The sequence below is a fragment of the Bufo bufo genome, chromosome 6, assembly GCF_905171765.1.
Source record: "Bufo bufo chromosome 6, aBufBuf1.1, whole genome shotgun sequence".
NCBI classification, from domain to species: Eukaryota; Metazoa; Chordata; class Amphibia; order Anura; family Bufonidae; genus Bufo; species Bufo bufo.
In genome coordinates, this window is record NC_053394.1 from 360,151,757 (window position 1) to 360,223,845 (window position 72,089).

General features: G+C 46.5%; 2 protein-coding genes and 1 long non-coding RNA gene across 4 annotated transcripts; 1 reads left to right on the forward strand and 2 right to left on the reverse strand.

The window, feature by feature from the left end:
• Positions 1-586: 586 nt before the first annotated feature.
• Positions 587-31,883, reverse strand: NAT9 (N-acetyltransferase 9 (putative)). Its single transcript, XM_040435708.1, has 7 exons — positions 31,693-31,883; positions 27,228-27,337; positions 9,905-10,042; positions 5,759-5,818; positions 5,592-5,686; positions 5,365-5,511; positions 587-1,668 (listed from the first exon to the last, which is right to left on the reverse strand). The coding sequence occupies exons 1-6, from the start codon at positions 31,767-31,769 to the stop codon at positions 5,365-5,367; spliced, it is 627 nt and encodes a 208-aa protein (XP_040291642.1). The 5' UTR covers positions 31,770-31,883; the 3' UTR covers positions 587-1,668.
• On the reverse strand, positions 13,885-23,750 carry LOC121003806. Its single transcript, XR_005779607.1, has 3 exons — positions 23,615-23,750; positions 20,355-20,357; positions 13,885-13,896 (listed from the first exon to the last, which is right to left on the reverse strand). It is a non-coding gene; the product is annotated as an uncharacterized LOC121003806 (long non-coding RNA).
• Positions 31,878-56,151, forward strand: TMEM104 (transmembrane protein 104). 2 transcript variants are annotated; one of them, XM_040435706.1, is made up of 10 exons: positions 31,878-32,001; positions 36,859-36,950; positions 39,452-39,573; positions 41,515-41,596; positions 43,823-43,910; positions 44,007-44,087; positions 46,219-46,318; positions 48,563-48,665; positions 52,288-52,381; positions 55,005-56,151. In XM_040435706.1, exons 2-10 carry the CDS (start codon positions 36,906-36,908, stop codon positions 55,763-55,765), a joined length of 1,476 nt encoding a protein of 491 aa, XP_040291640.1. In that variant the 5' UTR covers positions 31,878-32,001; positions 36,859-36,905; the 3' UTR covers positions 55,766-56,151. The 2 variants fall into 2 exon arrangements, with proteins under 2 accessions (XP_040291640.1, XP_040291641.1); XM_040435707.1 differs by having other exon boundaries at positions 41,515-41,593.
• The last annotated feature ends 15,938 nt before the right edge of the window (positions 56,152-72,089 follow it).

Genomic DNA, 72,089 nt, shown 5'->3' on the forward strand with positions numbered 1-72,089 from the left:
AGTTTGGTCATGATAGGTTAATTATTTTTTCATAGTATTGAGGTCAATGTATGATAAATTGTAAACATGTCAATTTGCCATCAGTTGTTCATCTGCAATGAAGCAATCATCCACTAGAGGGAGATGTTAACATGTACAAAGAAAGAACGATAGAGGTTGTCTTATCCCTCTTACAGGAGCCAGAAAAATCTTGACGCCCTGTGGCACCGACTCCATCCAACTTGGCAAATGTAGAAAATCATAAAAACACACCAATATTGATAATGAACATTTTATTAATAGCAGGATATATAACTATTGAGAAATGGTGTCATTAGCCGCTAAGAGAGTACCAAGACACCTGGTGGTGAAGTCCGAGCTTCTGCTGAGAACAGGCGTAGAAACTGATAAATGAGACGCTCCTGTTGGCCCATCCTCTTTCCAGTTTTAGACCCTGTGTGAGCGGAGAGAAGTCGTTGAAATGGGCGTATTTCAGATTAGTAAATTCAGGAGTGCACCTAGCCTTTCTGCTGCCTGAGGCGAAAACTGAAACGCCAGTGCGATCTGCGGCCGGCAAACAATGATTTTATATATTTTTTTTAACCTGCTTAAAGATTGCTATTGCCTGATGCTCGTTCATCGGGTAATCGGCGGCACTATTACACAGATCGCTAACGAGTGTTCCTAGCGATGATCTGCCCAACTATTGCTAGGTCTAATCCAGCCCTTAGCTTTGTTGTTGCATTATATCTTCTAGGCGATACGGACGTCTGGCCGTGTCATCCATGAATTGTTTTCAAGAACATCTTGTGACCTTAAACTGTCTAGACACAAAAGTACATCACTTTATTTACGAGCAGGATCCCTCCCATCACTGATCGCTGTGCAAGGTCTTATGGTCCAAAGCTACACAGATATATTACTATAATCAATTTTGGACAGGATAGCCTCTTCCTGCTCATTCCAAATAACTACAAAATTCACAAATGTTACATTTTTGTACTGCTGTAAGTCATAAAACTGTATCGGTGGTTGGGTCTGGTGAGGATCCATGATGTGCCAAACCAGTCGTGGCAAGTCCTCATGTTGAGAAGGTCCCGATCCGTATCTTTGGTGGAGACGTGGTTTGGATGTTTTGTGGCAACACAGTGGTCTGTGCGCCAGCAGAGAGGTGGTTGCACATGTGCAGTGACTGTCGTACCGTGAGGTACAAGTACTTACAGATTTCTGTAATCCTCCTTGATTGCAAGGCAAAGGAACAAAGGGCCACCTCACCGAAAACTACAAAGGTGAGATAAATCCCCTGTAAACAGTGAAAGAAATGGGTCACAGATGTAAGTTTACGTCATCTTCATAAATTCTTCCATTTACAAGGTTTCTTTATCGAGGTGTCCATTCCTTCTCCTATGAAGAAGCTTTATAAGGCAGCATCCAGACTGTTCCGACTATGAATAGGTTCAGCAACACAACTGCACCTCCATCTATTCATTTTCCTAACAGCAGGGGCCACATCTTGTGAACCGACTTATTACCCAAATGTATTAGATAGCTCATTGTACATTCCTACTGAGGGAAACAAGGTGCTTTTAACCTTGCCTGGTGCCTGTACGTATCTTCAGGCAATTACCCCGTATTCTCGGAATGGTGCTTTCGCCCAATAGCAGCCCTTCTGCCCCGCAGGCTGTGCCCCTAAAATCAAATGAATACAATTTTACTGCAGCATCATTCTCAAGTATATTATGTCTCAAGTATAACACATATCCAAGAAAGAAAGACCCTCGGGAAATGGACAATACATTATGTATTAACAGAGTATATGAGATATTTTTGGCTTGTTAACTCTGTATCACACATGTACATGACATGTCACAGCTGAACAAGCCATACACCTGTGTGTCCGTCACAAGGACTGGGACAGAGGAAGAAAAAAAATGAAGGTCCCATACAGTGACTAAACCGAGATCTAGAAAACCACAACAAATTGAAACCCAAAGTATAATCCGTGGTTTATATGCTGAAGCAGGAATACCCCTTTAACCACCTGTGAACTGCCAAATGATTTAATCCATTGGGCTGGTCCCCATATAACTCTCCTAAACACCTCTGCACAGTGTGAAGCTTCATGGAAATCATTTAGCTGCAGGAGAGGGGAGCAGGCTGTCCGAGAAATCTGGACTCCCCATAGAGAAGGCAGAGACATTCATTACTGCTCCGGCCTTCCTGAGATGTACACATATGGCGCTCAGTCAGCGTTCAGGATGCGACAATGCCACTTACTACTGCAGTCCCCAAGGTCATGCGATCTCTGGGTACCAGGTAACTGCATGGTCTATAACTGGGACAAATACAGGCAAAATAAGCAGTACAATTTTTTATTTTAAAACTGGTTCCTTAAAGGGAGTCTGTCACCAGATTGTGACCTTATAGGCCGCTTACATAGCGCTCTAGCATAGCAGTCTATGATTCTAATGGTACCTTTGATGTTTTCTTGTGAAGTTCCCCCAAGGCAAAAACGTACTTTTATTCATATGTAAATTAGGGCTCGCAAGTGCCCAGGGCGGCGTTCACCTCGTTGGAGCCCAGGCTGTTCTGCCTCTTTTCGTCATATCCCCGCCCCAGCCTCTTCCTCTGCCCGCCCCGCTCTTCCTTTGCGTCCTCCTTCTCTGCAGCGAGATCCCGCGCCTGCACTAGCCATTGCTTGGCCGGGGCATGCGCACTGCGATGCCCATTGTGGGCACGGCATCGCAGTAGCTACTGCGCATGCGCCGGCCAACAGCGAGAAACAGCGGCGAGGAGGCGGACCAGAGACACCCACAATGGGCATCGCAGTGCGCATGCCCCGGCATAGCAATGGATAGTGCAGGCGCGGGATCTCGCTGCAAAGAAGGAGGACGCAAAGGAAGAGGAGGGCGGGCAGAGGAAGAGGCTGGGGCGGGGATATGACGAAAAGAGGCAGAACAGCCTGGGCTCCAACGAGGTGAACGCCGCCCTGGGCACTTGCGAGCCCTAATTTACATATAAATAAAAGTCTGTTTTTGCCTTGGGGGAACTTCACAAGAAAACATCAAAAGGTACCATTAGAATCATAGACTGCTATGCTAGAGCGGTATGTAAGCGGCCTATAAGGTCACAATCTGGTGACGGACTCCCTTTAAAGGGGTTTTAGGCCTTTTATATACTCATCGAGGCATGTGTACAAATATACAATATAAAAAAGATATGCTAAATAAATGTTACAAACTAACGCTAGAGTCCTGCCCCCGAGAACCCACACCTGCAACTGTAACATTCCAAGCATACAGGTCACCCATGCAGCCAATCACTGGCCTCAGCAGTATAAGTAGTCACTGTTGAGGTTAGCGACGGACTGTACCTGTGACGTGGTGTTCATGAAACGTCACTGCTGCAGCCAGGAAAACAAACTGAGGACAGACTGGGAGGACCGAAGCTCAGCGCAGGAATTGGCAAGGGGAGAAGTGTGGTAAATATGACTTTATTTGTTATTTTAGCATATTTACCTTGATGGCGACGTATTGGACAACCCCTTTAAATATGTATATTAGTGGCACTTTGTGCTATTTAAAAATGTGAAAAAAAAACCCTTTTTTTAAAAAAATATATTTTCCCATCATATCACCAAATACAGTTGCAAGAAAAAGTATGTGAACCCTTTGGAATAATATGGATTTCTGCACAAATTGGTCATAAAATGTGATCTGATCTTCATCTAAGTCACAACAATAGACAATCACAGTCTGCTTAAACTAATAACACACAAAGAATTAAATGTTACCATGTTTTTATTGAACACACCATGTAAACATTCACAGTGAAGGTGGAAAAAGTATGTGAACCCCTAGACTAATGACATCTCCAAGAGCTAATTGGAGTGAGGTGTCAGCCAACTGGAGTCCAATCAATGAGAAGAGAATGGAGGTGTTGGTTACAGCTGCCCTGCCCTATAAAAAACACACACCAGTTCTGGGTTTGCTTTTCACAAGAAGCATTGCCTGATGTGAATGATGCCTCGCACAAAAGAGCTCTCAGAAGACCTACGATTAAGAATTGTTGACTTGCATAAAGCTGGAAAGGGTTATAAAAGTATCTCCAAAAGCCCTGCTGGTCATCAGTCCACGGTAAGACACATTGTCTATAAATGGAGAAAGTTCAGCACTGCTGCTACTCTCCCTAGGAGTGGCCGTCCTGTAAAGATGACTGCAAGAGCACAGCGCAGACTGCTCAATGAGGTGAAGAAGAATCCTAGAGTGTCAGCTAAAGACTTACAAAAGTCTCTGGCATATGCTAACATCCCTGTTAGCGAATCTACGATACGTAAAACACTAAACAAGAATAGATTTCATGGGAGGATACCACAGAGGAAGCCACTGCTGTCCAAAAAAGACATTGCTGCACGTTTACAGTTTGCACAAGAGAAGAAGAAAATACGCCTTCTGGAGTGGCCCAGTCAGAGTCCTGACCTCAACCCGATTGAGATGCTGTGGCATGACCTCAAGAAAGCGATTCACACCCGACATCCCAAGAATATTGCTGAACTAAAACAGTTCAGTAAAGAGGAATGGTCCAGAATTACTCCTGACCGTTGTGCACGTCTGATCTGCAACTACAGGAAACGTTCGGTTGAAGTTATTGCTGCCAAAGGAGGTTCAACCAGTTATTAAATCCAAGGGTTCACATACTTTTTCCACCTGCACTGTGAATGTTTACATGGTGTGTTCAATAAAAACATGGTAACATTTAATTCTTTGTGTGTTATTAGTTTAAGCCAGGCATCCTCAAACTGCGGCCGTCCAGCTGTTGCAAAACTACAACTCCCAGCATGCCCGAACACCCTACAGGTATCAGCCTATAGCAGGGCATTGTGGGAGTTGTAGTTTTACAACAGCTGGAGGGCCGCAGTTTGAGGATGCCTGGTTTAAGCAGACTGTGATTGTCTATTGTTGTGACTTAGATGAAGATCAGATCACATTTTATGACCAATTTGTGCAGAAATCCATATCATTCCAAAGGGTTCACATACTTTTTCTTGCAACTGTAAATACTAATATAGAAATGGTATAAAATAAAAAGTGTCATGTAACAGGAAAAAATAAAAAGACACAAAAATGATTTAACCAACCAAAGAAGTATGGTTTTCAAACCCTTATGTACTAATGGGAAAACAGACTGGAACTGAACCTGTTAAATGTATACGTAATAATATATTATAGAGGAAAGCAAATATTTGACTAAAAACCTGTTGATGCTCTGACGCAAGAAGCAGCTTGGAAGGAGATCAGTTTTGCCGTTGATACTAGAAGCCGGACCTCCACACTTAGGTAACTACATTGTCTGACTGTCTGGCAGTGTACACTGGCTGGCACTAACCTAATCATGCACATTCACTTCTCGCTTCTGTTCCATTTCCCTATAAGATTCCACTGTTACATGAACTGAATCCAGGAGCCATTGCCTTTCTGTCTCTGTCACCTCCCAGTGCAGGGTCATCTCCTGAAATACTGAGCTATAGGACACCTGATAACAGAGAGCAGAATATATGGAATGACTGCAGCTCATACAGATACACATATGACTGGCCACAGAGAAACACCCACCTCCTTGAAGTGCAATCTATTAAATAACCGCACACTTGTTACGTTCTCCTGTCCGATTTTAGCCTGAAACGTAGAGATCCCCAGAGTCGTAGCACCTAGGACAGAAGTGAGACTTCAGCTCCACTATGTTCAGCTCGTGGCAAAATAGTAATAACCGCAGTACTCACCATAGTACAACATGAGGCGCGCAGACTCTTCACCAAACCCTCTGCCACGGAACGTGGGCTCTAGGATGCCAGAGAAAAGAAATCGGGGATGAGACCAGACGTAGTGCAATCATCACTACGAGTGCTGGACTCCCACCAAGTAATATGGAGACCCATCCATTCCTTGTTCTGGGCGGCTGCCCCCTCAGTCCCCTCCTTCCCCCAACAGTCCATACATCCAAAAGGAACTAGGACTATCTAATCTGTAATAAAAGGGGACGTCTCTAGTAAAAATGCAGGCAGAGCAACCTCATATGATTGTGCCACATAATAATGGAGACAGTATTAACAATTATCTGTATAGCACAGCTTTTCTGCAGGGTTAATTTTGTCAACCTTTATTGGTGCACATTATCCTTAGTGCGTTTTAATAATATCTCCTGCATTGCATGTGCCTGTACCTGCTGGTACTAAAGCACGGTGTACCAATGTTGTAGCTAATTGCTACTTCGGTACAGTATTTATATATTCTGCTGATCTGACCTTTTTGCACTTGCATTTTATTTAATAGTCCACCAACCACGCACCACCAGCCCTTTTGGTTTTTAATCATGCTTTTATTTATTGTGTTATGTCAATCATGTATTTATTCATTATACTTTGTGGCTGTTTATTTATTTTGTTGACATGGTGAGGATCCATATATTCCTGTAGGAGTTTCTACCAAGCATATAGCCTGGTAGGGTTGATCCAGGGGAGTAAAACGATACCTTTCTTATGTCCGTTGGTACTATGGTTCCAGAGAAGTATGAACTTTTAGAATTATGCAAATGAGCCATTCGAGCACCAGGAGGCGGGCTTATGCAGTTCGAGCACTGCTCCAGCGATGCCCCTGGCGCTCGACTATGACGCCCCCCTTTCCATTAGATTGACAGCGCTACACCCCTCTGGTCTAGCACTGTATCCCACACCTGCGCTCTCCCTTTGTAGAACGAGGTGTTCGTACATCTTCATCTTGACGAGCAAAGATGGACGGTGCGCAAGCGCCATCACATTACTACACTACTTCAGAGCTGCCCACGCAGCCACTTTCGGGTGCAGTGATGTAATGGCATGTTGTTCTACAAAAGGAGTGTGAAGGCGCGGGATCGCTGGAGCAGTGCTCGAACCTCATAAGCCCACCTCCTGGTGCTCGAAGGGCTCATTTGCATAATTTTAAATATTCTATTTCTCCGGAACCGTAGTACCGACGGACATCAGAAAGGTATCATTTAACTCAGCTGGATCAACCCTTCCTGATAGGGTAGGGTTGATACAGGTGACAAAGCCTCTTCCAGTTTGCAGCGGTCTTGTGTGCGCTCTGGTTTGTTCAGTTTTGTCCCCACTGTGAACGAATGGGGACAAAACTGAAGCGTTTTCCTCCGGTTTTGAGAGCCTGTGCCGGATCTCAAAACCTGAAAGGAAAACACATATGTGAAAGCGGCCTAAGATCTGAATACTGGTGCGGACTGGGTTGCACCAGTGCCCTTATGCTAAGGTTAAATGAAGCATGTATTGTTGTCACGGGGCAGGAAAAGAAAGCTGCAAGATTCTGCCCTGTAACGTCCAAATAAGAGAATTGTGGCATTAAAAGTCTTTTTTTCACATAACTCATGTACACTCGCGGTCCTAGTTCTACTCATAAAGTGCCTGATCATGTAGGTTACACTACCTGAAATAGATAAATATCAGCAGCCGCTGATGATGATGTGTCCTATTTGGCGTTCTGTTCGCACATTGTCAAACTGTTTTTTCTAGAGATGGACGAGGCAGGCAGAAGAGCCTGGCAGGGACATTTATTAAGGCTGCTGCTGCGTACGGTCAGGTGAAGGGAAAGCCAATTAGGAAGGATTGGAGAGCAGACATGACGAGCCTGCGGATTGATGTGGTGTGCGTTTTGTGTGATAAATGACAAGGTTCAAGACGAGTCTACAGCACACAACGAGGAACTCTCTACTGCTACGGTTATCTGGCCTTAGGTGTGTTCGGTAGACTATATGGTAAAAGCAAAGCAGCTACCTGAGAAGATCCAGATTCTTGTCCATGCCCTGCGAGGTGCACGCAATGAGGCATCTGTTTGATCTACGAGGAAGAAGATCTGTATGGACTGATAAACTCTTGCAGCTAGATTTCTTACAGGCAACAGGTAAAACGATGTAGTTCTGCTTAGGCGTTTCGAACCAAAATTTTTAACCATTTTCCACAACTTGACATATGTTGGGTAATGCAAGCTTTAAAGGGGCTGTCCTGCTGTTTATATTGATGTCCCATCCTCAGGATAGGTCATCCATATCAGATCGACGAGGTCTGACACCTGGGACCCCTGCCAATCAGCTGTTTGAAGAGGAGGTGGCGCTCAGTGCAAGTGCCGCTTCCTGGTCATTGCACTATGCGTCGTCTCCTCTGCAGCATCAACGTAGTGTAATTACAAGGACTTGCTCTACTCAGGTGAAAGCAGCCGGTACTTCGTCTCGGAAGTGCAGTGTAATGAACAGGAAGCGGCGGTCACATGGAGCGCCACCTACTCTTCAAACAGCTGGTCGGCGGGACTCCCGCCAATCTGATATTGATGACCTCTTCTGATGTGACGATAGGTGATCAATATTAACAGCTGGACAACCCTTTTAACCACTTCATTACGATGTTCCGTTTTTGCATTTTCATTTTTTACTCCGAGCCTTCCTGGAGTTACAACTTTTTTATTTTTCTGTTCAGATAGCTGTACGAGGGCTCGTTTTTTGCGGGACAAGTTGTACTTTCTAATGGCGCTATTTAATATTACATACATTGTAAAAAAAAAAAAATTAAAAATCAAAATGGGGTGGGATTGGGAAAAAAAAAAAAAAAAAACGCAATTCCACCATAGTTTTATGGGTTTTGTTTTTACAGCATTCCCTATGCGGTGAAACTAAACTGTTACCTTCATTCTGCGGGTCAGTACAATAATATACAGACCAAATTTTAATACTTAAAAAAGTTAAAACTTTGGAAACATTTTTTTATTTTTTATTTGCATCATCATATTCTGACCCCCATTACTTTTATATAGTCACGTCTGAGGAGCTGTGTCAGGGCTCATATGGGACAGATGGGATGACATCAGAGATAGGTGCGGGTCCCAGAAGTGGAATATCCTGTAGAAGGGGTTAATGACAGTATCATGCTACAATTAAGAATTTTAGTTTAAAATGTGGAAGCTGCACAAGACGGTTTTTCTGCTGTCCATAAGAAATAAAGTTGCAAGATTTTATCAGTCCAGATAAAGTGAAGTCTCTCTTCCTGTGTCAGTGCCATAAAAGTGAAATCAGTGGGCACCTGACAAGATGGATAGCACCCACCGATTAAGAGAAATTCGTGGCACTGTGGCCACCCCTCCACTGTTTTTTCTCTAAAATTCCCTTGGTCGCGTCATTTCCCCCTCTCCAGTCTTCCCGAACTCAGTGATGGCTAACCTCCGGCACTCCAGCTGTGGTGAAACTACGACTCCCAGCATGCTCCATTCATTTCTATGGAGAACCGCCAAGCAAGTGTGCATCTTAGGAGTTGCAGTTTTACCACAGCTGGAGTGTCGGAGGTTAGCCATCACAGACCTAGAGTATTGTATTGTCATTACATATTTTGGTCCCGGTATTACTTTTTTTCTTTCCTGGCATAAATTTCAAGCTTTCTTCCTTGCTGTTGGATCATGTGGGGTCGCAGAACAACGCAGAGCACTGACGCAGCTCTCAATGCAACATGGCTGCATCCTCTGGGCATCTTTTTCCAACCAGAGTTCTTCTTGAAGCTGTCAGTGCTTAGAGTTACAGCCCTCGAGTTCCTCATTGGGACTAAGGAACACAGCTCCAGAACAATATTCCTTTTCCACCCTATATGGCTGGCACTTTGCATTCTGGCAGGAGCCATTTTCCAGGAGTCTGTCCAAACCAGATTAGTCTGTGGGACTGCCCAAGGTTGGAGTGCCACTGATCACCCAAGAGAACGTGTCTCCAGCACTTGGCATTGGTGATCTGAGGCCCTTGAGCCGCTGCTCTGCCAGGGAAACACAACCCACGAAGCTCATCACAAACAGTGCTGACATTAGCAATCTAGCCCATCCATCGGGTCATACAATGTACTCTACACAATTACCTGCAATCATGATCTCCATCTCTGCCAATGAGGGGTTTTCAGGATCGACCATGAAGAGGTTGACATCTCCCACCATACACTGATCTTCTGGACGTCCTTGATCCCACCGTTCTCTATCCAGTATGATGAAGGTGCACTCTAAAAAGGGAAATTGGATTAGGTTACAAGAACCTATTTCAGTGAAAAGGTGCACATACACATTAAATTGAGTTGGCAGAACTGACCGACCATCAAATATGTCGGGGGATGTCCCTACCCTTCACAGAAAGCAGATACGGGGAGAAGGAAGGATCAGCAGAGGTGACTGGGAGGCTTATTCCCCTCTCCCCAATGAGAACACATGCACCCTCTGAAGAGCACAACGTGCATCTATATAGCGGGAAGGAAATCATAAGTCAGAAGGCATTTTTTGCGGTTCATATGCAGAACCTTTCATTTCAATGGGGCCACAAAAGATGTGGACCGCATACATATGTCCTTTCCGTCGTCCTGCAAAATAGATAGAACAATGTCCTATTCTTGTCCGTTTTGTGGACAAGGATAAGGCATTTCTACAGGAGTTTGAAAAAATAAAATGGTGGCATGCACACGGCCGGGATCCTGCAATTTGCAGACTGTAAAATAGATACGGTCAGGCATATGAGGCCTAACTGTTGGCAGACCTGCTGACAGCTATCGGAGGTGTATGACTACCTGCTACGTGTGTATTGCTAACAAATCAGGTAACTTGCTAACAAATACACCGTTTTAGGTTCAGATACTCTTTAAAGAGAGACTACACCACTTTAAGAATAGTACAATAAAGAAGTAAATTAATTAAGGGAATAGGGATAAAAGTGTGGGGGGGGGGGGTGGCAGTGCGTCTTATAAAGCGAATGCTGCCATTTTTACTCTGGTGACGTTGATACATCGCCGGACGCTATGCTGCATAGCGCGGCCTGTGATGTATCAGTGGGGAGGGAGGAGGAGCTGGAATGCTGTTGGAATCGCGGCGGGGCCCAGTGCAGTCACTGTAATCTATTACATTGGGCCCCGCTCACAGCAGTCTTTATATGTAAAGTGTAGTCATGGGAGCTTTGTTAAAGTATTGCAATCCTCTGCAGTAGCGCAATCCTCTGTAGTACTCACTATCAAACTACCGTAGCAGGCATGCCGGCCGGCAGCGTAATGTCACTCACTCTGTCACGCGCCTGCTCCTCCCACTTTATGAATGAAGCAGGCGGAGCAAGCATGTGATGGAGTGAGTGACATTACGCTGCCAGCCGACCGGCCTGCCTGCTACGGTAGTTTGATAGTGAGTACTACAGAGGATTGCGCTACTGCAGAGGATTGCAATACTTTAACAAAGCTCCCATGACTACACTTTACATATAAATACTGCTGTGAGCGGGGGCCCAATGTAAAAAAAGAGTACAGTGACTGCACCAGGCCCCGCCGCGATTCCACAGCAGTTGCCGGCCTCCACCCCCTGTATTGGGGGTCACTATTTACAACAGGGGACACTGTTATGGAGGATCTTTAGATGACACATATATAGCATAAGATGCTATATATGTGTCATCCACAGATGCCCCCATAACAGTGTCATCCACAGATGCCCCCATAACAGTGTCCATCCACAGATGCCCCCATAACAGTGTCATCCTCAGATGCCCCCATAACAGTGTCATCCACAGATGCCCCCATAACAGTGTCATCCACAGATGCCCCCATAACAGTGTCATCCACAGATGCCCCCCATAACAGTGTCATCCACAGATGCCCCCATAACAGTGTCATCCACAGATGCCCCCATAACAGTGTCATCCACAGATGCCCCCATAACAGTGTCATCCACAGATGCCCCCATAACAGTGTCATCCACAGATGCCCCCATAACAGTGTCATCCACAGATGCCCCCATAACAGTGTCATCCACAGATCCCCCCATAACAGTGTCATCCACAGATCCCCCATAACATTGTCATCCACAGACCACCATTAGTTCAAAACCCACCAAAAGCACATCTTTTGTTAAAAAATAATTTTTTCTTATTTTCCTCCTCAAAAATCTAGGTGCGTCTTATCATCAGGTGCGTCTTATAAAACGAAAAATACGGTGTGTCCTTTTTAGCAAAATTAGGTAAATACATCAACACCAAATAGAAAACTTACAAACAATGGGTTAGGGTTCTTTCACACTAGCGTTATTCTTTTCCGGTACTGAAATCTGGTAAAGGGGCTCAATACCAGAAAAAAAACGCATCCGTTTTGTCCTAATGCATTCTGAATGGAAAGCAATCCATTCAGTATGTATCAGGATATCAGTCTTCCGTTCCGTCCTTTGTATGGTATCTGACCGGACAAAATACTGCACTTGCCGAATCCTGTATTAATTTTCATAGAGATGTATTAATGCTAGATCCGGTACCATGTGTTCCGGAAATTGCCACATCGCCGGATCCAGTTTTCTGGTCTGCGCATGCACCGGGACATAGGAGGAGCTATTTTTGCTTTTGATCTTTGGAAAAATTTAAATACCGGATCTGTTATTCCGGATGAGACGGATCCGGTATTTCACAGGATCTGTCTAACGCAGGTATCGGCAACCCGCGGCTCCGGAGCCGCATGCGGCTCTTTTGAACCTTTGCCGCGGCTCCGGGGCAGATGCTAGCGAGGGGAGGAGGCGCACTGTGACACTTTCCTGCTCTGGCGTTGCCGCTGCTGACAGGTCGCCGCTCCGCTCCACACTGCCCGCCCGGTGACAGGCAATAGCGTTGCAGTTGCTAGGTAACGCTACATGGCTGCCTCCATCAGCTCCGCTCCTCAGCTCCGCCTCGCCGCTAGTACAGTGCCTGGTGACGTCAGGCCGCCTGCGTGCGAGGGGGAGGAGTGACTGAGCCGGAGCCAGCCTGAGCCAGCACTGCGCGGGAGTGAAGAACACACAGTGAGTGACGCGCCGGCCGCCCGGCCTGCCTGCCGGCATTGTACAGAAGTTATTAATTACATCCTAATAATTACGATGTACGGTACTATTAGGAGTGAGGGGGCATGTGTAATAACTTTTAATTGAATAGAGACATTTATATTTGTATACTGGGAGGGCGCGGGGGGGGAATCTGTGGCACAGTTAAGGGGTGGGGGTCTGTGGATGACACTGTTATGGGTGGGGGGGGGGTCTGTGGATGGCACATAACATATATAACAGTGCCAGCCACAGATCCCCCCTGTAACAGTGCCAGCCACAGATCCCCCTGTAACAGTGCCAGCCACAGATCCCCCCTGTAACAGTGCCAGCCACAGATCCCCCCTGTAACAGTGTCCGTCAGCCACAGATCCCCCCTGTAACAGTGTCCGTCATCCACAGATCCCCCCTGTAACAGTGTCCGTCATCCACAGATCCCCCCTGTAACAGTGTCCGTCATCCACAGATCCCCCCTGTAACAGTGTCCGTCATCCACAGATCCCCCTGTAACAGTGTCCGTCATCCACAGATCCCCCCTGTAACAGTGTCCTCATCCACAGATCCCCCTCCCCGTAACAGTGTCCGTCATCCTCAGATCCCCCCTGTAACAGTGTCCGTCATCCACAGTATCCCCCTGTAAACAGTGTCCGTCCATCCACAGATCGCCCCCCAGTAACAGTGTCCGTCATCCACAGATCCCCCCCAGTAACAGTGTCCGTCATCCACAGATTCCTCCCCCAGTAACAGTGTCCGTCATCCACAGATCCCCCATAACAGTGTCCGTCATCCACAGATCCCCCCATAACGAGTGGTCCGTCATCCACAGATCCCCATAACAGTGTCCGTCATCCACAGATAGATGACATCTGACTGCACGATCCTGTATATAGCATTAAGGTAAGAAACATATATGCAGTTTTATATTTGTTTTAAATGTCGCAATGGTTTTGCGGCTCCCAGTTTTTTTTTTTCCTTTGAAACGGGTCCAAGTGGCTCTTATGTCTGAAAGGTTGGCAGACCACCTGGTCTAACGGATCCGAAAAAAAAGCTTTCCGTTTGTATACGGCTTACCGGATTCTAACAATGCTAGTGTGAAAGTACCCTTAGACAAAAGATAACATAACTACTAATTACATACTTACAACCGCGAGTGCTCCGTACAGTATTAGAATGTATTGCTCCGATGAGCCCGAAGTTATTACTTCACGAAGTCTCGCAAGACTTCGCGTAATTACTTCATAAATTGATTTATACTGTAAAAAACATTTCCCGAACTACCACTGGGAACTGAACCCAAATTCGGGAAATGTTTTTCCCGCCCCACCTATGACAGAACCCATGGAGAGACTACCTCCTACTCCTCAGGAAAGGAAACAGGAACCAGAAACCGCTTTAAAAGAGGGACCACCTTCTCCACATCCAGTTATGTTTTCCTGTCCTAAGAGGACAGGAGGGAGTTCGGAAACCGACAGGATAGATGGAGCTGCGGGGCGCCCCGGCTGTTTAATAGCGTGTATGGAGGGCTTACCCGTGCGGCGTAAGACTCCTTTAGGAGCCGCTGCTAAGTCTGGGTCTCTTTCTCCCTCCTCCCCGCTCTGCTCCTTCTCAGCGCAGGGAGTGTTTTAAAAGCATTCCTGTATGCTGGGGATCTCTGCGGCCGTGTTCGCATGTCCGGCTGTCTGCACCGCGCCCTGTACCAAGGGGAGCGGTGTGGCGCACGGACGCCGCGGCCTGGGCAGTGAAGTACCTCCGGTGCGACAGTGGAGGGAAGCTGTTGCTGTGAGCCGGAAGTGGGGGGGAGCCGAGCTGTGCGGCGCACACCGGGTGAGAAAAGCCTACCAGCTCACTGCCTTGCTGGGCTGAAGAAGCGGGCAGTTTCATCCATTAGGAAGATCCAGTGTCTGAACATCGAGCAGTCTCAGTGCGCAGAAGCCACTGAAACCACCAATGATATGCCGGTACCCCCTTTAATGGAGGAGGGGGGGGGTAGCTCCGTCCCTGAAGGGCAGCATCTAAGCAGATGATCCGGGAGGAGGTAAGGAGTTGGTTAGCGTCTTGCTAAAAAGCCGTCCTAGTAACCTCTGCAGCTGCATCAAATCCCCCTCTAGCGACTGTGATGTGCTTTCTGGATTGAGGAAGAGGGAGAATGTCTTTCATCAAATGATTCCTCTGATGACGAAGCAGCTGGAAAGCTGCTTTTTTCATTACAGAGGAACATTAATTCCTTAGTAAAAGTAGTAAGAGCTACTATGGGCTTAGATGACCAAAAGCCCCCGCAGTCTGTTCAGGACTCTATGTTTGAAGGTCTGGGCCCTAAGAAAAAGAAAAGTCTTGATGTGGCATAAGAAATATTCAGGCTGTTATCACTAAAGAATGGAAAAAGCCTGATAGGAAGTTTTTTATCCCCTCCTCGGTGACGCGTAAATACCCCTTTGGAGAGGAGGTGACTGCCTCTAGGATAGAGCCCAAAGCCAGATGCCCCAGTTGCCCAAAATAGCTAAAAAAGCTGCGCTTTTCCGATTGAGGATATGGGTTCTTTAAAGGACCCAATTGATAGAAGGGCAGACATTTATTTAAAGAAAAAATTGGGAGAGCCTCGCGGCGGCCTTTAGAACCAGCTATATGCCGCAACTTCGGTAGCTAGATCCCTTAAGGCATGATGAAGGAGTTGGAGGATCACATTAAAAGGGGTACTCCTAGTGAGCAATTGTTATCCTCTTTTCCTACTTTATAATGCCCTAGATCAGTGTTCCCCAACTCCAGTCCTCAGGGCCCACCTACGTGTCATGAATTTGAGAATATCCCACAGAATGAATACCTGTGTAAATGCTGGATGCACTGACGACTAATTATATCACCTCCTCAATACTAAGGAAATCCTGAAAACATGACCGGCAGGTGGGGGGCCCTGAGGACTGGAGTTGAGGAGACCCTGCCCTAGATTTTATAGGCTGATGCTTCGGCGGACTCCCTAAGATTATTGGCCCTGGGCTTCTGCTTTATCCAATTCTGCCTGTAGAGCTATCTGGTTGAAAAGCTGGAGCGGGGATGCTAGCTCTAAAGCTAACTTTGCTGCATTTCACGTCAGGGGGAATTCTTATTTGGCTTTCCTTCCACCAGTCAGTCCCCTAAAAAAATCTTTCTGTCCCATGTTTAACAGGGACTTTTCAAGGGAAGAGAAAGGTCTAGATAATATGCAGGAGCAGCAAAAAAAGTACAAAGGGATTTCTTTTTTTCCAGGGCAGAGGCCTCAAAGAAACAGCCCTATTGACACCAGTGGGGCGTAGACTGGTCTCACTTGTCAAGTCAGTGGCAAAAAATCTCCAACAGCCCATTGATAAATGAAATTATAAAAGAGGGCTTGAAGTACAGATTACCTGGTTTGAGAGCGGTTCTGGACAAACTAGAATGAAAAGTCCAGTTTGCAACCGAGTCCAAAGGTAAGTTTTTTGGGGTTGATCCTAGATTCAAAGTCCCAGAGTGTTTTTTTTGCCTTACACAAAGCTCTGTTGATCTCATCAAAGGGATTCAGAACCTTTTTTCTCGGCAGGTAGTTTCCTAAGGGAAGCCAAGTCGTGCTGGGGCTCGTGACTGCAGCGATTCCGGGAGTGGAATGGGCCCAGTACTCTCTCTCTGGATCTGGGAGTATCAGCTATCATCCCAGACGTTGCTTTCTCTGGAGTGTGGATACATTTTCAAAATCTTCAGAGGGGCTGTTTCCTGCACAGAGATGCAGTCCTCTCTTTGACCACGGATGCCAGCCCCTTCAATTGGGGAGCCCATTTAGAGTCTCTGCTACTGCAGGGGACATGGGCCTTCGGGTCCCGTGCCCAGTCTCAAAATTTCAGAAAGCTGAATGCTATCAGATTAGCCTTGACTCAGAGTCTTCCGATGATCAGTGGCAGGAATGTCAGGATCTATTCAGACATTATAACAGCAGTTGCCTATATCAACAAGCAGGGTGGTACCAGAGCTCCAAGTCTGATGGCCCTAAGCCACACAGATTTTCAGACTAAGCGGAGGATTTTCTCTATCTCTTTCTGCAGTACATCTAAAAGAGGTAGAACAACGTAGAAGCAGATTTCCTCAGGCAGTCATCATGTATGCCAGAGCGAATGGTCCCTAGATCAGGGGGTTTTCAACAAAATTTCGGCCTTATGGGGCGTCCCGGAGATAGACCTCTTTGCCACCAGATCAAACAGAAATGTCGGGGGGTTCTTTCTCTGTCACCGAAGGATCAGCCGAAGGCTGTAGACGTAGACGCGTTAGCTCAGTCCTGGGGAAGGGGTCTTCTTTATGCCTTCCCTCCTCTGAAGCTGTTGCCAAGAGTCCTCAAAAAGATCAAGGAAGATTGTGCTACGGTTATAGTGATAGACCCCTTTTGGCCAAGGAGGGTGTGGTTTTCAGAGGTCTGCAAAATGTTGATCGCCACCCCCTGGGTTCTTCCAGTTTTCCAGGGTCTTTTAGCTCAGGGACCAATCCTTCACCCAGAAGTGGAGAGTCTTCATCTGACTGCCTGGCTTTTGAGAGGGAAATTTTAAGAATTAAAGGGTCTCTCTGATGATGTCATCACTACTCTGTTGGCGAGTCGTAAGAAGGTCAATTCTGAGATTTATTTGATAGTTTGGGAGGGCTTTTCTGCAGATTTGCCAATAGATCAGTGGATGTTCTGGAGGCTCCATATATTCCTCTTGATTTAGATTTCCTGGCAGTGGAAGGTTGGAGGAAAAAACAGGCCTAGCACATTAAAAGGTCCAGATCTCAGCCTTAAGCGCCTATTTGAATTTAAATTAGCGGGTCATCCCTGGGTGAAGAGATTCATCACTGCAGTTTCTAAGTTATCCCCAGTTTGCAAAAATAGGATCCCTCCTTGGGATTTAAACTTAGTTCTTTCAGCCCTGACGTCAGATCCTTTTGAGCCGATAGATAGCATTTCCCCTAAGATGCTCTCTCTAAATCTGGCCTTTCTCCTAGCTATTACCTCTGCTAGAAAGGTTAGTGAGATGGCTGCTCTTTCCATTGACCAGCCTTACTTAAAGATCTTGGAGAATCGGGTGGTTATTTCTCCTGATCATTTCTTTTTGCCGAAGGTGTCCGTCTTTTCACCGTTCCCAAGAGATAGTTCTTCCCTCCTCCTGTGCTTCTCCAAAAAAATGAAAAAGAATTGGAGTTTCATTGTTTGGACGTGAGGAGATGTTTAATTCACTATCTGCAGGACACGCAGCCCTGGAGGTCCTCCTCCCGTCTGTTGCTTTGCTTTCAGGGTAGAAAGAAGGGCTCCACTGCATCTTCCCACACTATCACTAGATGGATTAGGCAGGCTATTAACTTAGCATACACGTCCAAGGAAGCTGTTCCACCATCGGGGGTTCGGGCTCGGGGCTCACTCTACTAGATCAGTCTCTACCTCTTGGGCAGAGAGGGCCTCCGCTTCTAAGAGCAGATTTGTAGGCTGCCACCTGGAGTTCCCCGCATACTTTTTTTAAGCACTATAAACTTCAGCTGCCTTCTAACGAAGCCTGAGTTTTTGGCCGTTAAGTACTTCAGGCCGTTGTCCCATCCTAGATAGATCTCGCTTATATCTCCATGGGTGCTGTCATAGGCGAATGAGATTACACTTACCGGTAATCGGTTTTCTTTGAGTCTATGACAGCACCCGGCTAATTCCCTTCCCCCCCAAAAAAAATGTATATATCTGTATATCTTATGTATCTTAGTTCTTGGAAAAAGGACAGGAGGTGGAGAGGATGGTCCCTCTTTTAAAGTGGTTTCTGGTTCCTGCTTCCTGTCCTGAGGAGTAGGAGGCGGTCTCTCCATGGGTGCTGTCATAGGCTCAAAGAAAACCGATTACCGGTAAGTGTAATCTCATTTTTTTACAGTAGAAATGAATTTATGAAGTTATAACTCCGGCTCATTGGAGCCAATATATTCTAATACTGTACGGAGCAGTTTGCAGAGAGCTGTTGCATTGTAGGTTTTGTTTTACACTGTACAGTATTTAAACAAAGTTTTATGCGAATCAACTTCGGATGTTTCATCTGAAGTTGATTCGCTCATCCCTAATAATGAACCTTGGGAGCAGCCGATTCTCAGATCCGCAATAAATCAGAATCCCAAGACAAACATTTAGAGCAGGCATGCTCAACCTGCGGCCCTCCAGCTAATGCAAAACTACAACTCCCAGCATGCCTGAACAGCCTACAGCTATAAGCCAGGGCCACAGGTTGAGCATGCCTGATTTAGAGGTCTTCTACTAAAGGAGCACAGATTTCAGACCTGTCTTCTTTGCTCAGTCTCAGATAAAATGAACAAAGCTTTCCCCAAACATTTCCAGACCAGTTTGATTGTTTCATTTCATCTGACAGAAATATACAAGGTCTCAAATAACGAGATTTTTGTATAACTTACCTGTAAAATCTCTTTCTCGCTCTTCCTTGGGGGACACAGAAGACCTTGGGTATAGCTCAGCTCCCTAGGAGGCGTGACACTAGTGAAAACTGTTAAGCCCCTCCTCCAGCAGCTATACCCTCAGCCTGGATAGATAGACTGCCAGTTGCATGTCCAAGTAGTGAGAAAAGGCAATGTCCAACAAGTGGAACCAACAAGCCAACTACCCAACGGGGTAAACCAAGTCCGGAAACCGTGTAGAAAAAAAACAATGAATGGTGGGTGCTGTGTCCCCCCAAGGAAGAGCGAGAAAGAGATTTTACTGGTAAGTAATGCAAAAATCTTGTTTTCCTCGCCCATTTTCCTTGGGGGACACAGAAGACCTTGGGACGTCCGAGAGCAGTCCAGGAAGGGGGGGGGGACCACAGCGCCAAGGCGAAGCACTCGAAGGCATCAAGTAACCGCCGCCTGCAAAACCAGGCGGCCCAAGGCAGCATCCGCCGAAGCCCGAGTATGTACCCTGCAGAACTTGGTAAGGCGTGCAAGGAAGACCGGTGGCCGCCTTGCACAATTGCGCGGCCGAAGCCCAATGTCTCCGGCCCAGGAGGCACCGACACGCTCTGGTGGAATGAAAGGTGACACCAAAGGCAGAACCCTGCCCTTGGTGCGGTAACCTCAGCAATAGCCATTCTGATGAAGCGGGGGAAAGCCACTCTGGAGGCCGTCAAACCTTTGCGCGGACCTCCTGGAACCACAAGAGTCCGAGCGTCGTCAAGAGCCGGTGATCTCCAAGTAAAACTGCAAGGCCCGAACAACGTCCAATCGGTGAAGTGTCCGTTCCCGGGGGTAGGAAGGGGAGGACGATGGCCTCGTTGAGATGAAAGGCAGATACCACCTTCAGAAGGAAGGGAGGGACGGGATGGAGAACAACCCTGTCCTGGGTAGGTTTTATTGCATCAAATCAAAGATGTCCTCAATCCAGGACGCGTTTCGGCAAGCATGCCTTTATCAACAGATACAGGTATACACAAATAACCAGGTATATATAATAGAGTAACTCCTCCCCTTGTGACATTATGACCACCTCCCATCCACTCAACGAGGACATTATTCTGATACCAACTGGTATTATATACATGTAAGTCCTCAAAATCTGACATATATGCATTTGCATAGGGCGGGGCCACATTCGACCCCATTGCGGTCCCACGCCGCTGCAGGTAGAAGTCATCCTCAAACATGAAGTAATTTTCATACAACACAAGTTTTAAAAGGTGTAGAAAAAATTCCTGTTCTTCCTTAATATACTTACTTGCACAAGTTTCATCCCTACAACCAGAAATTAGATAATGCCATACGTAGACATTGCCATCTAGTTATAGGGACAAACTTGTGCACTCAGACATTGGGAGTATAAAAAAGACATTAAAACAAATGGTGTTAGCTACTCAGCGTAAGGGCACTTTCCCATGTTTGCACTGTTCTCAATGTTCCCATATAATTAGAGGTTCCACATTCTATCATCCACATAGTGGGCGGCCTTTCTCAATTGAAGGCTTTTTCACGTGTGAATCCACTAATGTGATTTATCTGATAAAATGTCCTTGTGGTCTATGGTATATTGGAGAGACCACACAAACAATTAGGGATCGTATTAGGAAACATAAATCTACTATCAGAACAAAGAATTTGATGCTACCTATTCCATTCTATTTTGAACAGTGCAAACATGGGATAGCCCAGCTTAGGTTCCAGGTATTGGAACAGGTTAAAAGACCCAGGAGAGGAGGGGATATGAAGAAACTGTTGTTACGTAGAGAGGCCTATTGGATCCATATGTTGGACACTTTACATCCGAGGGGCCTTAATAGGGATTATGAGATTATGCACATTTGACATGTGATTCATTCATATTTCTATTATTTTTCAGACATCTATTATACATTGAAGGATCACAAACACCTGAAAATATGGTTTGTTACATATATATATATATATACACATTTTTTGTACTTTGAAACACAGTTTGAGACATGTACTTTGTCAGCTGCTGATACTTGGATAGATACTTAGTTCGTTTGCTCACCTCTCCCACCACCTGTTGAGTGAATGGGAGGTGGTCATGATGTCACAGGGGGAGGAGTTACTCTATTATATATACCTGGTTATTTGTGTATACCTGTATCTGTTGATAAAGTCATGCTTGCCGAAACGCGTCCTGGATTGAGGACATCTTTGATTTGATGCAATAAAATATCACGAATATTCAAGACACGGCTGCTGGGATTTTTCTTTGATTACACGTGGAGATTGCTTCCTATCCCGTGCGGTGTGCAAAGAGAGTGAGTGCCGGCTGATTTCTTTTGTGAATTACTGTCCTGGGTAAGGACAGAAGGCTCGGAAGAAGAAGGGCCGCCATTCAGACACCCGTCTGAGAGACACGATGGCTACAGAAACACAACCGTACAGGACAGAAGGAGTAGAGAGAACTTCTGTAACGGCTCCAAGGGAAAGCTTGGAGCGCCGAGAGCTCAGTATGTAGTTCCCCGGGCGGTATTGGGGGACGGTACAGAGGAACCAATGAGCCACTCCGTGGAAGAAGGTCTTGACAGGCCCAAGTGGGGCCAGGGAACGCTGGAAGAGGATGGACAGCGCCGACACTTGACCCTTCAAGGAACAGAGTCCCAGTCCCATGTCCAGGCCGGACTGGAGAAGGACAGAACCATGGGGAGAGAAAGGCAGAGTGGGGGAATGCCCAGCTTCCCACAGAACCCCAGGTAAGAACTCTAAGTCCAATAATAGATCCTGGACAAAGCACGGCCGGAAGCGAACACTAGCGTGCCCGCTAGAATCGTCTGGGCAAGCGGGAAAAAACCCAATGTGATCAGGCGCAGACCAGTAACACGGGCAGAAGAGTCCGGCAAAACTGGTCCCGTCGGCCCCCGAGTAACGTCGTCCCGTATCCAGCCGGAGTGGGGGAGCAGAAGGGCAGAGGAAGGAACCGAAAGGGTCCGCCCAGCATCCGACAGATGCCAGGACAAGACAGGCTAAAGTCCATGTCAATATTGCCACCAGAGGAAGAGGTTCTAACGTCCCGGTGTGGGAGATCCAAGGACAATCTTGACCAAAGGGTAGTCCTCCCAAGTTACCGAGAAGGTAAGTCTACAGCAGGACCATCGCTTAAAATGGAAAACGCAATCTGCACCCAAGCGGGAGGACAGAACACGGTAGACCCGATAAATGGGCGCACAGCCAGTACAGCCAGTGTGATCGAGGGAGACGGTACGAGGCCACAAGGAACACCGGGACCATCCAAGTGAACAACCATGCTCTCCCCAGAGGGGAGGGCAGTGAAGGAACAGCCTCTGAAGCCTGGCCGGGGCAGAAGCCACATCGCAGGAGCCAAAACAGAGCCGGCGAGAAAAAGCAGTCGAGACAGAGGCCGGCATAACACCCTCCAACCGAAAGGAGGAGTGGGTAACAGGGTAGTCAAAGTAGGACAGCTCAAAAGCAGAACACCTGCTACTCTGTGAGACAGCCAGCCCACCGCCTCGCAGAAGGCGAATACCCTGAAGAACCCAAAGTGGAGGTCCCCTGGACCTGGATAATCGAGCACCCAAGAGAAGTTGGATGACCTTCCCGAGGAGAGCGGCCCGAACCTGGTAGGAGAGCAGAACTGAAGCGCAGAGGGCGCTAATAGGAAGGACTCATACCACACTGCATCCGAAGAGGAGGAAATGGTAGTAGGCGAGGGAACCGTAGTCCCGCCAGAGCCAACGTAGAATTCGAGGGGCGCTGCAGACAGCACTCTCGTCCATGTGACCGCTTGCGCAGGGAAGCAATGCCGCGGGAGGACGAATGGGTACGCATCTAGGAACCACGAACACTCCCCAGGTGGAAGGGCCAACGAACATGGTGGATACCGCCACAACGGAACCGCAATATACAATCCAAACCCGAGAATGAGTACCGCCTAGCTCGGTGCAGTAGAGAGCAAGTAGAGCCCGTCCGGGTCAGGTAGAAGCAGAATGATCTCTTCAGAGAAGAGTGCAAGGCTTGCGGCAAGCATCGTATCCCAAGAGAAACAAGTATGTCGCAGGAGGAAGGGAGGCATACGTACGAGCGGCCCTGTAAGCAGTGAGAAGGCCAACCCACCTACGGGAGGAGAAGGCATACACGGCCCAAACAACGCACAGAGCGCACAAGAACGTCCGCTCACTGCAAAATAGTCACTCAGCGAAGGGGGCCAGCCACAGAGTTCCACAGTATCTACGGAAGTGCAAAGTGCAGCCTGGAAGGGAGTTATGCACAAGACTAGTATGGCATGCGATGGAACGCAAGCAGTCCGCCCAGAAAGGGGGGTAATGTACCTGGCAAACACTGCAGTCGGTAAGAGTGCAAAGGCCCGCCCCAAAAGGGGGTGATGCCCAAGGCCAGTACCAACTTCAGAGAAGTAGGACATACCATATTTCGCCCAGAAGGGGGCCATGCACATGGCCGCACAGTATCCAGTAGGAACGCAGGAGGTCCGCCTAGTGAAAGGGGGACATGCACAGGGTTATCCTAGCATTAAGTGATTGTGTAATAATCCACCCAACACCGAATTTCGTGAGAGTGCAACTACTCCGCCAATGAAGGGGGACATGTACGAGTCCAGCACAGGATATACAAGGACAGCCGTGAGTCTCGTGAGCGTGCAAAATTCCGCCCATGGAATGAGGGGTGGTTACGCACAAGGCCAGCACCGTATCCAATGGGAGTGCAAGCATTCCACCCATGGAAGAGGGCCATGCTCATGGCCAGCAACGTATCCGGTGAGAGTGCAGTATTCCGCCCAGAAAGGGGGGTCATGCACATGGCCAGCATCGCATCTGGTGAGAGTGCAAGCACCCCACCATGGATGGGGGTCATGCACATGGCCAGCAACGTACCGGCGAGAGAACAACCACAGTCACTGAGAGTGTATGTATGCAGTCTGAGGAAACGAGGCATGCCCATGGCCGGCAGCGGATCCAGTGAGAGTGCAAGCACCCCGCCATGGAAGGGGGTCATGCACATGGCCAGCAACTTACTGGCGAGAGAACAACCCCAGTCAGTGAGAGTGTATGTATGCCGCCTGAGGGAAGGAGGCATGACCATGGCCAGCAGCGAATCCAGTGAGAGTGCAGCATACCGCCTATGGAAGGGGGTCGTGCACATGGCCGGCACCGAATCCAGTGAGAGTGCAGCATTCCGCCTATGGAAGGAGGTCATGCATATGGCCGGCAGCGAATCCAGAGAGAGTGCAGTGTTCCGCCTATAGAAGAGGGGTCGTGCACATGGCCAGCACAGTATCCGATGAGAGTGCAGTATTCCGCCTCTAGAAGGGGGTCATGCACAAGGCCAGCCCGCAGCCAGGGAGAGTGCAGTATTCCGCCTAGGAAGGGGGTCATGCACAAGGCCAGCCCGCAGCCAGTGAGAGTGCAGCATTCCGCCTATGGAAGGAGGTCATGCATATGGCCGGCAGCGAATCCAGAGAGAGTGCAGTGTTCCGCCTATAGAAGAGGGGTCGTGCACATGGCCAGCACAGTATCCGATGAGAGTGCAGTATTCCGCCTAGGAAGGGGGCCATGCACATGGCCAGCACCGTAACTGGAGAGGGTGACGAATTCTGCCTATAGAAAGGGCGGAAGGGGGGCATGCACTTGGCCAGTGCTGTATCCAGGGAGGGGGCAAGGGTCCACCTAGAAGGGGAACATGCACCTGGCCAGCGCCGCAGCCGGGGAACGCGACATGCCGCCTATGGAAGGGGGGCATGCATACGGCCAGCACTACTGAGATCAGGCTGCAGCCAACAAGAATTTTGTTATTTTTATTTAAATTATTATAATTTTTTTTTTTTTAAACACAGCCACCATACAGGGGCACAGCCTCTCTGAAAGGCAGGAAAGGGGCCAGCCATACAGGCCCATGAGGAAGCCCATTGCGTCTCTGTTGTCACTGATGTCTGGAAGAAAAAGAAAAAAGTAAAAATCAAAAATTAAACAAGGAGAAAACAGCCCTGCAGAGCAGGGAGTGTCTTGCCTCCTTGGACACTAAGCAAAAACTGGCAGTCTCTCTCTCCAGGCTGAGGGTATAGCTGTGGAGGAGGGGCTTAACAGTCTTCACTTAGTGTCCACACCCTCCTAGGGAGATGAGCTATACCCAAGGTCTCCTGTGTCCCCCAAGGAAAATGGGCGAGAAAAATAGTTAACCCCTTCGCTACCAGGGCTGTACATGTACGGCGCTGGAGCGATGTGTAAACATCGCACACATGGCATTTTAAAAATCCCTGATAGAACAAAATAAAAAAACAATTTATAGGTTCATATATGAGCCACAAATTTATCACAAAAAAGAAAATAAAAAAGTTAATATATGAAAAATAAAAAATATAAAATGTTTTAAATCACCCCCCTTTCCATATAATTAAAAAATAAATACCAAAATAACAATAAATATAAACATCATGGGTATCACTGTGACCCAAACCGCCCATACTATTAAAATAGAAAAAAAAAAATATTCCAATACGGCGAATGGCGTAACGGAAAAAAGGGTAAAAATGGCCGATTTGCCATTTTTTCATCGCTTCTCTTACCCAAAAAAAATTCAATAAAATATGATCAAAAAGTCACGCACGCTCCAAAATTGAATCAATAAAAACTACACATTGTTCCGCAAAAAATGAGCCCCTGAACAGCTCAGTAGACATAAGTATATAAAAGTTATGGGGGTCAGAAAATGGTGATGTAAATTTATTTTTATTTTTTTTGCAAAGTAAAAAAAAAAAAATTGCACTATTTAGACATAAAGAACCTATATATATATATATGGGCTATCGTTGTAATTGTACTTACCCAGAGAGTGAAGGGCATGGGTCAGTTTTGCCGTAGACGAAACGCTGTGGGAACAAAACCCGTACAACGGTGGAGGAACTGCATTTTTACTGCTTCCCACTACATTTTATGCCATAATTAAAGGGTTTCTACCACCACATTTTGACCTAATTAGCTGTCAGACACTAGCGATCTGCTACTGTCTGTTCTACCTAACCATGCTATTGTAATTCCTTTCTCTGCAGCGGTTACCCTAAAAAACGTAGTTTTATTGGTATGCAAATGAGCCTCTAGGTGCTATGGGGGCGTCTTTTCAGCACCCAGAGGCTCCGTCCACTCACCATTTCTGCCGCCCAGCGCTCCAGCCCGCCCCTCTCCTCTAGATTGACAGCCTACTTCTCTCCATCTCGGCCGAATTCTTGCGCCTGCGCCGTGTGCTTCTGTATTCGGCGCAGGTGCAGTGACTGTCTCCCTGCGCCGGCATCTTCACTGCACCTGCGCCAATTACGGCGCAGGGAGCAGTCCAACAGTCGCTGCGCCTGCGCCCAATACAGAAGCACACGTTGCAGGCGCGAGTAGGCTGTCAATCTAGAGCAGAGGGGCGGGCTGGAGCGCGCTAGGCGGCAGAAATGGTGAGTGGACGGAGCCTCTGGGTGCTGAAAAGACGCCCCCATAGCACCTAGAGGCTCATTTGCATACCAATAAAACTACGTTTTTTAGGGTAACCGCTGCAGAGAAAGGAATTACAATAGCATGGTTAGGTACAGCAGACACTAGCAGATCGCTAGTGTCTGACAGCTAATTAGGTCAAAATGTGGTGGTAGAAACCCTTTAATGGTGGCATTAGAAAGTACAACCTCTCCCGCAAAAAATAATCCTCATACAGCTATGTGGCCAGAAAAATATAAAAAAGTTATGGCTTAAGGAAAATAGGGAAGAAAAATGAAAACGGAAAAAACGAAAAAAACCTCCGGTATCGTAAGGGTTAAGAACAACAACAAGGACACATTGTTAAACAGTTTTCAATTCATTCAGCGGGAACAAAAATTTTAATCAGACCCAATGGATTCCAAATGATCAGAGGCATATTCATATTTGCACTTCAACGTGTGGCCACCAGAGCGGCACCACTTACTGTCATTATCCTCCCTCCAGCTGCGCTGCATGTCATATTCCTGCTCCAGGGTCAGCGGCTCGGAGGCGGTCAGTTTCTGCAGCTCTTCTGACTTCATCCATTCATGATACCTGAGCGCAAAAGATGTCAAATTAGAGTTTTACACAAAAATTTCGGCATGACGATGCAAAAGGAGACAATCTGCAGACGTGGGGATTACAGATTACAGGGAACTGAACCCGAGTTCGGGAAATGTTTTTTTTTTTACAGTAGAAATCAATTTATGAAGTTATTACCCAAAGTTTCGCGAAGCAATAACTTTGGCTCATCGGAGCCAATACATTCTAATACTGTATGGAGCGCTCAATCCGTACAGTATTGAGACGAAGGTTAATGCGAATCAACTTCGGATGTTTCATCCAAAGTCGATTCGCTCATCCCTAAGGCTTTGTGTGGCTATATCAATGGAGCATTGCGTTTGGCGAGCTTTACGTGTTATTATTACATTAGAACCGGCTAATTATCCACTTTGACACGGAAACAATGGGATCTGGTTGACAGATTCCGGCTTGTGGCATGAGCAGATCCCCACTTAACAGCGTGATATCACTATGTGGCTTCTAGAGAGAGTGGAGAGCTGCATGTGCCCCCTAGAGGCCATGGCAGGAGTTGTCATGTAAAGGATAGATCATATATGGCAGGTCCTAAGTATTAGGCCTCTATCACAAAAGTGAGTTTTCTGTGCGGATGCGATACGTGTATTGAACGCACAGCATCCGGACTAAATCCTGACTCATTCATTTCTAGGGGTCTGTGTACGCGAGCGTCGTTTATCACTGATAATCTCTGGGTTCAGGAAAAAGTCGCAGCATCTTCTATATTGTGTTTTTCACGCAGCTCTGGCTCCACAGAAGTGAATGGGGCTTGTGTAAAAAACGTGTTCGTCACATTGAGAATGTTAGAGAATGTTGAGTGTTATTCTTCACACACGTGGAAAACGCATCCAATCCGGACGAAAATTTTTTTAATGTCAGGCGCAATTGCAAAAAAAAAAAAAGCTTGTGTGCAAAACCATCAGGTCCTGACACAATCCTTAGGCCCCTTTCAGACGGGCGTTGCGGGAAAATGTGCGGGTGCGTTGCGGGAACACCCGCGATTTTTCCGCGCGAGTGCAAAACATTGTAATGCGTTTTGCACTCGCGTGAGGAAAATCACGCATATTTGGTACCCAAACCCGAACTTCTTCACAGAAGTTCGGGCTTGGGATCGGTGTTGTGTAGATTGTATTATTTTCCCTTATAACATGGTTATAAGGGAAAATAATAGCATTCTGAATACAGAATGCATAGTAAAATAGTGCTGGAGGAGTTAAAAATTTTTTATAAAAAATTAACTCACCTTCTCCTCTTGTTCGCATAGTTCCCGGTCTCTTCTTTACTTCTTTAATGATGAGCTGTGGGCTAAAGGACCTTTGGTGACGTCAGATCACATGCTCCAATCACATGGTACATCACCACGGTGATGGACCATGTGATTGGAGCATGTGATCTGACGTCACCACAGGTCCTAGCCGGTAGTTCATCATTAAAGAAGTAAAGAAGAGACAGGGAACTACGCGAACAAGAGGAGAAGGTGAGTTAATTTTTTTTAACCCCTCCAGCGCTATTGTACTATGTATTCTGTATTCAGAATGCTATTATTTTCCCTTATAACCATGTTATAAGGGAAAATAATACAGTGAATAGACTGTCACCTAGCAACCATGCGTGAAAATCGCACCGCATCCGCACTTGCTTACGGATGCTTGCGATTTTCACTCAACCCCATTCACTTCTATGGGGCCTGCGTTGCGTGAAAAACACAGAATATAGAACATGCTGCGATTTTCACGCAACGCACAAGTGATGCGTGAAAATCACTGCTCATCTGAACAGCCCCATAGAAATGAATGGGTCGGTATTCAGTGCGGGTGCAATGCGTTCACCTCACGCATCTGCGCGGAATATTCGCCCATGTGAAAGGGGCCTTATAGTTTGTGTGTAAGAGGCCTAAGGTCCATGATGACATCTGTGACAAGATGGTCAATGGTTCATCCATGAAGATGTCTGTGAAGGATCCGTGTTCTTCCATATGTCTGTTTTTTGCCCTCTGTATTCCACGGACACTGAAAATTAATTTCCAGAGCAATGAGCTGTGTAAACCATGGACCAAACTCGGATGACCCACATTAAATACACATATTAAAGTCAATGGAGACCACAGACTGCACACATCCGTGATTCACTGACGTGTAAGTGGCCTTAGTAATGGTGTCCAAGTTATTACAATGGGAATATCAGTTTTCCAAGTTCTCCCTTACGGGTGCTGTCACTCAGGTTTGTGCCGTGCGTTTTTTTGTTCTTTTTTTAAGTGTTTTTGTCCATATGACGTGTTTTAGCATCTGGCACAAAAAACACCATGCAAAAATGCAATTAAAAATGCAACACACACTGGCATTTACATGTTTCAAGCAGGGACCAGCAACCTCCAGCACTCCTGAAACTACAACTCCCAGAGTGCTTCATTCACTGCTAAAAAATGTAAAAAATAAAAATAAAAATCCAGGGCATACTGTGATGTCGAAAAGACACTACTGACCCCCCCCCCCCCAAAAAAAAAAAAAATTCCCTTAAGAGTCAAAAAAGAGGGCTACAAAATAAATTACTATTACTGGGGGGGCACTAATGGGGGCATTACTATTACTAGGGGGCACTACTATTACTGGTGGGCACTAATGGGGGCATTACTATTACTAGGGGGAAATTCCAGAGCACTACTATTACTGCGGGGCACTAATGGGGGCATTGCTATTACTGGGGGCATTGCTATTACTGGGGGCACTAATGGGGGCATTACTATTACTAGGGGGCACTACTATTACTGCGGGGCACTAATTGGGGCATTACTATTTCTGGGGGGCACTAATGGGGGCATTACTATTACTGGGGGGGCACTAATGGGGGCATTACTATTACTAGGGGGCACTAATGGGGGCATTACTATTACTGGGGGGCACTAATGGGGGCATTACTATTACTGGGGGGCACTAATGGGGGCATTACTATTACTGGGGGGCACTAATGGGGGCATTACTATTACTGGGGGCACTAATGGGGGCATTACTATTACTGGGGGGCACTAATGAGGGCATTACTATTACTGGGGGCACTAATGGGGGCATTACTATTACTTGGGGGCACTAATGGTGGCATAACTATTACTGGGGGGCACTAATGGGGGCATTACTATTACTGGGGGGCACTAATGGGGGCATTACTATTACTGGGGGGCACTAATGGGGGCATTACTATTACTGGGGGGCACTATTGGGGGCCTTACTATTACTGGGGGCACTAATGGGGGCATTACTATTACTGGGGGGGCACTAATGGGGGCATTACTATTACTGGGGGGCACTTCCTGCCGGATCCGGAAATCTGTATGCAAATGGTTATCATTTGTAGACGGATCCGGATCAATGCATTGAAATTCCAGATCCGTCTGTCCGTCTCTTTTTGCATATTTAAAAGGTCTGCACATGCGCAGACCGGTAAACCAGATCCGTTTTGCCGGAACACTAGGTACCGGATCCGGCATTAATACATTTTAATGGAAATTAATGCCGGATCCGGCGTTCCGGCAAGTGTTCCAGAATTTTGGCCAGAGAAAATACCGCAGCATGCTGCGGTATTTTCTCCGGCAAAATACCGGAAATACATTGGGAAAAAACTGAAACGTTTTTTTCCGGTATTGAGCCCCTTAGGACGGAACTCAATACCGGAAAGAATAACGCTAGTGTGAAAGTACCCTTACAGCTAACATCTGGCTGCTGCAATAAAAAAATTAAAATAATAAAAAAATTACATAAAGAAATTTAGCAAAGACCTAAGAGAGGGATTTATCAAAATTAGTGTAAAGAAATATTGGCTTAGTGCCCATAGCAACCAATCAGATTCCACCTTTCATTTTTCACAGATCCTTTTGACAATGTAAGGTGGAATCTGATTGGTTGCTATTAGGGATGAGCGAATCGACTTCGAATAAACCTTTGTTTCAATACTGTACGGAGCAGGAGCGAGACTTGGAACTGAACCCGAGTTCAGGAAATGTTTTTTTACAGTAGAAATTAATTTCTGAAGTTATTACGCAAAGTATCATGAGACTTCACAAAGCAATAACTTCGGCTCATCGGAGCCAATACATTCTAATACTGTACAGTAATGGAGCAAGGTTTTATGCAAATCGACTTTGGATGTTTTATCCGAAGTCGATTCGCTCATCCCTAGTCGCTATGGGCAACTAAGCCAGTTCTACTTTACACCAGTTTTGATAACTCTTTCCCTCCAGCATTTAAAAAACAAAACGCTAAGTGAGAACCCAACCATAGGCCTGTGGTACTAAATGCCATTTTTTCACCCTTCATTGCTCCACAGTCACCCCCTGGTACCTGGGCACATGGTGAGGCTCGTACGGCACCAGCAGCACCCTGTGCCCCCTCAGCACCGTGTCCTCGTTCACACGCATGGCTCCTGCAGGGCACAAGGACGACGTCACTACGACACGGTGGTGACGTCAGCGAAACACAGCGCAATCACCACCTCACCGCCTTTCCATCAAACCCCGCCCCCTCCCGGCTAACCACCCCGGAGGCGACTGTAGAGACGACGTAAGGCATTCTGATTGGCTGATTCCTCACGTGATCTGCTGGCAAAGCCACGCATGTGATCCATACACCCGGAACACAGCAGGAGCACCGGTAACCAGGGGCAACGGGGCGCTGGGGGAAAAGGGGGTGATTAGTCATGGGGGGGGTGTCATGGTGGTGGGTGCTTGTTTTTCGGGTGTCGCCTCTCTGAGCTGTGATAGGGTATTGTGGTGACACGTAGTAGTGCTCTGTGGGGCTGGGGCAGTGGTTGTGCCGCTGAATATTACATGGCTGCCATTAGCTGGCAGGGTATGCTGGGATATGTAGTTCTCTGCGAGGTGGAAAGACTGTATCTATCATTAGATCATCCTCAGTATTGTTCCATATAATCTTGGGAGATATGTCTATTTAAAGGGGTACCCCAGGTGATCGCGGAGGTCCAGCACGAGAGGCAGTGATTGGCCGCAGAGATCACATGGGGTGTACGGCTACGTCACTATGTGGGCCATGTAAACACAGCGGCTGGGGAGTATAGGGTCTGTTATCATTTACCGTTTTTAGGGAGAATAGCGCCATACAGATGGCATCCAACGACACGTGTGTGTAAGGACGCAGCGATTTTCTTTCTTTTTTTTTCTTCATTTTCCCGGCGCCATAACTTTTTTTTATTTTTCTGTTCACCTAGCCTTATGAGGGCTTGTTTTTAAAAAAAGACAAGTTGTGCTTTCTAATGGCACCATTTAATATGTAGTGGGGATCTGGCCAAAAAATTCTAACTGGGTTGAAATTGAAAAAAAAAAACAAAAAAACAACTCCACCACAGTTTTATGGGTTATGGTTTTAAGGCGTCTGACCTGTTACCTTCATTCTGCAGGTCACTGCGATCACAACGATACCACTTTTATATAGTTTTTATTGTGTCTTCATGCTTTAAAAAAATATAGAAACTTTGAAAAAAATAACTAGTTTTCTTTGCATCGTTCTACCCTGACTATATATATATATTTCTGTCTATGGCCTCGTGTGTCGGCCTATTTTATGTCCGGTGATCTGCAGATTTTATTGATACCATTTTGGAGTGTGTGTGACTTTTCATGGTTTGTTTTTGGGCTCGTTCACACAAACACGTGAATCCCGTGCTGTGGACCGCAAATTGCGGTTCCGCAATGCACAGGCTCCGTCCGTGGGGCAGGCGCATGGGGATCGCAGACCCGTTCACTTGAATGGGTCCGCGATCCTTCCGTTCCGAAAGTGGCGGAGAGAGCAGCCTCTCTCCATGCATTCTCTATGGGGCCTCCGAAAATAGCTGAGCGCTGGCTCGGCTATTTCCGACGAGCCCGTAGAAATGAATGGGAGCGTGGTCGGTCATGCGCGGTGCGCTCCCATTCACTTCTATGGGGAGTGCGCTTGGCGGAGTCCTCCAGCCACCACCTTGCAGGGACTCCTTTCCCGATATACGTGTGGGACCCGCACCTATAAGATACTGGGGGTATATCCTAGCAACATGAGACAACCCCTTTAAGGTTGGGGTCACATCTGCGGTGTTCTCTCCGGCGGAGGAACAGACTGCCGGAGTTTACCGTATCCTACACAGCTGGATACTACCGTGCACCACAGGATCCCTATTCACTCTAATGGGAATCCTGCATATATGCCGGCTTTTGGCAAGGCAAAAGATGCATGTATTTTTTTTTTTTTTGTCCGGCCGAAAGCCGCCATGTACGGCGGAGACAGTGAATGGCAGCGGTCTGTTCCTCTGACAGGACACACTGCTGTAGATAATGCACTGGTGTGAACCCAGCCTAAGGCCTCATGCACACGACCGTTGTTTTATTCCGTGTCCGTTGTGCCGTTTTTCGTGATTTTCTGCGGACCCATTGACTTTCAATTGGTCCGTTGAAAACTCGGCTAATGCACCGTTTGTCATCCGTGATCCGTGGTTCCAGTCCGTCAAAAAAATATAATCTGTCCTATTATTTTCGCGGAAAACGGTTCGCGGACCCATTCAAGTCAAACCGCTAAAAAAAACACGGAGGCACACAAGATTGTCGTCTGCGTCAGTTTTTTTCCTATCATTTGCATGGCAAACCTGTCTTAGATTTTTTTTTACTTTCCTTCATGTCTGGTGATCCTCCAAAAATAAAGGAAGACACTCGGAAACAAAAACGGATCACGGAACAACGGAACCCCATTTTGCGGAACGGAACACAACAACGGTCGTGTGCATGAGGCCTAAGTAGTAATGTTCAGAGCCAAAGCACTTGCCTAAGAGCCGGGCAGCCGACATACAGGGGAAGGACGTCTCATTCCCTGACCAGATCTGACATGTTGTCTTCCTCCTTATCAGGCTTGTCTAGACTTTGCATTCATAGACGTCTTCAGGAACGTATGTTCTGTCACAGGGTGGGGGCACACCCAGGTTTGTGAAGGTGTTTTTTTTTTGCACTTTTGCGGTAAAAAACACCAGCTTCAGATGTTATGTCTATGGGAAATATCAAACACAGGGCACATAAGGTTTTTGTTTTTTGCTCCTGGCGTTTTTGTTCCTTAGGTGAGCCCTTGGTGTTTTTTTTCAGGCATTTTCACAAAACCTTCTGTATAGGGGAAAATCACCATGAAGAAAACGCTAGTGGACAGGCACACTGCTGGCAAAGAAATACCGGCAGCAAAATAATACCGCATGAGCTTATTCTATCATTTTTACGTAAAAAAAAAAATAACTGTATACTCGTAGTAATGTTATTCCCCTCCATTCCAGCACCTATTCTGCCCACCAGTGATTGGCTGCAGCAGTCATGTGTCATATATGTCCTCATCCTGGCTGCAGCAGTCGTGTGTCGTATACGTGCTCACTATGGCTGCAGCAGTCATGTGTCATATATGTCCTCATCCTGGCTGCAGCAGTCGTGTGTCGTATACGTGCTCACTATGGCTGCAGCAGTCGTGTGTCGTAACGTGCTCACTATGGCTGCGGCAGTCGTGTGTCGTATACGTGCTCACTATGGCTGCGGCAGTCGTGTGTCGTATACGTGCTCACTATGGCTGCGGCAGTCGTGTGTCGTATACGTGCTCACTATGGCTGCGGCAGTCGTGTGTCGTATACGTGCTCACTATGGCTGCGGCAGTCGTGTGTCGTATACGTGCTCACTATGGCTGAGGCAGTCGTGTGTCGTATATGTGCTCACTATGGCTGCGGCAGTCGTGTGTCGTATATGTGCTCACTATGGCTGCAGCATTCGTGTGGCGTATACGTGCTCATCATGGCCGCAGGAGTCATGTGTCGTATACGTGTTCATCTTGGCCGCAGCAGTGATGTGTCGTATACGTGTTCATCTTGGCTGCAGCAGTGATGTGTCGTATATGTGCTTATCATGGCTGCAGCAGTCATGTGTCGTATACGTGTTCATCTTGGCTGCAGCAGTCATGTGTCGTATATGTGCTTATCATGGCTGCAGCAGTCATGTGTCGTATATATGTGCTTATCATGGCTGCAGCAGTCATGTGTCGTATATGTGCTTATCATGGCTGCAGCAGTGGCACTGGATCAGAGACTACTAGGCTTCACCATGCCAAACAGAGCGGAAGTCTGGTAGCCTGCGATCCAGGAAATTTGCTGGAGAGGGAACAACTGCTGTGACTACTGGTGGAAGAGGGAGGGCGCCACTTTTGTGATTACAAGGGAGGGGGGGGGTCAAAGGGATAGATGGGGCTACTCGTGGGTACTACATTGGCTACTGACAGAAAGGGACTGCTATTGGGAGGATTACCACTGTGAAGTAGGGGCACTGTTGAGTTGGGGGTTACTGGTGGCCTGGGACTTCTGTAATGGGAAGGGGCGTATTCTGTATGTAATGTGCAGGACTGGGTTCACCAGTTACCATAGTCTCAGACCTGGGACCACCTAGAAAGAGGTAATTCATATGGTAAATAGGGACAATCCATACGAATGGAGGGGGGGCAGCTTGTGCGCTTGGGGCAGGATTCCATCCGGCTCCTGGGATCGTGTCTCTGCCATACGAAATGCTTGGGATTGTATGTAGCCGCTCTCGTGGTGTGTCCTCAGACATAGCTTCAGGTGATGAATAAGGCCAGAACTATGCGTCCTAATGGAGGGCAATTATAAAGCAGTCATGCTTTTGTTATGACAACACTGCAGTGAACGGAATGCGAGTACAAATAATAGACCGCAAGGAAGATAACGGCGTTGACATTCACAACGCTGACAGGTACAAAGCAAAGTTAGGATAAACCTGAATGAATACAAGGGCGTGCCCTCCAACCTAACCGTAACCCTTAGGTCTGATTCCCGCCACGTGTTATGGCTCGAGCTCAGGTTTACATGAACGTGTCATCAGAAAATGTCACATCTTTATGTTTATATTTTTAAAGCATTTGTGGTGTTATTTAGAATTTTCCTTGTCAATATCTATTAAAAATATCTATTATAAAATATTAATCCTGCAGTTTTCGCACAGACCACTATATGGCGCCACCGTAAAGATCACTTTACTGCAGTTATCTGCTTATCATTACAGACAGGATTACAATGACAAATATCACCTGTATATAGATAAGACAGGATCAACCATTCACAATAGGCGATTGTCAGAGCTTATCTATTCTTCCCTTGTACAATGACCTCTGCACAGGTCACAGAGCATGCCTAGAAGGTCCCCCCCTGGACCATTGTGTCAGGCAAAATGGCCGCCCCCATAATCATGTTCAAAACTTAGAATAAGAAAATCTGGCAAAAAAAATAATTAAGTGGTGAACAAATAAACTAAATTTACAGCTTCCTAGATGGTGATCTACGATGTAGGGTCGTGGCCTAACTTTGCTCTTGCAAGTAGCCTGTGAATGAGGGTGTGTGGTCTTGTAGGATATTGCACTGATCCATAGTATCCTCATCCCATCTACAGTCCTGTCTCCATGTATAATTCACTACGGCTATTTCCATTTCTTTTTTAGGCTCCACTGCCCCTTCTCCCCTCCTTCATCCCTACCCCACCCCAGCCATGGCAGGAGAAATCACAGATACGGGGGAGCTCTATTCTCCATTTGTAAGTATTATCCTTATTCGAGTCACCTATCCAGTATACGATCATGAGACTGGGGGGTCCCCTAACCCCCTGTATGAATGGAGCGGTGGTGTGCATGTGTGCCCACCATTCCAGTCATTTCTATGGGACTGCTAGGGATAGCCGAGTACAAACGCTCAGCCTGTGCATGGGGGATAAGTCAACCCCCTTACAGGGCATCTGTCAGCAGTTTTGTGCCTATGACACTATCTGACCTGTTGGTAGCTAAAGGCGTCTGTGTTGGTCCCATGTTCATATGTGCCCACATTGGTGAGAAAAATGATGATTTATTATATGCAAATGAGCCTCTAGGAGCAACGGGGGCGTTGTCATTACACCTCTTTCTGCAACTGCTGCGCCCTCTCCACTTTGACAGGGCCAGACCTGATCACCTTTACACTGCCTGGCCCTGTCAATCAAAGTGGCAGCAGTTGCAGAAAGAGGTGTAATGGTAACGCCCCCGTTGCTCCTAGAGGCTCATTTGCATATAATAAATCATCGTTTTTCTCAGCAATGCGGGCACCTATGGACATGGGGCCAACACAGATGCCTTCAGCTGCCAACGGGTCAGCCAGTGTCATAGGTACAAAACTGCTGACAGATGCCCTTTAAGAGAGTTGTCTGAATACCATTCACAAGAGTTAAAAAAATAAAATAAAAATGTCTTCCGACAGGACGTACGTGTCACTCAGGCTTGCGGTTTTTACAGATCTTCTTATCTGTAGGGACACAATTTTATGTCCACTTCCTCAATTAAGCAGCTGTTTTCCAGACATCTGCTGACGGAGGCAGTCCTACATCCGTGAGCTTGCTGACATCAACAGTCGTGTAGTGAAACAATGGTAGAAGTGGCAGATGTAGAATCCTAATGTCCTGGCACTATTAACCCATGATGTGCCGTCACTTCCTATACCAGACCTCGTCTTCTCATCTGAATACCACTGCAGCCCTTAAAGTGGCCGCTCTGCTAATAGATGAGTGGATATGTCTATATGGAGAACGGGTGTGTGACCACCACATCCAGGCAGAGAATGAACGGGGACGTGGCCGCTGCGTGGCTGCTCCGCTTCCATAACTCCCATAGAAGGGAATGGTGAGCGATCTACACGTGCACGGTCACCATTCTCCACCATGCGGGTCGAGGGCGCCCACTCAGATAGGTGGAACGAACATCTATCAGACGGATTTACCATAAATATCCTAGATGGGAATATCCCTTTAAGGAACTGCATGAAAATCTATTTCACTATAGATTTTTATTCCAATATTGCTCCTCTTACAAATGGGAGCAGATGGTGAGCGCCCAATTTTCCTCTGGTTGCCCTGCCACCCTATTTTATGAGAGCCCACATTTTATTACCGTATATTAAGGCTACTTTCACACTTGCGGCAGTGTGATCCGGCGGGCAGTTCCGTCATCGTAACTGCACGCCGGATCCGCCGATTTGGATGTGACTGAAAGCATTTGTGAGACGGATCCGGATCCGTCTCACAAATGCATTGCAAGAACGGATCCGTCTCTCCGCTTGTCATGCGGAGAGACGGATCCGTCTTTTATTTTATTTCACATTTTTTACCGGTCTGCGCATGCGCAGGCCGGAAGGACGGATCCGGCATTCCGGTATTTTGAATGCCGGATCCGTCACTATTACATTCCTATGGGGAAAATTCAGGCAAGTCTTCAGTTTTTTTTGCCGGAGATAAAACCGTAGCATGCTGCGGTTTTCTCTTTTGCCTGATCAGTCAAAGCGACTGAACTGAAGACATCCTGATGCATCCTGAACGGATTACTCTCCATTCAGAATGCATGGGGATATGCCTGATCAGTTCTTTTCCGGTATAGAGCCCCTGTGACGGAATTCTATGCCGGAAAAGAAAAACGCCAGTGTGAAAGTACCGTAAGGGAGGTGAAAGAGCGCTATAATCATTGTACAGTAAATCTAATATGCACGATGCGAGAAAGTGGTGAGATTAAAGTGGGTTTGCAGTTCTTTTAAACTGATGATCTATCCTATAGATCAGCATCTGATCGGCGAGGGTCCGACACCTGGGACCCCCCGCCGATCAGCTGTATGAGAAAGCAGCAGCGCTCCAGTAGCGCCGCTGCCTTCTCGCTGTTTACCGCATGCCCAGTGACATCACGACTAGTACCAGTGGCCTGGGTGCGGCTAAGCTCCATTCAAGTGAACAGGGCTTAGCTGCGCCCAGGCAGTGACACTTGTCGTGAAGCCACTGGGCCTGCGGTAAACAGAGAGAAGGATGCGCCGCTACTGGGTGTCGGACCCCCGCCGATCACATGCTGTGTTGATTTATCCACAGGATAGAACATCAGAATGAAAAAAAGTGCAGAACCCCTTTAATTGCTTAGAGGGAACTGAACCATCCATAGACCCAAAAAGACCGTGCTGGCCCTACTTGACACTGTGCGGTAAAATGTTATTTGCTTCTACATCTTGCATTTCTAAAATGTGTTTTCCGTGCAGGTCGGACTGATCTACATGTTTAACTTGATTGTTGGTACTGGCGCCCTCACCATGCCTAAGGCCTTTGCCCATGCAGGCTGGTTGGTGAGTCTTATTCTCATCATCTTCTTGGCATTTATGAGGTGAGTACACAGTGGCCAAGTTCTCTCGTGCATCCCCATGCAGGAATTTATAAGGCCGTTCATAGAGTACAGTCTCACATCTCTCCCCCCCCCCCCCCCCCCCTCACATTGTACCAGAACTGTAAAGGGAAGACAACTTGGGGTACTTTCACACTAGCGTTTTTCTTTTCCGGTGTTGAGTTCCATCACAGGGGCTCAATACCAGAAAAAAACTGATCAGTTTTATCCTAATGCATTCTGAATGGAGAGCAATCTGTTCAGGATGCATTAGTTCAGTCCCTCTTACGTTTTTTGGACGGAGAAAATACTGCAGCATGGTGCAGTTTTCTCTCCGGCCAAAAATACTGATCACTTGCCGAATCCGGCATTAATTTACATTAAAGTGTATTATAGTGCATTAAGTGTTCCGGCGCAGACCTTTTAAAAATGCTAAAAAAAATTATACCGGATCCATTTTTCAGGAAGACACCGGAGAGACGGATCCGATATTGCAATGAATTTGTGAGACTGATCCGGACCCGTCTTACAAATGCATCCGTTTGCGTCCGGATTGCCGGATCCGGCAGGCAGTTCCGGCGACGGAACTGCCTGCCGCAAGTGTGAAAGTACCCTTACCTGCTTCCCAGTGCTGGCTCTCTGCACCGTCTCCTCCATGCCTGGGCTGTTCCCTCGATCTTGAAGTCTTGGCAATGGCGGTGACCGGATCCCCTTACGTCATGAAAAATGGTCACATGATGTAAGTGGATCTGGTCTCTGCCGCAGCCAGGGTTTATCTGTGCCGATGTTTTCAATGAGGGAGCCCAACGGAGCAGCCCAGGCCAGGAGGAGTGGGGAGCCAGCACCGGTAGGAGCTTCTTTCACACTAGCATTAGGCTTGTCCAGCAGGGGAACAGCCTGCCGGATCCATACTAACGCTTGCACGCGTGTGCTGCCCTAAGTCCTGCCCCATCCACAATAATGGGGACAGGCGGGAGATGCGGCTGCAACGCGGCAAAACATGTTGAGAGGCAGCCTCATCTCCCACCGACCCCATTATAGTGAATGGGGTCAGGCCGGACCTCCAGCAGCACACGTGTGCAAGCGTTAGTACGGATCCAGCAGGCTGTTCCTCTGCCTGACAAACCTAACACTAGTGTAAAAAGAAGCCTAAGTCCTCTTCCCTTTACAGGTTTAGTAAGGTAAAGTAGGGGGATTACCAACCGCCCCCGGCCCCCATTCTTGCACAACCCCTCTAAAGTTTATGACCACTGGTCGACACCATTTATTTTGCAACAGCCCCTGCTTTCATTTACACAGTCGGGTGCCTGCAGCCACCACTAGAGGGAGCTTACTGCATACAGACTTATTATGGAGCTCAGTGGAAACTGTATGTATCTGAATGCAGTGAGGCTGGGTCCACATGCTGCGACTGCCACGTACGGCTACAAATTTTCTACCCCCCCCTCCCCAGCAGGCAGTGGCTGCATGATTTTGTGATAAAACTGCCATCATGCGTGGGCATGGGTTTTAACCCATGCATCAGCTGTAGATTTCCTGCAAATATGTGCAAAATTCTAGATTTGGATGCAACTTAATAGCTTAATACTTATACCACCTCTTGGTTGACTTAATTTAGAACAGTATTTTGCACCAAAATTTTGGCGCACATAATTAATAAATTGAAGTTTTCATCTTAACTTGTCTTAACCCCGCGCCCTTTTCATAATATTCTAGTAAGCTGTCATGTACCATTCATGCCGATGTGACTGCTGAGGCCTGTGATTGGCGGCAGCGGTCCTGCAGGGAACAATGAACTGATGAGTGGGGTTAGGACCCAAGGGCAGGCTGGACAACCCCTTTAAGCTTAATTAATCCCCCCCCCCCCCCCCCAATGGCTTTCCTTCCTGTGACACAGTTACACATTTATCGGAGCCCTAACCTGGTGCTGCTCCTCTCTTCTAGCTACATGACCACAACCTTTGTCGTTGAAGCGATGGCTGCTGCCAATGCCCAGCTGCGCTGGAAGAGATGGGAGAAAGAGGTGGTGAGTTCAGTCCCTGGGAAATAATGTCATGTTTCTAATCTCATTGTATATTACATTTCTTTTTATTCTACGTTGTGCTAACCCTTTCCCACTGCGGAACGTATGGGGGGGGCACTGAGCTTGTGCAGCGGCTGTAGGCTTGTCTTAGTGGGACACTAATGAGAACTAGTATAAGTCCAGAAGCTATGTCCACCTTCGGAACCATTTTCTCTTTATCCCAATGCGTCAAAAATTAAAAGATTGTCTGGGATTTGAACATTGATGGCCTGTCTTCAAGAGAGGCCATTGCTATCAGATCGGCGATGGTCCGACACCCCACATCACCACCGATCAGTTGTTACCTGTTACTTCTGCCGCCAGAAGTACACAGTTCTGTCCGTTGTACAATTAACCAGCTCTGACCACAGCCCAATGGACAGACCATGTACTTCCAGTGTCAACTATCGGTAGCGGTGTGGGGTGGCGTTTATTTTTTTTGTTTTTTTTTGGCGGATCCATTGTAACAGTGCCTATCCTTGTCCACAAAACGGACAAGAGTAGGACATGTTCTATTTTTTTGCGGAACAGACTTGCGGACATACGGATACGGAATGCACACAGAGTCATTTCGTTTTTTTTGCGGCCCCATTGAAATGAATGGTTTTGCATACGGGCCGCAAAAAAAACCCGGAACGGACACAGACTAAAAATATGTTTGTGTGCATATGCCCTTATGATGCTGCTGCTCCTGCTCCATGATTACAGCCTACAAACAAAGGCTTGAGCTCTGAACTTGCAGCTGCACAAGCAGGCATGTCAGAGAGGTTGTGCGCATCTGCTTAAAAGAAGCACTCCTACCAAAAACTTTTTGCTCTAGTCCGCTAGTAATGAGCATCATTTAAAGGGGTTGTCTGGGTTCAGAGCTGAACCTGGACATATCCCCATTTTCACCCAGGCAGCCCCCCTGACTTGAGCATCGGTTCATGCTCCGATGCTCTCCTCTGCCCTGCGCTGAATCGCGCAGGGCAAAGGCATTTTCTGGAGTTCCGATGACGAACTAGGCTCTCCATAGGGCTGCCAGGCGGAGGCTACCCGGTGACGTCATTGGCACTGTTGGGCAGGCTTTAGCGCTGCCCTAGCCTATAAACCGGCTAGGGCATCGCTAAAGCCCGCCCATCAGAGCCGGTGATGTCACCGAAAACACTGCTGCGTGGAAGCTTCCGCCCAGCAGTGTGTTATTGTAAATAAAAGAGTCCTTGCCCTGCGCGATCCAGCACAGGGCAAGGGAGAGCATCTGAGCATGAAATATGGGTATGTCCGGGTTTAGCTCTGAACCCGGACAACCCCTTTAAGTAGTATTACGAGTAATCTACTTATTATGTGCTGCGTTTCAGTCCTCCCACATGACCGGCACTCAGACCCACTTCACACATGCGGGAAATAGACTGGAAGTCACTTTCTCTACTCATTTCTATCAGACGCACATGTACTATTTGTATCGTGTTGCTCACTAGCAAGCCAGAGGATAAAAACTTGGTGGGGTGCTTCTTTAGACCTGTTCCCTTTAGTCAATTAACACTTTACTGACTCATCTAAATTTGGTTGTCACTCTTATTAAAGAAAAAAGGGGGACAAGAATATACATTTTGTGGCCAGTTCTAAAATGTGTACGCCTATATTTAATAATATCTGATATTTAAAGTATTATTATTATTATTATTATATATATATTTTTTTATTTTATTTTTTCATTTCTTCCAGAGTCCCAAGACGTTCAGTTTGGAACACGTGCGGTTACTTCATTTGGGTTTTCTTTATACTTACGGGTTCCGGCAACATCCTAGGAATCACAAGAGAATCAGGATGTGGATATGTCTGACAGAGGGGGTGGTTCTCTGGGCTCTCCTATATTGATGACCTATCCTCAGGATAGGTCACTAATATCAGGTCGGCGGAAGTCCGACACCCGGCACCCCCGCCAATCAGCTGTAGGAGGAGACGGCGCACGTGCCATCCCTTCTCTCTTCCTGCTCGCCGCCGATTTGATATTGATGACCTATTCTGAGGAGCAGCCCGGAGAACCCCTTTAAGGGTTAATAATATTGTAATATATAAGGAGCCATATATCATATATTTATTTAATGTGCAAGATGCTTACAATAGGATTGTACTTGTCTAGGAACCCCAAGGTATGACATACACATTTGCATGTAACCCAGATCTGTCTTGTCTGTGACAAATTGATAGGAAGCAGATTCCTCTGAAAACTCCGATAATGAATCTCTGTCTCCTGACGGGTATGAAAATTCGGAAGTCCAGCCTATCCTTTCAGTGCGTGAGTATCTGCCTGGCGAGCGGGCGGGTGGTCTCCCTTGTTGGGTGGGATGTACAATAGAAAAAAAAAAATGGATTATTTCTACTTGTTTTTCAGAGCAACGGGGTTTGTCCAACCCATTTGAAATTGTGGAGCGAGTGGAAATGGGGCAGATGGCGTCAATGTTCTTTAATAAAGGTACGAATTCGAGATGGGAAAACTGAGCCGCATTTGTTATCGCGCCGATATAACAATTTTCTAAATTAATTCAGCACAATATATTCTGCCATAAATTATTTAGTGGCAATTTATCCGCTGTCATTCTTGTTGGCGCCAAAAGGTGGCGCCACTCTTCTGTGAATGGGGAAAGAGGTGTTTGCGTTGGTCCATGAATTACTGAGCGGTGAAATTTAGATTTTATCCTTTTTTTAGAATCTGGATTATGCTTGTAGTTGAAACCAGATTTCTGACCTCCCTCTTACGGAGGCTGACGGCAGTGTGACCATTACCTGGTGGAGTAACGTGCACCGACACATAGGAGTAAAATCAGCTGGACCTGCCGATTTTTGGCAGGACCGGCCAACTGCCTTATGCGCATAGAGGACTCCCAACACCCCCTGACAGCGTTTGATTTTGATTTCAGCTCCTAATCCTTTTGTTTGCAGGGGAGATAAGTGTCTGGCAGCAGCTTAGTGCCCATTGAGAATACACGCATGCTTAGGTGAGCTGAGTGTGCGTGTGGATGGGTAGGGGGACGAATAGCTGTCGGCAAAGCAAGCATTCAGCTGACATCTGTTGAAAGGAGTATAGGCAGCTCTAGTTGCTTGTAGTGATATACAGTCCTTGCTCTAATGGAATTCACTCTGTGTATTGCTGACCTTGTGCTTATACATCAAAGGCAATGATGAAGTATAAAGCATGGCGGAAGGACTGGCCAGAAGCCTGTCTTCTGTTGAGACATATGGCAGATTTCAGGTTGCCTCATACTCCCTGTAAGTCCTTTTTTTGGTTAGGCCTCTTTCACACGTCAGTGGATCACATACGTGTACTGTCTATGATCTCCATGGACCGCTCACGTTTCCATTGGCTTTAATGGGTGTATTCACACGTCAGCGGCTTTCCATTGTCACCACGGAAGCATTCCCTATTTGTGTCCGTGATTATGGATTCCTGGATTTGGTCTGTGGTTTTCACGGATCGTTGATAGAAGAAGTTCTTGAAACGTATTATCAGCCTAGCAGTGTCCGTGAAACACGGATGACACGCTGACTGAAAAGTCACAGAACCCACGAATGGATCACTGACCACGGCATCTGAGCGCGTGAACTACCGAAAGCATGCGCTTCCGGGTATGCTCTGGCTCCCCCGTCTGGCGATCGGAGGAGCCGGAGCTTGTATGCAGCAGCCTCCTGTCATAGTAAATGACAGGAGGCTGCTGCACAGTAAAAAAAAAAAAAAAATATATATAAAAATTCTAATCACCCCCCCTTTCCCCAAAATGAAAAAAAATTAATACATATCATGGGTATCGCCACTTGCAAAAACGCTCGTACTATCAAAATATGAAAATATTTATCCCATACGGAAAAAGGCAAAACAAAAAAATAGTGTCAAAATGTCTGATTCGATGTTTTTTGGTTGCTTCTCCTTCCACAAAAAATGAAATAAAAAGTGATCAAAAAGTTGTACACACCCTAGAATGGTATCAATGAAAAGTACAGTAAAAAATGAGCCCTCACAGCCCTCCACACATAACAAAAAAAAAAGTTATAGGGGTCAGAAAATGATAGGAAAAAAAAGGATTTTTTTCAAGTTAAAAAAAAAAAATATATTCTGTATCAAAACAGAAGAAAAACTATACATATGTGGTACAGCCGGATTCGTACTGACCTGGAGAATGAAGAGCACAAATCAGTTTTACCGCATAGTGAACTCCGTACACAATAAAAATTAAAAAAAACGTAAAACTGTGGCAAAAATTGCGTTGTTTTTTTTTTTTTTTTTTTATTCCACCCCATCCTATGCCATATTAAATGGTGGCATTAGAAAGTACAACTTCTCCCGCACATAGCAAGCCCTCATATAGCTATGTGAACGGAAAAATAAAAAAGTTATGGCTCTGGGAAGACAGGGAGCGAAAAACGGAAAATTGCCTTGTCAGGAAAGGGTTACTGGAAGTTACCATTACGTTAAAGGGGTTGTTTGCAGCTGAGCCAACCAAGAGGTGGCATAAGGAAGAAAAACGTGGCTAATGGGTCTAACGAGATGCACTCAGCTTGTCTTGCGCCATTCTTGCAGCCTTCATTTTCTCTCTTTCTCTTTCTTGCAGTCGGCGTAAACCTGTTTTATTTGTGCATCATTATATATCTGTATGGAGACCTGGCTATATATGCAACGGCCGTACCTCTGTCCCTCGTTCAGGTCACGTGGTAAGTAACAATGGAGAGGGGCAGTTCTTAGGACTTAGCTTTATAGGCCCCCCCTTTTCTATGGTCAAGTATATTGCCTGCATTGCCGGGATGCTCTACCCATCAGCAGAAGCTATGGCAGGAGTTTGGCACATCGTACGGGTAGTTCAGGTGCATGTTTGATATCTCCCCGTGGAGGCAAAGGGTGTCACCAAACCCTGGTTCAGACTGTTATGCAGTATGGTGGATGTGATTTATAGGCATGAGACTGACGTGTAGGAACACAAGGGGAATATTAGTTTAGGGTGGAAAGGGATTGTCCAGCTTTTAATTTTATTTGTTTCCACCCCATGCTCCAGTACCTGTGGGACAAATCCATACTCGCATGCTCCCCTCTGCTTCGTTACGGTTCCCTGGTTGTCTTCGCTGATCTACTGAGCCCCGTCTGTAAGCTTCTGGATGGATAAGGTCGTGTACACCGCTGCCGTCAATGACTGGCCTCAGTGGTGTCCCCAAGGAGCATGTGACACTGCAGCGAGGTTCCAATGAAGGACACGTCACTGCTGAGGCCAGTCATGGGCCACAGTGGTCCGCGTGACCCCTGTCCCTCTGGAAGTTTACAGACAGTGACGAGAAGATGAGTGAATGGAGCCGCAGGCGAGTATGGATATTTCCACTGGGACCGCAGCCTGGGGTAGAAATTTAAACAAAAATAAAAAAATCTGGAAAAACTATTTAAAGGGGCATTCCTATCTTTTTAAGTCCTTGCATATCACTTTATGATCAGCGGGAATCTGATCTCTGGGATCTTCACTGATCTTGAGTATGAAGGGGGCATCGCGCTGGTCTAGTGCTGCACCCTCTTCACTATTTTTTCCTGGTACGCAGGGCACCTGTAGCACAGATCCATTCCAGGTAATGGAGCCGACTGCAGTCTCCTCCACAGCTGGGTGGCCAGGAGCTCTGCCGTGTAGGAAAAATTTGCTGGGATCCCACAGGCAGGGGTTGACTGGGAACTTAAAGTGGCCCTGGGGGGGAAAAAAAAAACTAAAAGTGGCCCCATTTTGTAGGCAGGTCCAAATTAACAGCAAGCGGGGCAATACAATAGTGCAAAATACTATCCCAGCAGAACCAAATAATACCGTGTAGCACAATATGCTGCCCAATAAGCTGTCCCTCTGTGGTGGCCATCTTCTGTCCTCCTCCTTCAATTGTCTGTGATTTAAGATATGGAGCAGGGGGCTTAGGAGGTGAGGTGCGGGCCACAGCAGTTGAATTCAGTAGGGCATGTGCGGTTGCAGGCCGGGTACATGGGTACCTGATTCTCACAGCGTTAATTACTACTCGGTCAGTGGCAGAGAGGAGGAGTTGGGTGGCCCCCTGGGGCATCGTCCCACTGGAAAATTACCCTGTGCGGTCTATGCCCAATCCACCCCTCCCCACAGGTCAGGCCACCTGTAATCGTAAAGTGATGGCATATCCAAGCGATACGCCATTACTTTATATGACAACCCCTTTTAGGGTGTGTCCTCACATCACAGACAGGTTTTGGAGAGAACCTGCTGCGGATTTCACCCTTTGCATTGTGAAGGATGAAATCTGGAGTCAAAATCCGCAACATAACTTGTCATGGCGTGGATTTAAAATCGGAACTGCGGGTCCATTTCCGTATGGACTCCATGCAGCATGTGAATGAAATCTGTTTAAAATCTCATCCACTTTGCAGGTACTGTAATACCCGTCCCATGTAAACGTACCCCAAGTGTTACCCTATATCAGTGACTTTAGAGTTTGCATTGTGCGGCGCTCGGACAGTCCACACTTTTGACGAATAGTAGATCCTTAAAGTGTTTTATCCCCATGTATTTTCTCTTAAACGTTCGCCCTTTGCTGCTAGGAGTAAATGTCCGCACAGACCTTAAATCCTCTTAGCAGCTGGTAATCCCTCTATAAACTTCCATCCGCAAAGCATTTAGGGTTATTTTCAGCAGAGAATAGATGAAATTGAGGGAATTCCCATGTGCGCTCTCCTGAACCGATGATGTCCTGATTCCATTACCTCTGCTCCATATATTAGAGCCAGCGCTGCAGAGTTCATGGCCATGTGCAGCGCCGGGCCATCTGTCATCATGTTCACACCAGCATTAAGGCCTGTGATAGTAGCTGGCGTAACTGATGCCCTGTGCTCAATATAGCATCTAGCGTACATAGGTTTTTGTCGCCTCGTAAACCATAAAATTGTGTTATTTTTCTGTCCTTATTCAGTTTTACTGGGAATGAATCGTGTGGAACTCAGGCTGGAGAGAAAAATGATACAGACACCTGTTGGGGAAACATCAGACGGATTGACGCCTACAGGATCTATCTGGCAAGTGCTTAACCACAGGCGACCAATGATAGACTCTCCGGGGACACTCAGTGGGGGTCCTTAGTTGACCTTCCTGTGCTAAGTTCCAGGTTCTCCAAAAAAATTATGTAATGATGTGTGAATAGGCCTGGTCCAAGAACGCCACATTGTAGGGCCAGGTCCACACAACCTGGTTGAAGAGTGACCAGGGATATATGGACATGGCCTTACACATCACTTATGGTCCATTCACACGTCCGTAGTGTATTGCAGATCCGCAATACACCCGGCCGGCACCCCCATAGAAATGTTCTATTTTTTTCTGGAGCCGCGGACCGGAAGATCGGCGGCGCCCTCCGGAAATGCGGACGCGGACAGCATACTGTATGCTGTCCGCATCCATTCCGTCCCCATAGAGAATGAATGGGTCTGCACGGATGCGGACCCATTATTACGGACGTGCTAATGGAGCCTTAAAGGGGCACTGACCACCTCTAGTTCTGGCATTCAGGTAGGATGATGTCTGAGGGGGCCCTATAGGAATGCCCCTTTAAGGTTTCGCCCACCAGTGCTCAGTTTGTTAGTCACAACTTTTCCTCCCCTAAAGCGGTAACAAGAGTTCCCCCATACTCTTCTCTTCACTTCGCCAGTAGACACAGCAGGCCACCCCTCATTCCTGGACCTGTAACGTGTGATTGTAATGAAACCCAGTATCCAGGGTCACATTTTTATAGTGACAGGTTTTGTCAGCGGTGCGACCGATTGGATCCAGACTGGCTTCAGAGCAGGCAGGTTGTCGTCCTAGCTGCTGCTGCAGACCAGCCTCCTTTGAAACTTAAAATGATCTTGAGAATGAAGGGGACACGGTGTAAATTTAGTCCCCTTCCCTGTTTGTTTTTCCTCTTCATACTGGTGCCCCCAGCTAGCAGACCTGCAGCTCAGAACATTGCAGTTAGGCTGGGTTCACATCACGTTTTCCCATGCGTTACAAAAAAACGTATACGTTAACAGAGGCCTCAGGCTGATGCCATACAGTGGCATCCGTTCATCGTAAAATCATTTACCATAGTAAATAAAATCAAAATAGAATAAAATTACGACAGTAAAAAAAAAAAGTATACTTTTTTTTTTTTTTACTGGACTCTGCAGGACACAAGAATGTGGCGTGCTGCGTTTTTGCGTCATATATATTTTTATATATATTTTTTTAACGTATACATCAAATGGAGGCATAAAAAGTGATGTGAACCCACCCTTAACGGGGCCGCCTGCAGTTCCCCGCATAGCTGGGTGACCTGGAGTTCCGTGGTCAGCCGGAGTTCACATGAATGGGCAGAAAGTAAGAGCTGTTGCCATCAGAGCAAGTCCCAATAGTCCGAGAACATCCCCTGTTTTTACGACGGGTCCTTTCGACACGTCCCAAAGAATTCATATAGGGGAAAACCTATCGAAAGTGAAGTTTTCCTTTTTACAAATGGGAGTTTTCTGATAAATATATGACAGATTACAGGCTGCTGTAAGTTTTCGTGAGCGTCGAATGTGAGTCTACCCTACATCTACGGCTTGACCGTTTCCATGTCTTGCAGAATGGTGCTACGGCGAGACATTTGGCAGGCAGGTCTCATATCTGAACTGGCTTTTATGTAGTGAATTCTGCATTAACAGTTGATTAAGTACAAGTTTGTGCCTGCCAGACCTATAAAGTCCGTCTGTCTGCACGTTACACCGTGGTCAAGACTGGCAGAGCTGATGAAAAGCAGACATGTGGCTGGTTCACTGCCCATGAGATAGAGGTCTGCGAAGCCAAAAATGAAAGGCCTTGTCAGAGGGTGGAAATAGCAAAATAAATGGCATTACTCACATGGTAATTGGGTTTTCCAGGATCAGCATATTGATGGCCTATTAGTATGAGCCATTGGCAGGGGCGTAGCTAAAGGCTCATGGGCCCTGGTGAAAGAGTTCAGCTTGGGCCCCCCTTCCCTCAAACCTTCGTGCTGCATGAGGCAAAAATTGAAACTGCACCCCCCCCTCCTCCATACCAAATTCTTAACCTAACCCCTTCTGTCCAGCCAGAGGTGTAACTTGCATACACTTTCTATAATACCAGTGTCTGCTTATGTGGCACAAGGGTCTTTAGGCCCCTCAGGCTCCTGGGCCCGGTAGCGACTGCTACCTCTGCACCCCCTATAGCTACGCCCCTGGCCATTGGTATCAGATCGGTGAGGGTCCAACTCTTGGCACCCCTGCCGGGCGTTTGTTTTAGAGGGCCGTGGTCTTCACATAAGCACCGCAGCCTCTTCATTTTTTACATTGTTCTGCCTGCACGCCACCTGCTTAGTAGCCACAGAGCAGGGGATTACAGCTTCATCCCTTTCCTTGAACGGGACGAAGCTTCAATATAATACAGCACCATGGCTGATAAGTGATGGCATGCCGGAAAAGAGAACGATGTAAGCAATGAAGAGGTCCCATTACTGACAGCAGAATTGTGGCTCCTTCACCCAGCTGATGGGCAGGGGTGTCGAGAGTGGCCCCCACCCGTCTGATGGATAGGCCATCAGTATTCTTATCCCTGTAAGACCCCTTGCCACTCCAGCACCAATTGCTCCAGTCTTGCTCCAATCGCTGACCTCGGCGGTCACGTGCCACAAATACTAGTATCACTGCTGAGGCCAGTCATTGGCTGCATGTGGCATGCATTGAAATGAATGACCATCCTCGGACAGCCAGGGTCTGGGCTCCTGAATGGGGGGGACCATTGCTGTGAGGTTCACGTGCCCTAACAGGGTAATAAGACATCCCCTTTTTAAAAGGACCTGTCCCCTCTCTTGACAGGTCTGTTTTAGTAAGTACTTGCATCCCCATGTAGTAATTCTGGAGCATCTATTGCAGGGATCAGCAACCTTCGGCACTCCAACTGTTCTGAAACGACAGCTCCCAGAGTCCTCCTTTCACTTTTATCGGAGTTACAAGGGCGGCCAAGCAATTGTGCATGCTGGGAGTTGTAGTTGGACAGCAGCTGGAGTGCCTAAGGTGGCTGATCCCTGAACTGTTGTGCCTTTCCTTAATTATTCCTGCTAGCACTCTGCAATAAAGCTAGGGCTACACGATGACATTTGTTGCACGACTATTTGTCGCATAAATTTCGCGCAAAATTTTTTGTAATGTCAGTCTGTGGTGTTGCACTGCGACATGCTGTCGTGTCGCAGTCGCTGCATGTCACAGTGCCACACTATGGAGTATCATTACAAAAAAATGTTGCGCGACACGTGTCACATGTAGTTCTACACTTTTGTTGCACTACAAATGTCGCCATGTAGCCGTACCCTAAAAGTCCAGCAGCACAGTCTGACATTGTGCAGGGACTCCCCCCACTCAATTGGTAACACCCATCTGGACCTTCAGGGGTAAACTGCTAGCAATTCATTCATAACTTCTAACAGGAATAATAAAAGAATGGCACAATATAGTCATGAGAGTAGATGCTCCCGAATTTACATGGGGATGCAAGTAATTAATAAAGCAGACATGTCAGGAGAGGGGACAGGTCCCCTTTAAGTAAGTCTGAAAGCATAACAAAGAAGTGCATTGCTGCTATCTGATTTTTATACTTTTTTTTTTTTTTTTTTTTTTTCCCCTTTAGGCCGTATTCACTCTGTTCCTCGGGCCTTTTACTTTCTTTGATGTACAGAAGACCAAATATCTCCAGATTCTGACATCACTCATGAGATGGATAGGTAAGTGGCGGAAAGCGTCACACAGGGCTTGTGACATTATTATATTCTCATTTAAGCAATGGAAATAAATCTTGTTTGCAGCAACAAAATACCAGCCGTCGTTTGTGGCCTTTGTTTGCATCACCGCCGCCATCAATTAACAAGCTGTTGTAGTGAATGGTGAGCTTTTAGTGGTGAAATTAAGTGAGGACTATAGAAGTATGCTTCGTGATGAGCGGCCTGTCGGGCACCTGTTTACTGGGCAGTTGTACCAACTGGCATCTTACTCATGATACACCCATCCAATCTGGGCACAATCAAGGTACAATCATATCCAGGTGCTAACCCAAAACTACAAACTTCGATACAGTATAAAAACATATAAGCCTGTAATTACAGGTAGTATAAAAAGAGAATACTACCAGCCCCCAAAAAGTAATAAAAAAAAGTAATACAGACCTAAAGTATGGCACTAACAGTCCCACGTGTTTCATGTTGCTTCCTCAGTTTAGCGGTGTATGGGACGTTGCATTCCTTAAAAAGACGCAATCACAATTCATGTTAAGAATTGCCACATTCTTCGGACTATAAGATGCGCCGGACCATAAGACGCACCTAGGATATAGAGGAGTAAAATAAAATATTTTTCATCAGACCTCAGATCAGACCCCCATTCCACCTCAGATAAGACCCCGATCAGACCCTCAAGATCCATCAGACCTCTGTAACAGGACCCCTATATCTCCTCAGATGTCAGATCAGACCCCCCAAGCTCCATCAGACCTCAGATCAAACCCCTATCAGACCTTTGTATCAGATCTTAATTCTTCCTCAGATCAGACTAAAAAATACTGTAAATAAACTTACCTCTCCTGGGCTGGATGGTGCCCTCTTCCTGCACTCGCCGCTCCCAGGTCTTCTTCCGGACCCAGCTCTGCACTTTGACCTGACATCGCACAGCATAAGGTCATAGTGCGTACAGTACAGCCGATTTAATTAATTAAAAATAAATGAATATATATGTAATATACTGTAGAACCATACACAGGAGATATTCCCTTTCCCCACTCAGAACACTGGTGTTAGTAAATCGCTTCCAGTAGAAACCTCATCTAGTGCCCACAATATAAGACTTGCTGTAAGTGACCCCTGCAAAATCGTGATTTGCTGTAGGACCTACTCTGCTGTCACTTGACTAATTTGCCCTGGATGGAAGCTGTAGCTTTTTTCTGAGACTTTAATACTGATGACCTATCCTCTAGTTGGGTCATCAGTATCTCATTAGTGGGGGTGTGACACCCAGGACCCCCGCCGATCAGCTGTTTGAAAAGGTAGCAGCGTTCGCAGCACCACGGCCTTCTCTCAGCTTTTCCTAGGCCGTGTGACGTCACATTCATGGGTCACATAGCCTAGGCACAGCTCGATCCCATTCAAGTGAATGGGGCTGAGCGCTATACCAAGCACAACCGGCGCTATACAATGTACGGAGCCGTGCTTGGTAGGCACGGAGAAGGCCGCGGCGCTCACAGGATCGTCGGGGCCTTCTCAAACAGCTGATCTGCGGGGGTCCCGGGTGTCGGACCGCCACTGTTCAGATACTGATGACCTCTCCAGAGGGTAGGTCATCAGTATTAAAGTATTAAAGTCTCAATAACCCTTTTAAGTATGAGGAACCCATGTAGCAGTAATTTTATCAAAGCAAATCCTAGGCTTTGTGCACACTGCGTTAGAAGTTTCCATCCAAGTTATGTGTCGGGAATATTTCCCAAGGTCTAACCCCTTGTATAGGCCACACATCAGCAACTTACCATACTCCAGCTGTTGTGAAACTACAACTCCCAGTATGCTTCACTCATTGTTTCAGTGGGACATCTGAAAACACCCGAGCATTGTGGCTGAACCGCAATACATGATGTGGCCCATGAACAAGAGTGGCGCTGTTTCTTAAAAACACTTCTACTCATATGTCAGAATAATTTCACTTTTTCTGATCTCATTTCCATTATGTTCGGAAATGTTGATTGACGAATGAAGTTATTGATAGAATTCTGAATTGAGTCGCCCAAGCTAAAAAAAAAAAAACATTGATTGATGAGCAGTCCCTGGTCCCTTATCTGAGACTGGCAAAGAAATCTGGTGAGACCCCCTTTCCAATCCCTCTCATACAGTATGAAAATCCATTTACTTGTAACCTCTCTGCTGGGAGCGCCCGCAGGCGAAAGGAGATTAAAATCCTCGAGAAAATCCATAAACCAGATCACGTTTAAATGTCACACAGCGCATTCCACGTAAAACACGGATGCCTATGGAAAACACGCACGTCACTCCGGCACGTAACCCTTTATGGTTCACGCTTGTTGCGGGGGGGGGTCTGTGTCCTTGCAGCGCCATGGGGAGGAGAGGTGGTAGCGTCAGGGGCCTCCTTCTTTCCAGTGATTTATGGAGCGGGTAATGAGTTTTCACAGCTTTACTGCCACTTTGTTCTCATCTGAGTCAGTCTCATAAATTGTGGAGACAACAGTTTAACCCTTCCCTGTCCAGTCGCAGGCAGTAAAATTGGGAAGGAGCGCGAGAATCTTAAAGGCAGGAGCTAGAGGTCCTTTTTGTGTCATTTAACCCCTTTTTGTTTTTTGTTTCACCGCAGCTTTCATCGCCATGATTGTGATAGCACTCATCCGTATCGGCGAAGGCAAAGGCGAAGGGAAGCCTCCTATGGCGGACGCCTCGGGGATCCGGAATCTTTTCGGGGTGTGCGTGTATTCTTTCATGTGCCAGCATTCTCTGCCTTCGCTGGTTACTCCCATCTCCAGGAAGAAACACCTGACGGGGCTGGTCCTCCTGGACTACGTCCTGGTCCTGTCTTTCTACAGCCTCCTGTGCTTCACCGCTATATTCTGCTTCTCCTCTGGGAGCCTGATGGACATGTACACTCTTAACTTCAGCGGGTGCAGCCCTTTTGTGCCTGCAGTGATCGGCTACTTCCTCGGGTTGTTCCCCGTGTTCACCATTAGCACCAATTTCCCAATCATTGCCGTCACGCTACGAAACAACTGGAAGACCCTTTTCCATCGGGACGGAGGCACCTATCCCTGGTTTGTGGACCGCGTTGTGTTTCCCCTCATCACCCTGGTGCCGCCAATCCTGGTAGCATTTTGTACCAACCACCTGGAAATCCTAGTTAGCGTCACCGGTGCCTATGCTGGAAACGGCATCCAGTATGTTATACCAGCGTTCTTGGTGTTCTGCAGTCGCAAGGACTCTGCCCTAGTATACGGACCCGACAGTAGGAATAAGCACCTGTCTCCTTTTAAGCAAGTAGGCTGGGTGTGGTTTGTTCTTCTCTGGGCATTCTCCTGCTTTATATATGTCACTGCCAACATAATCCTGACCGATGTTAACCTGTAGCTATCACAAGCCGTGATCATCATGGCCGAAGCTGGACGGCTTTGTGCGGGACACATGAGCTGCCAAAAGTTTGTCGGGGCTGGCCCCGTTCTCACTGGACAGATCCTAAACTATCATGAATACTATGTTCAGAATCTATATGAAGAAATCCTAATCGTGCCTTGTCTTCTTTCTGGCAAATAAAAGGTTCGATGTCGGGTGGGCATCGCCTGACCATGGCATGTAGAAGAGCCAACTCTTGCCTTTTAAAAGGAACGCAGGCACATCTTGTGCCTTTGACCAGTTCTATAGGATTCCTGTATATGGATGGTCTGATGCGCGCTGAACTATATACTCCAACACAAGCTTAAAGCGGTCTTCCAAGATATTTTTACTGATGACCTATACTCCGGTCTTATGGTCGCAATAAAAGATTGGATGATGTGAGATGCTGCCGGTGCCATTCTTATTTTTCGCTATACTCCGGATAGGTCATCGGTATGTGATCAGTGGGGGCTTCGCCAACCGGCTGTTTGAGAAGTCACCAGCGCTCGCAGTAGCACAGCGGCCTTATCTCAGCTTTTCCTAGGCCGAGTGACGTCACATTTGTCGGTCGCATGGCCTAAGCACAGCTCAGCGCCGTTGAAGGGAATGGGGCTGAGCTGCTATACCACGCACAGCCTCAATGGTGAGCTGAGAGAAGGCCGCCACGCTACTGTGAAGCCGGTGCCTTCTACAGATCCCGGGTGTCGGACCCCGAACGATCAGATACTGATGACTTATCCAGTCAGAAAAAATATCTCGTAAAACACTTGTAAAGGGGGATAGCCCATGATCAACGTAGCAAGTTAAAATATGATGTCATATAGTACATGACAACCTCTTTCTAACAAAGCTAGAACCAGCCCTGTACCTCACATGGATCCAGAGATCTCCTCATTCATTGTTCCAATTGATCCTGGATTTATTTCAGGCTGGCGTCTCAGTGGGCGTGTCCTTTTTCTGATTGTAGCAGAAGAGGAACGGAACTGAAAATGGGCATCCACCTCACTGAGGCGGACAGAGAAATTAGAAAAAGAACAAACAACAGGTGGCGCTGTACAGATGGATTTCATTGAATAACTCAATAGGTAAAGAAAATTATTAATTACATGCAATTACAAAAGTATTTAGATCAAGGTGCTGGCTTGAAAAAAAAAGTCGAATATTTTTCCTGGGATAACCCCTTTAAGACCGGCATTACGGACTTTGCTGCACTGTGCACAGTGGTTGGCTAACTGTTTGTAACCTAAATAAAATTAAATCATTGGAGACTCAATTTATGTTTTTATTGAAGGACTTCCTTTAAAGTGCTCCGCTCGCACAGCACGTGCCCAGGGCATACTGATTACGAAATGCTTCTGGCGCTGATTAGATTCCTCGCCTCCCCACCCCACCCCCTTCTCATCTCTCTCCAAGAGCAGAGGTGATTTATGAGTACATTACTCCTGGCCCTGATGAAATCTGTATGTGGAACGGCTTTGCTTGTTTTGTACAGAGTGTATACTGTATGGTAGGTTGATGTCTATGGGTTGTTTTGTTGACTTGTGGCGAACAGTAGGAGGTGCACAATGACATTCATTGGGGCAGTCCTATTAAAGCATGAAGCATTTTATTCCATGAGATGCTGGGTTTTTCTATGGTTTCATTTTTCGATTATAGCTTTTATTCCGCTTTTGTAGCATGAAGTCGCAAATTACGGTGCACGCCATCATTTGTGACTTTTTCGCTTTTCAACGCCGGTTTGACCTTCTGGCACCAGGGCTGGGACAAGGTCAACCACCAACAGAGGCTGAGCTTCCCAAGTGCGCCCCCCCCCCCCCCCCCATCAACTTGTGGAGTCTTTACTAAATACTTACTGTTGTAATCACACATAAGTATGCGCAGTTTAATGATTATGTACCGATTAACTATAGCTGTAAACAAATGCACAACCTCTTTAGATCCATATAAAGAAAGAAATAAAGTGCAAAAACAAGTCATATAAGACAATAACCACATAATCTTAATATAAACATAATCCCGTCAACAAGACAGAATAAAAACTAGCAAGTTTTGCATCAAAAACTGTATAGTTTTGTGGTCAGCAAAATTCCAAGTGAAAAACAGATACGGGTGTAAATTACAGTGCAACTTTTCTTGCCTTCATTGAAGCAAATTGGTCGATCACCCTTTCAAAGTCAATTTGCTTTGCCATTGCATATTCAATGGAAAGAATGGCAAGATTTGAAAGTCTCTCTTGTCCCATACTTCCACAATATGACAATATAGTGGAAAATACTAGCACTACACAGATTCTGCAAACCATAAGTGATTAAAAGTACATAAATATTGACTCACAGGGCGACTCAAGGGTGAATCAAAGGCGACGTCTTCTTTGATTGGAATCAGTCTTTTTCTGGCCACCACTCGTCTCCGCAGAATCTGCAAAACTAATAGTTTAGGCTTCTCATTCCATGATTCCAGCACCATCCCCACCTCTGTACAAACTCCCAATGCGTATTGCCCCACACAGTAATAAAGCCCACTAAACATGGCAACACAGAGAAAAGGAATCTGTACTATATGACAGCACAGATGGGGGAGCCTGTACTATATGGGGGCTGTACTATATTGGGGCACAGAGGAGGGAAATGAAAATAAATGCAGACTTGTATGACTTTAAAGGGGTTGTCCTGTTATTTAAAATGTATCCCCCATCCACAGGATGGGACTCCCTGAGCGATCTCCAGATCGAGCAGGTCTGTGGATGACAACACTGTTATGTGGGATCTGTGGATGGCACCATTATGGGGGGATCTTTCGATGACACTGGTTTGGAGGATGTGTGGATGACACTGCTATGGGGGATCTGTGGTGGATGACACTGCTATGGGAAATCTGTGGTGGATGACACTGCTATGGGGGATCTGTGGTGGATGACACTGCTATGGGGGATCTGTGGTGGATGACACTGCTATGGGGGATCTGTGGTGGATGACACTGCTATGGGGGATCTGTGGTGGATGACACTGCTATGGGGGATCTGTGGTGGAGGACACTGCTATGGGGGATCTGTGGTGGATGACACTGCTATGGGGGATCTGTGGTGGATGACACTGCTATGGGGGATCTGTGGTGGATGACACTGCTATGGGGGATCTGTGGTGGATGACACTGCTATTGGGGGATCTGTGGTGGAGGACACTGCTATGGGGGGATCTGTGGTGGATGACACTGTTATTGGGGGAATCCCCCCCATAACAGGGTCCGTGTAGGAATGACCCCCAAATACAAGGGGTGAGGCTGTGGTGCTGTATCTGCTTTTATGATGACAGCGCTAGCGGGCACCGGTTATATAGTTAATAAGATTATATCCAGTGAGCGGGGGGGTGTAGTAGAATATAGTCACATTGCACGGGCCCTGCTGTCATTATGAAAGCAAATGCGACCCCCACACCTCTTTTATTGGTGGTCAGTAAATGGGTCTGTGACAGACCCATTTACTGACCACCAATAAAAGAGGTGTGGGGTCGCATTTGCTTTCATAATGACAGCAGGGCCCGTCGCCCGTGCAATGTGACTGTATTCTACTACTATAAAAGCAAAGCTCTGCAGATGTGACTGTATTGGGTCAGTCAATCACTAAATGAACCCTGTTATGGAGAGAAACTGTGGATGACACTATTTGTCATACACAGACCAGTGTCATCCACAGTTTCTCCCCATAACAGGGTTCATTTAGTGATTGACTGACCCAATACAGTCACATCTGCAGAGCTTTGCTTTTATGCCTCATATGCATTCATCCCCCCCCCCCCACCCCTTCCCAGCAGGCACTGTAAAAATCACATTTTTATTTTTCAAACTGTCTCCCTCCCTGAGATTTTGGCTCCGCCTACTACTTACAAGTTATACAGAGGCAGGGCACTTTATTACTGGAGGCAAGACAAGTGGTGTAGTACTGTACAACAGACTGAGTCTACTCTGAGGCGCAGGAGTCGGGAGAAGAATTCAGTCAGTGGGCGGGCTCTGCCTGGCGCAGCGTGACGCATCACGCTCTGGGCCCGCCCAACGTTCTCCTGCCGCTGCCGGCTCCCTCCTGGGTCCTTTGAATCACCGGCTGTGAATCGATGCATGATGTCTCTGTCTTTTAAGTACCGCACTCGGCGAGTCGGCACTCGCGCGGCGCACTGCTGTCACATCACAACTCAAGCGGCAGCAAGCGCTCGCCTGCCGCCGGCTCGCCACTGTCTGGCCTGCCGCCTGGGGGACTTAAAGTGTTTGACTCCGGCGGTGACCGGTCTCCGGCCCCTGCTGCGCCCTGAGGCTGGAGCCTCCCCAGCCTCTGTGTCGGCCCGGCCCTGTCTGGCACACAGAGGGCTAGAGATGCACTTCATTTATTTAGTGTGCCCCTTGAAGAAGTTGTACCAAGTATCAAAGGGGATAACTAACCGACTGCTGGAACCCCCACCAATTCCGAGAATGGAGATCCCATGTTCCAGTCTAGATGGAGAGGATGGAGGCCAAGCATGCGCCATGGCGCTCCATTCATTTTCTACGGGACTGGCGGAAAAAGCCAAGCGCTGTGCTTGTCTATCTCCAGCAATCCCATATATGGATCAGGACAGGTACATGGCACCCAGCAGATCTCCACTGACCAGTTCGGTATACCCTATCCCGTTCATGGGGGGTAACTTTCGTACTTTGTCACAACCCTTTTAATAAGTTAGGCTACTTTCACACTAGTTCTAAACTGCTAAACAGCCTGCTGGAGTTCATAGTGTCCGGCATAGGTGGATACTACCTGTCCCCATTTTTATTTTATTTATTTATTTTACTTATATAGCGCTACTATATTCCGCAGCGCTTTACAGACATTAGCATCCAACTGTCCCCAATGGGGCTCACAATCTAAGGGAGTGTGGGAGGAAACCAGAGAACCCGGAGGAAACCCACGCAAACATGGGGAGAACATACAAACTCCAGGCAGATGTTGTCCTTGGTCGGATTCTAACCTAGGACCCCAGCGCTGCAAGACACCAGCGCTAACCACTGAGCCACTGTCCTGCCCCATTTATAATAATAGGATCCAGCCTAAGTGTTTTTAGGGAGCTAGGTGAGAAGCTCAAGTCCAGGACATCCAAGGTAGTGTTTTCAGAAATACTACCAGTGCCACAAGCGTCACCAGAGAGACAACGGGAGCTTAGAGAGTTAAATAAGTGGCTCAGAAGCTGGTGCAGGAAGGAAGGGTTTGGGTTCATGGAGAACTGGGCTGACTTCTCTGTCGGTTACAGGCTCTACAGTAGGGACGGGCTGCACCTTAATGGGGAGGGTGCAACTGCCTTAGGGGAAAAATGGTTAGATGGCTGGAGGAGCTTTCAAACTAGGATCTGGGGGGGGGGGGGGGAGGTGTCATACTAGTAAGGGGGTAGATAGTATAGACAGAGAGTGGGATATAGGAGGGGACAGTAGGGATTTAGTGGGGGCTGGGGTTAGTGAGGAAAGTAGGGAGAAGACTGGGAAGAACTATACACTGATGAAAAATAGAACTGCTGGTAACAAGAACCTGTTACATACAAACACCAACCAAGGTAACCAAAAAGTCTCAGATAATCACTTTACAGGTAATAGTAATTTAAAATGTATTTTCACAAATGCCAGAAGTCTAGCTAGCAAAATGGGGGAGCTGGAGGCTATGGTACTAGAAGAACACATAGATGTAGTTGGTGTGGCTGAGACATGGTTGGACTCTTCGTATGACTGGGCTGTTAATATTGAGGGTTTTACACTATTTAGGAAAGACTGGGTCAATAGAATTGGTGTCTGTGTGTGCCTGTATGTGAGGCGTGATCTGAAGACAAGTGAGAATTAGGCAATTGTAGGTGAGGAAGAGGAAACCATATGGATGGAATTTTAAAGAGATATAAACACTGAAAAAATAATACTTGGTGTAATCTATAGACCTCCTAACATCACAGAGGATATAGAAGCTCAACTGTATAACCAAATAGAGTGGGCGGCACAGGCTGGTACAGTAGTCATAATGGGAGATTTTAACTTCCCAGACATTGACTGGGGTCATGGTTCGGCCTCAACTGCAAAGGGGAGAAGATTCCTCAACTTGCTGCAGGACCACTTTATGGGCCAGTTTGTAGAAGGTCCCACTAGGGCCGATGCTCTGTTGGATCTGGTAATTTCTAATGAGGCAGAGCTTGTTGGTAATGTTACTGTTCAAGAAACACTAGGTAATAGTGACCACAATATAATTATATTCCCCCTAAACTATAAAAAGCAAACTCTGTCAGGCAGAGCAAAGACACTGAATTTCAAAAAAGCTAATTTCCCTTGGTTGAGGGCAGCATTTCAGGGCATAGACTGGGAGCAGCTACTGTCACATAATACGGAGGATAAATGGGAGAGCTTCAAATCCACATTGAGTAATTGCACTAAAAAATTATCCCTTTAGGGAACAAGTATAAACGGCTAAAATTAAACCCCCCATGGCTTACAGCTACTGTGAAAAGGGCAATAAAAGACAAAAAGAGGGCATTTAAAAAATACAAATCTGAGGGGTCAGCTGTAGCGTTTGAAGATTACAAAGGGCTTAATAAAATCTGCAAAAAGGAGATAAAATTAGCAGCAGGTAGCAAAAGAAAGCAAAACAAATCCCAAAAAGTTTTTTAAATATATAAATGCTAAAAAACCTGGTCTGAGCAGGGGGTTAGTCACTAAAGATAAGGAAAAGGCAGAGTTCCTAAATAGTTTTTTTTAGCTCTGTATATACAAAAGAAGAGAAAGGAGCTGATATCTGTGGTGCTGGGGCTGTTAGTACATCCAGTGATATACTCAATTGGCTAACTGTAGATATAGTCCAAGAGAAGTTAAATAGGGTAAATGTGAACAAAGCTCCGGGTCCACATGGATTACACCCAAGAGTTCTTAAAGAGCTCAGTTCAGTCATTGCTGTGTCCCTGTTTATAATTTTTAAGGATTCTCTAGGCACTGGTACAGTGCCAACTGATTGGTGCAAGGCAAACGTGGTGCCCATATTCAAAAAAGGATCTAGGTCCTCCACAGGTAATTATAGACCAGTTAGTTTAACTTCTGTTGTGGAAAAAATGTTTGAAGGACTCTTAAGGGACTTTATACAGGAGTATGTGACTATAAATAATATTATAAGTGATAACCAGCATGGGTTTACCAAGGACAGAAGTTGTCAGACTAACCTGATTTGTTTTTATGAGGAGGTGAGCAGTAACCTGGACAGAGGGGCGGCTGTGGATGTAGTGTTTCAGGATTTTGCAAAAGCTTTTGATACTGTACCTCATAGACGCTTAATACTGTAGGTAAAGTAAGGTCTATAGGCTTGGAAAGTATAGTCTGTAATTGGATTGCAAACTGGCTGAAGGACCGTGTCCAGAGAGTTGTGGTCAATGATTCCTATTCAGAATGGTCCCAGGTTATAAGTTGTGTACCCCGAGGTTCAGTGCTGGGCCCTTTATTATTTAATGTATTTATTAATGATATTAAGAATGGGATTAATAGCACCATATCTATTTTTGAAGATGACACTAAGCTGTGTAGAACTGTACAGTCTATGGAAGATGTCCACACACTACAAGCTGACTAGAACACTCTGAGTGACTGGGCATCAACTTGGCAAGTGAGGTTCAATGTGGATAAATGTAAAGTTCTGCATCTTGGTAGTAATAATCTCTGTGCCTCATATGTCCTAGGTGATGTAGCACTGGGGGAGTCACTTATAGAGAAGGATGTGGGTATCCTTGTGGATGGTAGATTAAATAAGAGCATACAATGTCAACCAGCTGCTTCTAAGGCCACCAGGATATTGTCATGCATTAGACAACTTGCCTTTTTTCTCCATTGTTTAATAGATGTAATTCAATAAAGTGAATATACTTTTGATAATTTGGGCCCACTATTTTTTTGTGTTTATGACATTATGCATTAAACGAGACATGGACTCGCGGGGCAGGGATGTAATATTACTACTTTACTAAGCGTTGGTGCGGCCTCATATGGAATATGCAGTTCAGTTCTGGGCACCAGTCCATAGAAAGGACGCTCTGCAGCTGGAAAAAGTACAGAGGAGAGCGACTAACCTGATAAGGGGCATGGAGGGTCTTAGTTATGAAGAAAGATTTAAATAATTGAATTTATTTAGTCTTGAGAAGAGACATCTAAGGGGGAAGGACATGATTAACCTGTACAAGTATATAAATGGGCCATACAAAAAAAACGGCGAAAAGCTGTTCCATGTAAAATGTGCGTAAAAGACAAGGGGGCACTGCCTCCAACTGAAAAAGAAAAAGTTCAGTCTCCAGAAGCGTCAAAGCTTCTTTACTGTAAGAACTGTGAATCTGTGGAATAGACTTCCCCAGGACATGGTCACAGCAGGAACAGTGGACAGTTTCAAAAAGGGTTTAGACAAATTCTTAAAAGTAAAAAACATTAATGCTTATGAAAACGTGTAGAAATCTGAGTCTCCCTTCCTTCTGGGATTCGCGTCCCCACCTATCCCTTGGTTGAACTTGATGGACGTATGTATTTTTTCAACCGTATTAACTATGTAACTATGTAACTTAGAGGAGCACAGGAGCTTTACAGATGAGGCGGTAGGGGCCTGCACAGCAAATTTTGCACTAGGAGAGCGAAAGTCAGAAGATTGAGGGGAGCTTTGGTGCGAGAACCCCAGGATGATCCTATCGATCACTGAGGAGAGCCTGCAGGAGAAAGATCTACATTAATTGAAAGGGGTCTTAACAGTTCAGGGTCACCAGTGACTGTTGTGGAAGGGCCTGGTGACTGGAAGGGCTCTGTGGTCATAGGAGATTCTGCGTGGTCCACTGTTGAGGTACAAGGTCCTGTTGGAGTATTCAGGCCTACCTTATGTCCCAGGAGGACAGTCACAAGAAAGGCAGCAAGGGTCAGCGGAGACCCAGTCATTGGAGTATCAGTGGTCATGAGGGTAAGAGCGTTGGGCTGTGGTGCAGGCACGGAAAAAGAAGCCAGATGGTGAGGGACATCGACTGGCAATTAAAATATTGCTGATCTCTCCTTGGGAAGAGATGCAGGGACCTGGTCCTGTGTGTTTTTTTTTTTTTTTTTTCCCATGATGAAGAGGTGGATGCATGTAGATTTACAGGATTACATAGGGGAGCTCACATGAAACACAACCTCACGTAACATGGAGGCAAACTCCACCAAATAGTCTGGATTTTGATGTGGATTTGCTGCTACAGATTTTTTCCTGTGGATTCTGAAATGTAAGAAACAAAGTTGGTGGGTTTGAATTCCGCAACACAATACCTTTTCATTGTGCAAATTTCAGTAACAAATCTGCCCTGTGTGAATACACCCGACATCTGTTAGAGATAGTCATATGAGTAGGATTATAGCATATTCCTTCTGCCAGATCTTTTCCGTGTTGTTAAATTTTCTAACCGTCTGCGGTTTCCAGCATGAACACAGATGCCAGGAAGCCTATTTATGGGGCGAAGGATGTTGCCGTAAATGGACAATATTTTTTAACAGATGAGACGTGCAATAAAAGTGGCATGCAGGTAATAAAATCCTATAGACCACACCGGATTTGTAAAAGCTAATATCTGTGTTCAGCAAATTCACAGTAACAGGAAAAAGCTGACTGTGAATGTCATCTAAAAGGTTCTATTAATTGGGTAAAGTTTACCTAAAAAACAAATGTGCATTCGGAAGGCCAAGATAGTGTGGCAGATGCTCCATGTGATTAAATGGGAGTTTATATATTCACAGCAATGAATCGCCATGCATTTTTTAGCCCTAGCACTAAATGGACACTGGCTCTTCTCCAATAACCACTAATGCCAGAATTCCTTTCGGAATGGATTGGAGCTTTGTGTAATACTTAAAAGGGTTAGCCACTTTTCTAACATTTTATGTGTCCTTACTGTATGTTTATTTAATGTTGCGATTGTTTAACCACTAGTCGACGAGCGCCATACATGTACGGCAGGAGGCGTCACTTTAAATATGACACCCGCTCGCAAGCTGTGCTGTGGAGGTCACATTTTAAAGGATAACTGTCACATATATATTTTTTTCAATATTGGATTTTGGTGATTAATATCACCTTGTTTGCCATGTTTTAACTTTTGGCTCTTTTAGTAAATAACTCCTAAAAAACACATTTATGTCCCCAGTATATGCTATTCTTACCTAAGATTAAAATCAGGTTGCTATGACTCATCCGTCTTCCAATTGCGCTCAGATGGAAGACGAAGGATGCACAAGGAGGCAGTCCTCCTGTGTGCGTGCGCCTTTCAAGTGGCGGTGCGATAGGGCCTCCCCCACCTCATTGGTGGCAGCGGCAGTTCCGATCGAAGTCCCAGCAGTGTAATGCTGGGGCTCCGATCGGTTACCATGTCAGCCAGGACGCTACTGAAGTCCTGTCTGCCATGGCCAGTTACTCTGCAGCATACTTACATGCGCTGTGGCCGTCGGGCGCTCATCCTTCTTGTAACTCGTCACAGGTCTGTGCGGCGCATTGCTATAAGCATAAGCAATGCGCCGCACAGACCTGTGAGTTATAACAAGGAGCGCCCAGCGGCCACAGCGCATGTAAGTATGCTGCAGAGTAACTGGCCATGGCAGACAGGACTTCAGTAGCGTCCTGGCTGCCATGGTAACCGATCGAAGCCCCAGCATTACACTGCTGGGACTCCGATCAGAACTGCCGCTGCCACCAGTGAGGGGGGGGGGGGGGGCCGCACTGCCCACCAATGATTTTAATACAGGGGGGGAGGGCACACTGCCCACCAATGATTTTAATACGGGGGGGGAGGGAACACTGCCCACCAATGATTTTAATACGGGGGGGCGCACTGGGGGCTGATGGAGAGGGTACTGGGGGCTGATGGAGAGGGTACTGGGGGCTGATGGAGAGGGTACTGGGGGCTGATGGAGAGGGTACTGGGGGCTGATGGAGAGGATACTGGGGGCTGATGGAGAGGGTACTGGGGGCTGATGGAGAGGGTACTGGGGGCTGATGGAGAGGATACTGGGGGCTGATGGAGAGGGTACTGGGGGCTGATGGAGAGGGTACTGGGGGCTGATGGAGAGGATACTGGGGGCTGATGGAGAGGGTACTGGGGGCTGATGGAGAGGATACTGGGGGCTGATGGAGAGGATACTGGGGGCTGATGGAGAGGATACTGGGGGCTGATGGAGAGGATACTGGGGGCTGATGGAGAGGATACTGGGGGCTGATGGAGAGGATACTGGGGGCTGATGGAGAGGCACTGGGGGCTGATGGAGAGGCACTGGGGGCTGGAAAGGCAAAAGATAACAGTACACATAAATAAGACACATGAATTAACGCTCCACAATCCCAGCCACTTCCTAAAGTGTATGTGATAGAAGGAGGAGGAGGGCGTGTTTAAGTTTGGAGAGCACGCACGCAGGAGGACAGCCTCCTTGTGCGTCCTTCGTCTTCCATCTGAGCGCAATTGGAAGACGGATGAGTCATAGCAACCTGATTTTAATCTTAGGTAAGAATAGCATATACTGGGGACATAAATGTGGTTTTTAGAAGTTATTTACTAAAGAGCCAAAAGTTAAACATGGCAAACAAGGTGATATTAATCACCAAAATCCAATATTGAAAAAAAATGTGACAGTTATCCTTTAAGGGGGTTGGGCACTAAGAAGGTCACGGTTAAGGGGCGGGGCATTGAAGAGGTCACTGTTAAGGGTGGGGGTACTGTGGAGGTCACTGTTAAGGGGGTGGGGCACTGAGGAGGTCACTGTTAAGGGGGCAGGGTACTGTGGAGGTCACTGTCACGGGGGAAACTGTGGATATCTTTTAACCATACACACAAACATTAAATGAAATAGTCGAAATATACCCGTGCAAAGTCAAGTCATTCTGCTAATATATATATATATATATATATGTGTGTGTGTGTATTGAGCCACATAATTCATGATGTGACTTTTGATAGAGGATCCTGTAGACATCACTGGGGATCTGACAAATCTGCAGGTAATGTCAGTTATGCGGTATAATTCATATAGCGCTACTGTGAGTGGGATGTACTCTGTTCTTGTAGGCATTATGGAGTCCTTTTGTGGCAGTGCACCTGTGTACAGTCAATATTAGTTATTGTCTATATTATATTTTCTTTTTTGATTCGGTGGGCCCGGCATTAAACGCACAGATGGCCAGGACCGCTGATGTAGTAAGAAGAGATTAAGATTGGCGCAGAGTCGCCTCACCTGGTATTGACCTGGCACACAGAGTTGTCCCTTTGCCAGTGTTGAGTGACAGGGCGACTGCTGCTAAAACCGTGTGACATCACGCAGACCTGCTGTCACCCTCTCGGAGTTGGAAACCAGATCTAAAATGTGTTAAATGAATCCTTATTACCCTTGCTAAGAGGCGGTTTTCTGGATTGCCAGAATTTTATGTCAAACTTATCCAACTGTATTTACTAAACGTGACGTTTGGCCACCTCCACTACATCGGTGTGGCATTAGTCAGTTATTATACCATACATTTGTTGTGATTTTTTTGCCGGACTGAAAATCGGATTGAAAATTGATGGCACACCCAAGTACGGTAAGTTCAGGCTTTTGTCCGGCAAGTAGTTCTGTAAACATTGGGTGACTACCAAGGTCAGACCAGGAGTAAGAGTAACCTTGGCACACTGCCATTTAGTGCCATACATTGTCCAGTGTCATATAGTACTCACATAAGGCGAAAAATTACCAACATAATGTCATACTGTGACCACATAGAGCCATATAGTGTCATATATCTACAAAAATTGTAGCACTGGAATATTTTGAAATAATTATTAATAATTATTAATATATAATAATTTAATTATATATATATATATATATACATACAGTGGATATAAAAAAAAGTCTACACACCCCTGTTAAAATGTCAGGTTTCTGTGCTGTAAAAAAAATGAGACAAAGATAAATCATTTCAGAACTTTTCCCACCTTTTAATGTGACCTATAAACTGTACAACTCAATTGAAAAACAAACTGAAATCTTTTAGGTGGAGGGAAGAAAACAAAAAAAAACAAAAATAATATGGTTGCATAAGTGTGCACACCCTCTTATAACTGGGTATGTAGCGGTGTTCAGAATTAAGCAATCGCATTCAAAATCCTGTTAAATAGGAGTCAGCATACACCTGCCAGCATTTAAAGTGCCTCTGATTAACACCAAATAAAGTTCAGCTGCTCTAGTTGGTCTTTCCTGAAATTTTCTTAGTCGCATCCCACAGCAAAAGCCATGGTCCACAGAGAGCATCCAAAGCATCAGAGGGATCTCATTGTTAAAAGGTATCAGTCAGGAGAAGGGTACAAAAGAATTTCCAAGGCATTCGATAAACCATGGAACACAGTGAAGACATCAAGTGGAGAAAATATGGCACAACAGTGACATTACCAAGAACTGGACCTCCCCCCAAAATTGATGAAAAGAAAACTGGTCTGGGAGGCTACCAAGAGGCCTACAGCAACATTAAAGGAGCTTCAGGAATATCTGGCAAGTACTGGCTGTGTGGTACATGTGACAACAATCTCCCGTATTCTTCATATGTCTGGGCTATGGGGTAGAGTGGAAAGGCGAAAGCCTTTTCTTACGAAGAAAAACATCCAAGCCAGACAACATTTTGCAAAAACATATCTGAAGTCTCCCAAAAGCATGTGGGAAAAGGTGTTATGGTCTGATGAAACCAAGGTTGAACTTTTTGGCCATAATTCCAAAAGATATGTTTGGGGCAAAAACAACACTGCACCTCACCAATAGAACACCATACCCACAGTGAAGCATGGTGGTGGCAGCATCATGCCAAGGGGCTGTTTTTCTTCAGCTGGAACTGGGGCCTTAGTTAAGTTAGAGGGAATTATGAACAGTTCCAAATACCAGTCAATATTGGCACAAAACCGTCAGGCTTCTGCTAGAAAGCTGAACATGAAGAGGAACTTCATCTTTCAGCATGACAACGACCCAAAGCATACATCCAAATCGACAAAGGAATGGCTTCACCAGAAGAAGATTAAAGTTTTGGAATGGCCCAGCCAGAGCCCAGACCTGAATCCGATTGAAAATCTATGGGGTGATCTGAAGAGGGCTGTGCACAGGAGATGCCCTCGCAATCTGACAGATTTGGAGTGTTTTTGCAAAGAAGAGTGGGCAAATCTTGCCAAGTCAAAATGTGCCATGCTGATAGACTCATACCCAAAAAGACTGAGTGCTGTAATAAAATCAAAAGGTGCTTCAACAAAGTATTAGTTTACGGGTGTGCACACCTATGCAACCATATTATTTTATTTGTATATTTTTTCTTCCCTCTACCTAAAAGATTTCAGTTTGTTTTTCAATTAAGTTGTACAGTTTATAGGTCACATTAAAGGTGAAAAAAAGTCCTGAAATGACATTTTAATCTGTAAAGAAAACATATCTAATGGCTAAAATGAATACATATATACATAGAACCATTTCTCATAATGGCCTCCACTAAAAACATGTAACAACATGTATCGCTCAGGATTAAATTGTAAACACCTGGTTTGAAAACTGTAGAATATTTTTCTTTAAAGGACTTGTCTGGGCTCTAGATATTGAGAACCTATTTTTAGGATGGTCATCTATATCAAATGGGTGGAAGTCTGACACACGACACCCTCATGACCAGAGGTTGTCAGCAGTCACCGATGCAGGAAATAACACAGTGGACAGCACAGGAAATAGACAGCTCCGTTCACTGTGTAGTGGCCGTGCTGGGTACTGCAGCCGGTCTAAAGATACTGGAGTGGGTAGGTTGTCATTATGCCAAAACCTGCTAAAACTTTGCTGCCTAATCCCAATGGTCCTCTGACATGTAAGGGGAGCAGACATATGGGCAGCATGCAATCCGATAATAGTTTTATATTTTAGTTATCTTGAACTAGTCCGAGGAAGGTGACCGCGTCGGGGTCGGATGTGTCCTCTGCACTACTATCTTGCAGTATCTTTGGATTACTTATAGTCTAGATGTCCTAATTGTTATTGATGCATTGCCGTCCTGAACTCTGTCTAATTTTGTTGTGACGCTTGGTCCTTAAGATGCCAGTCTGCCTCTTATTTGTGCCCACACACGCATGGAAGCAGTGGGCGAGGCTCAGCAGGGCGCTGATAACATCCCAAGGAAGCCGGATTACACCAGGCCCATTTCTCTTCATATGTGTCTCCGTGACGGGGAGTCACAGACAGGTTCCTGCTGCTTTCTGAGTCCCCCATTCAATCTCTGTCACACGCCGTCTCAAAACTATTTTCATCCCTCGCTCCGTCTTTGTCACCATCTGTCCTGCTTCACCTTCCCCTCGGTTTATTCCTGTGTGCCTGCCCGGTGGAGCGTGGAATACAGATAGCCGGAGCTCGCACACTTCTACACCAAGAGCCCACGAAATCCCTAAAAACACACACTCTCCCGAGGAGGCCCGCAGTCTGTTCACGATGCAGCATCCCCGCGGCGGTGGGTTTTAATTACTTAGTAATTATTATCATCTGATTAACGCATCCTGGTTGAGATCTGAAGTCTCAATTACAAATGGCACGATATCTCCATAGTAATTCCAGTGCTGAGCATAGGACCTCTCCCCTCTCCTGACAGGTCAGTTTTAGCGGCTACTGGCACCCCCCCTCCCCCCCACGTAATAGCTATTCTAGAGCATCTATTCTTATGACTCTGTGTTGTGCCGTTCCTTTATTATTCCTGCTAGAAGTTTATGAATGAATAACTAACCGTTTGCAATGAAGGTCCAGCTGGGTGTTACCAGTTGGTGGTGTGTCCCTACACAGTCCGATACTATTCAATGAGCGTTCCCATACGCCAGTCTTGATCCCTCTCTGCTGGAGTGCAATGCGCCTGATTTATTGAGAGATAGATGGCTCTTATTAAATTAGGCACAGCTCTGGCAGTCTGTGCACCAGAAACTGGCGCACACTTCAGCTGGCGCACACTTCAGCTCTAACTGATGCCAGTTACTGGCGTAAATTATAGTAAATCTGGAGGGCAGCACTGGATTGGGCTCCCAGAAAATGCTGTCCTAAGCCTCATTCACAGGTCCGTGAAAAGGTGGTCAGTGATGCATCTGTGAAGCTGCCCGTGAAGGATCCATGTGTGGTCCGCGTGTCATCCGTGTTTCACTGATGGAGATGGCCTTGCGGTTCGCCCGGTGGTCGCTTTGCGGCGAACTTTGCGCGTTCGCGATTCGCAGAACATATGGAGATATTCGTGCCTGCCATATTCTTTTACATT

Excerpts from the sequence above, each read along its gene's own strand:
- NAT9 (XM_040435708.1), bottom strand. The coding sequence starts at position 31,769 with ATGCGTGTGAACGAGGACACGGTGCTGAGGGGGCACAGGGTGCTGCTG. Across the intron at positions 27,338-31,692 it reads GAGCCTCACCATGTGCCCAG|GTATCATGAATGGATGAAGT; the intron begins GTACCAGGGGGT and ends TTTTGCGCTCAG. Across the intron at positions 5,687-5,758 it reads GCGCCTCATGTTGTACTATG|GTGCTACGACTCTGGGGATC; the intron begins GTGAGTACTGCG and ends CTTCTGTCCTAG.
- TMEM104 (XM_040435706.1), top strand. The coding sequence starts at position 36,906 with ATGGCAGGAGAAATCACAGATACGGGGGAGCTCTATTCTCCATTT. Across the intron at positions 41,597-43,822 it reads AGAGATGGGAGAAAGAGGTG|GAAGCAGATTCCTCTGAAAA; the intron begins GTGAGTTCAGTC and ends ACAAATTGATAG. Across the intron at positions 43,911-44,006 it reads CCAGCCTATCCTTTCAGTGC|AGCAACGGGGTTTGTCCAAC; the intron begins GTGAGTATCTGC and ends CTTGTTTTTCAG.